The 71,559-nt window shown below is 43.3% G+C and overlaps 3 long non-coding RNA genes across 5 annotated transcripts; all 3 read left to right on the top strand.

Moving 5' to 3' along the window:
• Window positions 1–15,793: 15,793 nt before the first annotated feature.
• On the top strand, window positions 15,794–57,979 carry LOC116789972. 3 transcript variants are annotated; one of them, XR_004358207.1, is made up of 8 exons: window positions 15,794–16,853; window positions 16,939–17,025; window positions 17,774–17,822; window positions 26,869–27,034; window positions 31,574–31,676; window positions 33,517–33,644; window positions 53,050–53,198; window positions 55,684–57,979. It is a non-coding gene; the product is annotated as an uncharacterized LOC116789972 (long non-coding RNA). The 3 variants fall into 3 exon arrangements; XR_004358206.1 differs by having other exon boundaries at window positions 17,752–17,822; XR_004358208.1 differs by lacking the exons at window positions 15,794–16,853; window positions 16,939–17,025; window positions 17,774–17,822 and adding an exon at window positions 25,258–25,621 and having other exon boundaries at window positions 55,684–57,978.
• A 557-nt stretch (window positions 57,980–58,536) lies between these two features.
• LOC116790225 lies at window positions 58,537–62,554 on the top strand. Its single transcript, XR_004358292.1, has 3 exons — window positions 58,537–58,722; window positions 58,972–59,138; window positions 60,125–62,554. It is a non-coding gene; the product is annotated as an uncharacterized LOC116790225 (long non-coding RNA).
• Window positions 62,555–69,889: 7,335 nt separating this feature from the next.
• On the top strand, window positions 69,890–70,871 carry LOC116790502. The gene is made up of 3 exons (XR_004358382.1): window positions 69,890–70,025; window positions 70,169–70,239; window positions 70,789–70,871. It is a non-coding gene; the product is annotated as an uncharacterized LOC116790502 (long non-coding RNA).
• Window positions 70,872–71,559: the final 688 nt, after the last annotated feature.

Here is a 71,559-nt window from a genome sequence, read left to right as displayed (position 1 = left end):
AGCCACTCATGTAGAAGGTCAGTTGTTGGCTGCTGTTAAATCTTGTGTCACAATGCCAGAATATTTTACAAGGTGTAGAGCCTGGACAGGCAGTACAGAAACCATCCTCTGTTATAATGTTGCCAACAGCTGCAGATGTGTGTTTACATAGGACAAAACCCAAGAATCTTTGTCAAAGAACATCTTTTTTGCACTGTTCCTGCTACTTGCTCCGCAAGGGTGTATATTTTAATTTTTTTTTTAGCTACCACCAGTCAAGGAGCTGGATATGAACGCTAGCCAAATGTGACTCAGATGAGAACAGGGCTGAAAACAGAGAAGACAAACAACATGTCTATACTATTTGCTGGCTCTCCAGTAATGGCTTACGTAAAAGATAAGTTGGTTATCAATTATTCATCAGAGACTTTACATATCAGTAGAAACACAGGAGAGTGCTAGATATAACTGTACTGAAATCAGAAGGGGAATTGGGTTCATATATGCACCAAACATCAAGCAGGTCTATGTAACATTAAGACTCCCACCCACCTTTACCACTTCTTTACTGACACACATCCTGTATTCCATTAACTGCTGGAGCAAGTCCAGAGGAGACCACTAGGATGATTAGAGGGATGGAGCACCTGTACTGTGGGGAAAGGCTGAGGGAATTGGGTTTGTTCAGCCTGGAAAAGGGATGGTTTAGGGATGACCTTATTGTGGCCTTCCTGTACCTGAATAGAGGCTACAAGAGAGATGGAGAGGGACTTTTTACAAGAGCATTTAGTGACAGGACAGGGAGGAATGGATTCAAACTGAGAGTAGATTTAGGGTAGATACATTCAAAAAAATCTTTACTGTGAGGGTGGTGAGGTCCTGGCACAGGTTACCCCAGGAAGCTGTGGCTGCCTTGTCCTTGCAGTGCTCAAGGCCAGGCTGGATGGGGCTTTCAACAACCTGGTCTAGTGAAACATGCCTCTGTCCATGGCAGGGGGGTTGGAATGAGATGTAGATGAACTTTAAAGTCACTTCCAGCCCAGGTCATTCTGTGATTCTATGAACCACATAATTCACCCCTTGCTGCACTCTTCATTTGTTGTAGCTCCTCAGTTAAATGCACTATTTCTATATAGAGCACATCATTAATGAGTTTTATTGACAGTTTGCTACTGAACAGCCTAGAGCCGGAGTTGGAGTGACTCAGAGTAGGAAAGACTGTGCAGCATGCAACTCACTCTGCATGAATTTGCAGAGATAATGAGCCTCATTCTGATCATCTGAGTTCAGCTCCACTGATTTCATGATGTCCACTGGTGCAAATCAGATCTGTGCTGCTCTCCCTAACACCACCCAGGTCAGACTGTAGTGATGGGTGCTGTGAGTTATCCCCAGCTTTACTCCTGAACTCGCTGACTCTCTGGGGCTGATCCTGGATGAGAGGAAGGAGGCATTTACCAGCGTGGTTGGAAACTGCCCTCCCTTCATGCCCTCCCTTCTTGGTGTGCAGTTTGCAGGAAGGCATCTCTGGCCAGAGCCATTTTTGTAATGTCACTCTTAGCCCCAGCAGCTGAGGAGCCACTGTCACCAGTTCTATGCAGTGGTGACAAAAAATAGAGGGAGAAATCCCCTTATGGTTGTGGAAAGAGTTATTATTTGACTTGTCTAAGTTTTTTGTGTCTCTTTAATGTTTCCTAGAGATAAGCTGATTATATAATATGGAAAAAAATATAGCCTTTATATCTAAAACTTAAAAATATATTCAAGAATGTTGTTGAAGTGTCCACAATTCTGAGTGCTCAACTACAGGCAGGAAGGTGAAAAAAGAGGTGGGTTTTTTTTTATAATTACTGAGATGAAAGAAACCCACAGCTCAATTTCCAAGTGTAATTCTGAGTACACAAAAAGCTGTATTATCACTCTTTCTTATTACTGGCATAACTTTCAAAATAAAAATCAACAGGCATGCATATGGATACTATGTTATGAAGAATGTAACTGGAAATAAATGGGAATCATTGATTAAGCTGGTTAGTCTTACAACATATGGAACACTGTAATTTGGACCTTCACTTGGAGTCTTTTAACTGGCAGCAAGCACACAGTTAAAGATGTGGTATGTTTACTTGTGATTTCTTCCCTGCATATCTTTATCTCTGGTTGTATTAAAATAGTTTCATATTTCATATTTTACATTCAAAAGCAGCAAAACACATAGAAGTAATTTATCATTTTACTGGCGCTACTGTTAATTTAAATGCTGACACTACCTGTTGGGAAAGTTGAAATCTGTTTGCTGGGATAGTTGGTACAGGGTGAAGGTCACGCTTGGCTGTAGTCCTGATTGTTTTGTTAGCACGAAGGGTTTGTCTGCTTGGGCAGCTCCTGGCTCGTGGTGAGGTGGAGTGCCCAGTGTCCATCTGGCTGTTGTGGGCAGTGAGTGTGAGGTGCTGTGTCACACGCCTCTGCTACTCCACGTGTGCCAGGAGGAGCCACTGCTGCCAGGGATCACTGCCACAGGCACTGGGGGACAGGATTCTGGGCTCAGAGCATGGCCCTACACCATTTTTGAAACCAGTTCCCTGTGCCTTTGAGTTTGCTCACTGACTGCTGAACCCATAAGGCCCCTCCAGCCTCTGTTACATCAGTGCCGAGCTCCACTTGGGTTTGTTACTTTTTTAGAGAATCCCGAGGGTCCCATTTGGCTGTTCAGTGGGAGAGTGGAGGGTGGGAGACAGCTTGTGAGGTCACCTCTGCTGGCAAGCAGCTCCCATGGCCTCCAGCCCTCCCCTCAGCAGCTGGCTTTCCAATGGCAAGGAAAGGTTTTGTTGAGACGACCCAGGGGAAAGGCCTGTGTGGTGTCCGAAGGCTCTACAGAGTCCTCGTTCTGGGCAGTGACAGGAAAGCTGCTCCCCTGCAGGGAAAGCCCTGTGTTTCTGTGCTTGTCTGCTCTCCCATTATCACTGACCTCAGTGCCATGTTTACCTTTGCCTGCTGTGTGATAGGTGTGGGATATAAGCACATTTGTCCAGGGTAGGGTGTGATTCTGCTCCCTTGGAGCCTGAGGGTTGGCTGTAGGTAACAGGAGATCACCCACTAACTCTGGGTTCCCAGAGGGTGTGAGCTGTGGCTCTGCCACTGCTTGTGCTGTGCCAAGTACTGATCACACACCAGCTCTGGGACAATCTTACTAGCGAGGTACAAAGCAATCCTGTTTCAGTGGCTTAGAGAGGTACTGCTGTGCCATTGAGTCACCATAACCTGCTTGCTGCTCACTCATAGCCTTCCCTCACTGCCAAAACCACTTCAGCACAGACAATCCTCAAGCTAAGCCTTACTTTTTCACAGTCAGGAGTGAGGACTGGATATGGTTGTCACATAGGTGATAAGCAGTAACACGTGAAGCCATAATAACTTGGTTGCCTTTGGTTGTACACGCAACACAGTATTTAAGGAATCTCTTTTTCAGCAAGAGAGAACTATTTAATTTCTTAATGATTTGGGATCAAATTTGTCCCAGTGGGGATCTATACAGGGCTAATCAATAATGCCAAGTTTAAGAAGGAAAGAATAGCCAGGGAAAATTTTTCTGGTTTAAATAAATAATTTTTTTTTTTTTTTTAAGGAAAGACTTAGTGTTCAGCAGCAAAAGAGGTGAATGGTAAAATTTAGTGGGTAAGGTATTTAGTGGCACGGGGAAATTTCTTTCAGTGTTTTCAGATGTTTGTAATGTTTAGGTTAATTGGTAAATCCAATACCATACTACTTTGTCCCATAGGTCCATATCAAACAAGGCAAGGAGTGAACAGGGAAGTTTAATTCCATGACACACAGCTGCAGATGCACAACTATTAAAGGGGACATACAAAGGCCTTTGGAAAATCAGTATTGTGTGTAGGCTGGGTTTTGAAGTGTGGATTGAAATGATGATACAAAAATTTTAGTTTCTTTAAAAGTGAAGAAAGTAATTTTAGTGGTGTGTTTGAGGACAAAGTGACAAATCACAAGTTTGGCACTGACAAATCCTTGCCAGAGCCTTAGACGTGACCTTGGCTGGTTGTGCTCCAGTGCTCAGAGTATTTACCTCACCACATGTTCTTTTTAGTTTAGAATTGTATTCTTGTCAGTAACATATCACTTCTGCATGGGTATAAGTTCAGATCATTGAGGAAAAAAAACCTGAATTACGAAGGTATGATGTTAAATTAGTTCACATACTAAATATCTAGATTTTACTTTTGCATTTCACGGCATGGTAACAGAAGTGTGGCAAATTTTTCTTGGAAAATTAGAATGAATTCCAGAAGAAACTGAGGCAGACACTCTACTTTTTCCTAAAGCTATCTTACTATTCCCCATAGCTAAGTATTTAAAGCTTGCAAGATCAAGGCCTAACAAGCCACACATCCTTCTTTCTGTTGGGGATGGTTTTTTATCTCTAGGAAAACAAAATTCTCCATGTCTCTATGTTAAAATGATTGGAAATTGAACTTAGGGGGATCTAGCATGTGATTACTTTTTTTAGACAGGATTTTCTTCATAGCTGAATTGGACTGAGTCTTTTTTTTTCTCACAAACCAGATGGTGATTCAGTACTTTTAGCAGTAGAAGAATGATTTGTTTTCTCTCCTCAGTAGTTGATGTGAATGTACTTTTCTTTATCTATTTACATATTATGTAAACACACTTTACCTGCATTTCTGTACATAGGTTACAGTCCTGATCCTGCAAAGAGCCCTGTATAGGCAAGGCCCTGCACACAGGAGTTGACATTGCTCACAGAGGTTGCATGGAACTTGTGGCAGGTTTCTAACTGTATTTGTATTTTTAGGTAGGTGCTTACATTTAGGATGCTGTATGAGGATTTCAGCACAACTGTAACTCCACAAAACAATTGAGAAACTTTGCACACTTTACTTATTTTCACCTGGCAGCATCTCTGGGGTGCCCTTAATCTTTTCTGCTGTCTTCCTGCTGTAGCCCCTGTGACAAAATTTTGAGTTACAGCTGAAAGCTTTATTCTTTAATTGTACAGTATTGGGGTGAGTTCTTCCTGGTGTGCAGGGGGAGCAAGGGCCGCATTCATGTAACCTTTTGGACTTGTACTGTTGCTACTCCCTCCCATCAGTGACAACTATCTGTGAGAATATTGAAAAAGCTGCCTTTCACATGTGTGAAATCACCTGATTTCTTAAGGTTGTCTGCATCTATGTGTATATGCAATATTAAATCTGAATGCTAAATGTAGGCTTGTTCCTTGTTTTGTCCTAAATAAAACATACGCTCAACCCATATATAGGCTCAAATACCCATATATGGGTATTTGAGGCAGAAGGACCTGAAGCTGATAGCAGACTATAGGCAAATACTATGTTACAGTGTCCAGCCACTGATCCCTTATAGGAGAAGGTGCAAGCAAGGTTGCCCAAGCAGCCTTACCTATGTCCTTTCTAAGCAGTTCAGAGCTGTTTTGTAAATTTGATATGCTTTTTGCTATAGCTTTGCCTGAGAATTAAAACGTTGAATGTGTAGAGTTGTACTGAGACGATAATACTCCACTTCAAAAACAGTGACCAGTTTCTCTCTTTACAGATCTGGCTGTAGACAGTTGGAATGGAATTATCCGATTCTCTTCTTGGTTCCTACCTCATCTAGGCAGGCTTTGGTTGAGCCACAGAGAAGCTGGCTGGCCCCTTACCTTGTTTTCCAGGTTTACCAGAGAGTTGAAACCCAGTTCTTAGTATCTCCCACTTGAGAAACGTGACAATCTTCTCCTTCCAGGTGTTCTAAAAGGGAAAAAAAGACATGTGAATTAACATCAGAAATATTGATGTCAAGTTTTCCCCCTCAATTAAATTACTCAGTGGAAGGGTGGCAGAAGGGGGCCCTTGAAACTAGCACTGTTTTTTTGGCACAGATCAGTAGTCAAGCTGTGGTGATTCACTGTGCCTTGTATTTGTGTGATAAATTACTTTTCCCTTTATGCAAGGGAAGCATTTTGGGTTTGCCTCTCGGGCTGTGTGGTCACACAAGGTGGCAGAAAACTGTCTGCAGGACACATAATCCTAGGGGGTGGAGCTGCATGGGGTGGCATGGAAATCCTGTCTGAGGTCGGGCTGCCTGATGGGAGGAACGGGAGCTGGTTTGGCCAATGCTCTGTGTGCGTTGTGTACCAAGGGCTGTTCCTCTAAGCCTCACCAGGGTCACAAAGGGGCACGTTTTTTGATAACTGGAAAATGCTCTATTACATTACCAGAAAGAAATAAAAGCACAAAGCAATGGTTGTGAACTTCTAAAAGCTGTGTCTGTAGAAGAGCAGAGCAGTGACTCCTAACTCAGTGGTTGTGGGCATGCAGGGACAGTGGGATTAAGATTTCTGTTCTCTCAGGCTGGCTGCCCATGCTCTTGCACTTGTTGTAGTTGACTGGCTGGCAGCACTGTGCTTGTTTCTCAGTCTACAGTTCCTGGTGTCCCCTGGCACCAACTACCTGTCCCTCACTGGCCAGGGAGTGTGACAGTGGCTGTGACATGTATAGCAAATGAAGGGAGTCCAGGAGAAGTTAAACCAAGATGATCTGTCAGTCAGGGAGAATGAGCAAAGTCTGCCCTCAGTGTGGAGGGCACTGAAGAAACAGAGTTGGAGACCAGTTATCTGTTGACTCTTTTGGGTCCCAGGGAGTAAATACCGTGGAGAAAACTTGGCTCAAGGCTTTGAGGACCAAGTAATTGCTGTAAGCTCTAAGTTACGTAGGACATAAGAGTGCATTTATAAGTACTGGAAGTAATGAAGAGGGTTTCTTCTGGTTTCAGTTAATAAAAGGGCACGTTGTGTACAGTTTGTTTACTTGATTGGTTTATTTTATTGTGTGTAAATACACTGTAGAAAATTTATCTTTTGTTCAGTGATGCAATTTTATCTTTTGTTCAGTGATACTCAACTGGTGTGCTTCTTGTAAATCCAGTGAATTAAGGGGAATGAGTAACCTGCTCTGGTCTGTCTGGGAAACAAGGTCCATTTCTAATTAAGGGCCATGAGGGATATGGTGGGGCTGCAGAGGAGCTGGAAGGACAGTGGGCAGAGGGGGCAGTGTGTGCTACAGAACAGAAACATCCAGACTGTGTGTGCCCCAGGCACAGCAACTCACTGGAGATGGCAGTTATCTCAGTGGGAAAGGAGTTCTACTCTCCCATGTGTGGTACGAAACTTTGGCTCCACTGATCTTAGTGGAAACGATGTGGTTTTGCACTGGGGCAAATGAGAGCAGAATCTGGCCAACTGTTAATAGCTTTTTGTATTTGGGGCTGAAATAAAGTGGCTGTGTATGCAAATAATTGTGCAAGAGTGACTCCTGAGTGACTCCTGAAAGGAGAATTCAGTATTTAATTGTTGGAAATACAAACTGTTTGGCACAAATCTCCTGGTTTGGCTGAGCTATACTTGACCTGTGACAGAGAGAGCAAAGGTGATTTTAAGTCATGGGATCCGAGGGGCCAGTGTGTAGTGTAACTCAAGGCAGAGTCAGCGTGTTGGCTGCTTTGTAATTACAGATGCTTATTTTGTGTACAAAACCAGTTAATTCATTATCTTTTATTTCCATTATCTCGTCTCAATCTTTATGTGTGGATCTGAGCTATTTGAATTCAAGGGGATGGCATATAACCAGAGTTTAAAAAACAAAAAAAAAAGGGTTTGATAACAAAAAGTTGCTTGTTCTAATATAAAGATGTTCTGATGTAACCAAAATGATGAAATTGGTTAAGTCTATGTGCAGAATCTGAAAACTTTGTGGGAAGCCTAACAAGTTGAAAATAACCTTTCTTCTGCTCCATGACCTGCATTTCTTGCAGTATTTTGACCCCTGCCTTGGAACAAGGATAGTTTAGCTCTTAGAATATAAAAGAGACAATTACAAGCAATCATGATGCTGTAGCTTAACACTGTCACTCCTCAGCTGTGCTTCAGGAACCAGCTGAACTTCAGGAACTCTGCTCTCCTGCAAGAAATTACGTGGTGAATTACGTTGGCTTAAGTCATCTTTGTTTTGTTAAATTCTTAAACTGTGGTAATCTCACCACAAGTTCTCAGCTGTCCTTATGCCTAGAAATGTGGCCATCCCATTTTAAACTCTGGAAAGCAGAGAATGTTCTTCCTGAGGTCAAGATTTAAAAATACTTTCACCTTTCAAAGAGCCCTCAGTATCTGATGAAGTAAATTTTACTTATGGGCTTAATACTGTCACTTAAAAGTGACAGTGCAAGTGTGGATGGTGTGGGGAGACATGAAATTTTGTTGGGATAAAAGTGTGAGCCCAGAGCTGATGAGGTATGTTTGAAAATACTTCCTGGGAAAAGTTGTACTGGCTGAGGATCAGAAGCTCACACCCGGTTGACGTCACTGGAAGATGCACACACGAAGTGAAAGTGTGGCCTTTAACTTCTCTTCCTGTGGTACGTGAGGTTTTATAGTACACTGAAGAATGGAACCATTCACTTTTCTGGGTAATGGTTGCAGAATGGGTATCTGTGATCTATTCTGGTCTTCTCTAGCCTGGGTATGTCTCCATGACTTTAAAGGAGTGCTGTGCATGCACAGCAAGGAGGCTTTTTGGATGGAAACTAATGCAGGACTTGTTAACTTGATAATTTTAGGAGAGATGAGTACAACACTTGCTGCTCACCTAGATCATATACCTTGAGGGAATATGTTCACCATAGCAAAGTGCTCTCTAAAATGCTTGCTAACAAGTTACTTATGCTTCTGTAGGCCTAAAGCAGCAGATTTTTCTCTAAACAAAATAGAAAATTATATTTTCTTGTTATTTAATTATACGAGGAGTAACTGTAAAAGTTGTTTGGGTTACAAAAATGTTAAGTGAGAGTCACCAGTTGAAAATCAGGCCCAGTGCTTTTTTAGTGTTTGGCTTAAAAAGTGGCATTTGCATTTTCTATTTGAGTTCCCCCATGGTCTTGTCTAATATATTGAAATCATAGAATCACAGAAATGCTGAATCTGTGTCAAGAATATGGTCTCTCTTGTATCCTACCACACAGAAAAACCACTCAATCAAGTTCCTGGTTGGAGTGTGTCTCCTCTCTTTGGCTGTGTATCTTTTCAGAAGAAGCTCTCCGGGACAAGAGCTGTTGGTCAGTACACCAGAGCCTGCGAGCCCTGCTGGGATGGAGGGAGCAGCTTTCTTTCCATCTGCTCTTTGGGTGTGACTGGGCTGAGCTGGAGGGCTGGTGGATGCCCGACTTGCTTTTCTGGGTGAACCCAGTGCTGTAGATGGATTGATTGCATGAGGAGTCCTGCATGGCTCTGGCTGGCTCCAAGTGTGGCTGGATACATCAGAAATTCCAGAGTGCTCAACTCTAAGCCCTGTCTGTGTCTACAGCACCAGTCTCCAGGGAACTGAGGTTATTAAATGGAGGATACGAGTTGCATTAAAAGGCCAGTCCCTGGGAGGTTAGGAGTGATAGAATAAATACTTACAACTTGCTTTCATGTTACATGGCATGGGACTTGCTCTTCCTTGCAGGTGACTCCTCCAGTGCTGTTTGGATGTGGCTGTGATTGCTCCTAAAGCCTTGATTTGACAGCAGCCTCTGGCATGCTGTGGGCCAGCAGATCTGCGTAGCAACAGGCCTACCAGTCTTCCTGCAGAGAGTTAAAGGAGTTTTGGAGAAAATGAGTGATTCAAAAATTTGCCACTCTCTTCTCTGGCAGTTCCCAGGATTCGAAGTGTCCCTCGTCTCTGGCACAGGTGGGCAGCAGGCTGGAGAGGAAAGCAGCACTGTTTTTATTCTCATTCCAATGCTTGGGGCTGTTGATGTTAGGTGCTCTAAATGTAGGCTTTGAGAGGTGAGGGAGAAGCATCAAGTGAACTGGAGGGGTAGTACTTTGACCTCTTGGAAAACAGAGCAAGCTGAGGAGAAGGAATAAGATTAAAAGAAAGAAAACCCTCTTCATCTGGGTGATGTCAGCTTGTCATTGTCAGCTTGGTGGTTCTGTAGCTGCAAGCCTACTTCTGCCTGCTGTGGAAGGAGCAGATCATTAATTAAAAGGCACAGCAGAGTGCAGCATACTTAGGGCTTTGAGGTGCTGACAGGCTGACACCACCCAGAGTAACTGCAGAGAGCATGTCCAACACAAGGTATGGTTCTAAGAACTAAAAAACCTGTCATCCAGTGTGTCACCCTTGAAGACAACGTGTGGCATACAACCTAAAATTTCATTGCCTTCTGCCTCCCCAGCAGCTTCATGCATATGTCTACCTTCTCCTTAGTGTGACCACGAGGTGAGAATCCCTACATAACACAGGGATTGGAAGAGCTTTGGGGTTCCCTAGGCCAGCTGGATGTGCAGCAGTCCTGACCTGAGGAGCACTGGAGCACCTGTAATGGTGCTGAGCAGAGGGGAGGAGTGGGTATGGGGCTAAGATGTATGGATCCCTGGCAGGACTGAGTTTTGACATGTGGAGACAATATTGTGGGTCAGAGAGTGTGGGACTGAGTCAGGTAAGAGAATGTGAGAACACACTCACTATATGGCTGCTTATAAAGAGGGAGGAAGAAAGGATTTTACTGTTTGTGGCTTGAGGGATGGAGCAACAAGTGATGGATCAGGTGGAAAAGAATCTGGTCGGGCTGTGGTGTAATTTGTACAATATACCCTCAGCTTGCAATTTATCCCAGACCTTTTTGGAAATGTTCTGGCATTCTTCAACAGTGCTTACAAGTATCTGATAGTCACTGGGCTGGGCAACTGGCTCACTGCTCAGTGCTGACAATCTGCCCCCTCTCCTTTGTCATACACACCTGCAGATTTAATACTTTTATTTTGAAGTATACAGCACTTTCCTGTCCTGTGAAACAATGTGTCTCCTCTGCCATTCTCATGGAGATGAAATGCAATGATATCACTTCCTAGTGAGGGACTGGTGAATCATTTTGATGGTGTTCATGAATCAGTCTTTTGCTACCAGTTTCTGCACTGGTCTTAATATAATATTCAAACCTGAAAATCATAATTTCAGAGACTGTTAACTTTTTGTTAAAGAGACAATACTGTCATTATCTCCTTGCATACCATACTGAGCATGCTGCAGAAGTGCTCTCCCAAAGATATTTGTGTAGCTAAAGGTACTGACACCTATCCAGTCTATCCCTCTGCAGTGGTGGGGAGCTTGCTTGCAAAAGGGTGGGGAGAGCGAGGGCACATGTTTGTCTCATGGGCTCTGGTGGGTGGTCTGACAGCTTAAAGTTTAAAGCTCTCCTGTGAATCTGATAACCTCTTGCAGAGGAGCAGAAGCACCCTGAGCTGTCATGGCTGGTGTGCAAAGGCTAGTTGAGAGCCTCTGATATTGTATTATCTGCCTAGGAAGTGTGACTGGTTGTTCATCAGCTTTGCACCTCCAGTGCTGTAAAGAAGGCAGAAAGCAGGAGTAAGCAGGTCCCTCAGAATTTCCTTGTTGAACAGGAGAAGAGTTGTGGTTGTACTGAGGCAATGGCAAAGGTCTTTGACATGTATCTTGTTATGCATTGGCACAGAGCTTTTTCCTAGGGAAAAAGGAGTTGCTCATGGTGTGAATATGATCCTGTGAAGGTAAAGACACTCGTGGTTTATTCTTGACAAGGCCTGTAGGTGCTTGAAAGTCGTCTTTATGACAGCACTAACCTTCTGGCAACTGCAGGGTCAGGGAGTTGCAGGAGAAGCACAGAAGTGCCTTAGCACATTACCTTGTTTGATGGGCCAAGTGTCCCTCCTCACAAAGATCCAGCCTGTTCCTCCAAGGAAGCACAGAGTGCTCTCCAACAAGCCCACTGCTGCCCTCAGAGGGTACTTATTTCCATGTTGCTTTGTCCTGACCATTGCACGGTGCCCTTTTTCTGTGATACATTGCACCCGGCCAGCTGGTATTTGTAACATGTTCCACAGAGTTCAAAAATGAAACTTCTTTGGAGGAGGTCAGTGTGCTGTGCAGGACACATCCCGTGTGTGGGCTGCCTCTGACAGATTGCTGTCACTGTCACCCAACAGGCCTGTCAAAAACAACAGCACCTGCACTAACGCAGTGATACCAACCAAAATGGGAAGTGTTAGCAGCATTGTTTGCCCCTGTGTGTTCCTGTTTGTAGTCCCTCTGCACTAGGAGAAGCACAGTGTAAATGTCTGGGTGGATGGTTACGTGTCTTAGGATAATGATACCAGGCACCATTCAATTCTGAGCAGTCGATGTGCAATTATTGCAACAGAAAAGCAGCACAGAACATTGCTTAAGAGTTCTTCAGTTATCAGTGACTTTCCTACCCACAGGAAGGTAGGGCGGTAACTTGCCTAAAAGTTTTGTCATTCCAGAATCAGTGCCAAGGATCAGATCTTTCTGATCCATGGCTGAGAAGCTGTGTTCTCACACTTGGGCTATGCCTACACACTGGAGATTTTTCTGTAACATTTCTCTTTTGTGATGGATGAAATCCCATTTTTATATCATTATATAAGGTTATTTGGCTCTTCCTGCTGATGCTGCAGCCGTTGGTGCATCTCACCTGTGTCATTAGCACTCCATAGCCAAATGCTGTTTTGTGCTCAACAGGGATTCTCAAAATAGCCATTGTTTCACTCTCTCTCTAAGCTTGTCTGCATTCCAAGCCACTTAATTTTCCATGTGGTCCACTCTCAACCTCCCATTGTAAATTACTGCCCTTGTAACCCACAGTCTAATTTTTCTCGCTCTATTCAGTGGAACTACTGACCACTGGTAGTAGCAGGTCAGGTTGGTGTTATACCTGTGAGAATTTCCTGGTTGCCTGATTTGTACTTATTTTGTAAGGCTTTTTGGTTCCCTGCTGCCCTGATTTCAAATATGTGACCTTGAAATTGGTTGTTTGAACATGACTTTTATTTTCATTTACAGTCCTCCCCAGAGGACTGTAATTACAGCACTGCCTTGTGACTGTGCTGAATAAGAGCCCAGCTGAAATTCCCAGACCAAAGGATATAATAGCTTCTAGTAACCTTCGTGCCTTTCTTATGCTTTTTTTCCCCCTAAATACCTTTTTACATTGTTTAGGATTAGTCATTCTGAAAAAAAGAAGTTATTTCTTAGTTACCTATTAAAATTTAAGAAAATAGTGTGTCCTCTTCCCCCTTATGTGTGCACACCTTCTCCTTCCATATGATTTGCTGTTGTAAGTTGATCATCTCTTTCCATTGTTATGGGAAAACATTTCATAGGCACCATTTTATAGACAAAGGAAGGGAAAATCTAGCAACTTGTACTCTACCTTTAGAAGCTCTGAGTCCAAATAGGGGAAAATTAGCAAATAAGAAGTGCAGGCCAACAGTAAAGAGAAGGAAAAGGAGTTACAGATTCTAAAGGTAGGATGAGATTGTTCAAAGAGGCAAGAGGAAGGACCGAGGATCCTTGGCAAAGAGGGACCCAGCGGTATGGGTCAGCTTCATTCCCATTGAATCTGAGTGTTGTCCCAAATTTATGGAGATATGACATCCAAAGCCTTCCCAGAGAGAGAGATCTTAGCCCAGAGGGCAGTGTGGGATAAGGCTTAGAGCACAGGGAAGAAAAGGAGACATGAGAGGACAAAAGGAGTAAGAAAAGTTGAGCGAGTGAGTGAGTGAGTGAGTAGGGAGGAAGAAAAGCAGAGGGATTGGGAGCAGCCTGGGATAGTACTGTGTAAATGCAAACTGGGGTCTTGAGCAAAGTCAAAGGGAGTTTTCCCAAAAAATAACAGTATTTACAAGCCCAGCACGAGAACTTGAATTTGACCTGAAGGCAGAGAGAATGGCAGCATTTCTGCTGTGTGTTAGGTCTGCATTTGGAATTTCAAGCTTTGTTTTGCCTCTGGAGTCCTCAGTCTTGCACAGTCCCATTTTCAGTGAGAGTGAGTTCCTATCCTTGGCAGCAACACCAGTCATGTTCATCTTTAGTAAAGCCATCTCCAGAATGAAAATAGCTGGTGGAACTAACAGTGGCTTTTTGAGAAGGAACACTGAGTGTGCCACAGTCACAACCTGGGAGCATTTTTTCCAGCCAAGCACAGGGATCATGTGTGCAGAGCTGTGTTTGATGACATCTAGGGCAGCAGCAGGGCAGACAGGCTTGCATGCTGGTGCTTGCATGTCTGCTGGAGAAGGTGGAGGTGTACCTGTGCTACATGGGGAAACAGTGGTACACAATGAAAGCTCTAATTAGAAGATGAAATGTCATGCTATAAAAAAGGTAATTTACTGACAGAAGAAAAATAGCAATTATCTGAACAATTAACTTACCTTTCATCTTTCTAGATACTTTAATAGCAAGAGATTTAGAATTAATCTAGAAGAAGCTGGAACATTCATTCGAGGCTGCATAAGGCTTCCTGATCAATTTATGGTACTCTTCTGGGGGAAGAGTCTCTTACTTAAATTAGCTTAACCCTCACTTTATTGTTGTCACTGGTCAAATTAATTGCTGACTTTGTCAGAGATCACAAACCCTCCACGAAACTGATAATATTTTCTTAGGTGTCTTCATTTCTTGCGAGGTGAAGATGTATAAAAAAATAAAGGAATTTAGGTGGCCGTTTGTTGAAGTGAGGAATCAAAACTGTATTTTCAGCACATCTTAATGATGTACATGAATCCATAGAACATATCTGAAATTTTATATGTATTTTAAGGTTTGCTCTTATTCCACTTGTGTTTTTTCCTCTCTTTTTCCAGTCATAGTTTCAAAAATGTCAAAGGAGCCACAACTGAGCATTTCTTCTGTTCCCACCTGTGCTTTGGATTGTGAAAGAATAACATTAGTACATAGAGATCTTGACTTCCTCTTGGATGCATCTGAAAGATTTTATTAGGTAGTCCACTGTGCCTGTGATCTGTCTGAGAGCAGCTGATGATGAGCATCGCCAAGATATTGCACTGGGCTGCTGATAATTCTGTGTCTTTCAGACGACTTGAAAAACTGGATTCATGGAACATCACTCTCGCAAACCACAGCCTCACCATGGGGACATCGGGGCAGCCACAGCTGTACTAAGTATCTTCACCAGCAATCTTTCACCCTCTGACAAATCTTTTCTTCTTGAAGGTGACTGTGGGTGGTCTTCCCTTGTCCAATTTCTGTAAATTCGGTGCATCGCTTTCTAGTCATGCAGCTGATACTTGTGTTTATATGAATGGCTGTTAAAAAAAAAAAGGAAAGATCAGATGTTTGTTGTTTCATTTCAACATAAATCAAACTTTGTACTCACATAGCAATTCTACTTTAGCCCCAGGAATAACTTTAGTATTGCTAAGTGTCTGGAGAGTATTGACTAAAGAGACATGATTTTAAGCAGGCTATAATAGTTTCTACAGCTGTTAACAGTTCTCAGAAGAAAGGCAGTATTATTCACTAGTGTTTAAAATGTGCATGACTTGCATTGCACAGAAGTCAGATTGGGAGAATGTCAGAATTTTTTTCTGAAATTCTGCCAGGAAAGTCTTCAATAACTGGAGAAATTCTTTTCACTGGTGAAATCAACATGCAGCACATTGTCTTATTATACTTGCTTATAGCTCACCATGAAAGTTGTCTTTGTATGCGTGGATGTACGGCTTGTACTGTTTTGTTTTTATTTATTCTGCATTCTTTATTATAATGTTCTTTCCTTTTTTTCCAGACCAGAAAGATTGTTATTGAGCCTTCCACAAAGCTGAAATAATGCTGTGTGTTAAAAAAATGTTAACAATTTGAAGAAGTTATAAAAATTTATAAGTTGACTGAATAGTTTGGAAATTTCTGCATATTTTAATATAAATAGGTAATGCAAATGTTTGTTCTTTGCATTTAGAGGTGGGTCTCTGTTTTCTAAAGGTCTTGTATATAAATTCGATTCTTAAAATTACATTAGAACAAAACCAGTATTTTTTTCGCATTGTATAATAGGAAAAATGTATTCCAAAAGACATAGAACATACATGGTTATCTCTGAATGTCATATAGTCATGAAATTCAATATAAATAGCATCAGTGGTTTGAATGGCTTCATTAAGTGCATTTAGAGGACTGCCTGTTGCAGTCAGCTGAGGTCCTTCCATTCAGTTCCATGGGTGCTGGATTGGCCCACAAAGAAAAGACCAGTTAACTGAGAGATAAAAGGAGGTGATTTCTCTATAGATAGTGTGAAGTTCCAAATGGTGCTGGTATAGGTTACACAGAAATGCAGTCACATAAAATCAAAGAAATCACAGAAAATGAAGTTATTTCAGGTGAATTTGGTGTTAGTGATGAGTTTGAGCTTTATTCATATCTAAAAACATAGAACAGGACAAGTGAGTCCAAAAGAAAGAAAGGAAGAGTTGAAATGGGTGACAGAGAAGAGGTGAGTGACAGGATACTGGCAGGTGGGCAAGGACCTAAATGATGACAGACAGTTTTAACAACTAGTCCAAAAAGATCAAATGTTCAAAGGTTCTGATCCACTGGAGGTGCTGATTGGGTAAATAACTGAAAAGACAGGCATTAAGCTGCTTTTTGGAGGGGGTGGGGAGGGAGAGCAATGCGAGTTTTGGGTGATCGTACCACAGAGTAGAGAGGGTTTGTTAAGTTTCCCTGGAGGAGAATGAATGTCTGATACTCCCAGATAATTTCTTCACAAGCAGCTGTAGCAGCCACGAGGAGTGACGTGGAGAGCTGCAGCTCTGGTGATGTCCCCTGGCCTGCACACTGTGTGCACCTGGGGTGCTTTGCCCATGCTGCTGGGGTACCTCTTCCAGCTTAGTCTCATCTGAAGGGAATCCAGGCTGTGCTCAGGGACTGCACAAGGAGTGGGGCATTTGAGGGGCTGGCTCCAGAAGCTCACTGCTGCTCCAAACCTGGACACTGATGGAGGTATGCCCTGTAGAACTGTGGGGTGGCAGTGGTGGCATGGCACAGGGCAGAGGGAATACTCAGAATGTACTGTTCCATGTTACAGATGCTGGCAGCACGTGGAGCCGAGAGCAGTGAAAGCCCAAAGGAGTACTGCACACACTGAAGAGGTCACCAGGAGCTGTTGTGCAGGGTAAGCCCTTCAGGAAAGAGAAAGGGAGAATGATTGATGCAAGCCTCTGTAGGAAAAGTTGGTGCTTATCTGAAGTTTACTGTGATTTAGTATTTCAGGATGGATTCCCTCCTGACATACTGCCTGTGAAATTTTGATAGGCCTAGAAGCACTTTGTAACACTAGCTTCATTTAGAAGTGTGCAAAACTAATGCACAAGAATGCCAGGCTTTTGATGTGCAGTTCTTATAGATCTTTTTTCTTAAGACATCCTGGAATATGCTTTGCTGAGTTGAAAGGCTTCCCTGGTCATTGACACCGGTGCTATGAAAGACTGCTCTCCAAATGGAATCACTATGGTAAATGAACCCTTTAAAACCTACACTCACAAAACTGCATTCAGTTCAGGAAAGGGTGTTGATTCTTCAATCTTCTGTGAGTCACTTCCACTGTAACATTCTCTGGAATCATTCAATTTTGAGTGTTAAAAATGGCTGGTTGGTAGTGTGGAGTTATCATAGATAGAGATATTTCTATGTTCCCTGTCAGTGCCACTTCATACCCTCTTTATTCTCACGCAGCCTGTTATATAAAAGTACCATTTTACAGAGCGGAGGCACAGAGAGAACAAATGATGTAGATAAGTCTGTGTAAGGAAATATGTTGCAGAGCTGGTAACAGGTTTCCTCAGCTTGCAATGTTTAGCTGCTGGACTAGCTCTCCTCTTGTTCTGTGGTGTGTATACAGGTATATTCCTTTCCTACTGCAGCTCTTGGTCGTTCCATCCAGCATGGACAAAAAGGCTGCACAGCGTTCAGGTGAGTCTGAAAGCTGATAGGATTCTTAACTTTAGTGGCAGCATTATGTCAAATAACATGATGGTCAGCTGAGACAAGTGTGTTTTAGTGCCTGAGTGTAGCATATTTCTGTCTGCCAGTACTTTGGAAACAAGGAAAGCAAAAAATGAACGGGGAGGTTATTGTCAGGAGCTGTTCTCCTTCCTACAAGCAACAGGCACAACAGTTTGCCTTTTGAAGTTTGCTAAAATGATTCTCTGATAAGATTTTTGGCTTATGAAATGCGCCAACACAACACAAACATCTTTACTAGATCTTGTCAGTAGTTGTGAAGATACATTTTAACAATTTTAGGATTTCCTGGGCCTCTTTCAAAATGGCTGTGTTGCCTCACTAAATGCACTCATTATTATATGTCCTTGTCTAAGAACATTTGGCCTTATATGCTTCTGAGCAATATTTCCTTGGAACCTCTCAGATAATAAAAGGCAAACCAGAGAAGTCTGAACGAGTCTTTACTTAGAAACTGGCTATCTTCAATCTCTAAAGTATGTAGATTTTGGGTTTTTTTCCCGGGGAAAGGCCTCAAAGGGCAATAAGTGCAGGATGTGGAGGGAAGAAGCAGTGCCCTGACCTAAAGCATTTCTGCATGTTGAGTCAGGGAGTGACATTTAAACAATTTTCACTGTACCCAATAAGAAAAACTGTGATGCAGATCAAATTGCCGGCTGTGCTCAGAGAGAGATGAGGAAGAAAAAGGTAACCTCTCCTGTGTTTCCAATGTTGGGAGAGCTTACCAGGAAGCCAAATGGATCTTTAATGCCTCTTTTTTCCCCTTTTTTTTGTTTTTCTTTCCTTGAGGTAATGAATGGCTCTGGACTTTCCATCTTTAGAGCTGGTGGTTTCCACACCACAGTGATTCAGCCAGCATGAACTCTTGACCAAATCCCAGTTTGTTTCCTGGTTTTGCTTTTCTAAAATATTTTACATTTAGCAGGGCATAAAGGCCTCCCTACTACGTGACAGTGGAAGAAGGAGAGCCATGTTCCTTTTACTGGTTAGGTCTCAAAGGACAGTTCTCTATTCTTCTGAAGACATTGCAACTGAAGCAATATAAAAGGAATCACTGGATTTTGACTGAAAGTCAGACTGAATTCTTCCGTGCTCCTGGGTTTTGGATACTGTGTGTTTATGTGGAATTTCCTTTAAGGGTTATTAAGGTCTTATTTTTATTTGAGAAATATGCCCTGCCTGGGCACATGTTCTAAGTTTTAATCAGTGTGTTATTGCATGGGAAATTCATGTACATTTGTTTACTGGCAAGATAAATAGATTAGTATTGCCAGTGATTTCAGGGGATAGTAGGTTGTTAAATTAACATGAAAAGCCTTGTTCCTTTGCTTTGCTGGATGTGTTTTGTTGAGTGAATTCTCTGGGATGCTCTGCTTAGGGAATACGCTGGTGGTTATCCCTGTTACCCTGTAAGTGGTGGGCTCAGTAAGGACTTAGAGTGGCTTGGCTCTGGAGTTGTAACACCAAGAGGGAGATGACAGACAGGAAATCTATAGCCTGGGGAAGCTACGAATGAAAGAAATCATACTCTGCAAATTAAAACCATAAAATGTTATTTCAAAAGTTTATACATTTATATAGATGCTTTATCTCCAGTGATATATCATATGAGGGGACAAAATATTGCTGTAAATAGGTTTGAGACCTAAGACAGGGACCTATTTCAACTTAGCCCTGTGAAAACACAGCATTCCTTCCTTCACACCCTGTGTCATCTTCTTGTTCAGCAGACAGAAATATCGGTAGGTAACAGGTTTATTTCAGAGCCCCCTTCATGCAGTGACCCCCATTGTCTGACTTCTTTTTCACACTACTCTGTTGTTATCTCCACCGTTTTCTCCCCATACTCTGGAAACTTCTTGCCTGTCTCAGATTCTGCATGGGTTGCCCAAGGCTGTGGGCTGAGGTAAACTGGGTGTGTGGGGCCTTCCTTTTTTTCAAGTACCCGCACTTCTTAAGTGGTATAGAGCATCCAAAATGCAGGGCATAGATGTGTGGAGATACTAATAACATTAACAGTGGATAACAAATATTCAGATCACCAGGTGTTCAAAAACAGCAAAGTGTCTGCACCAAGGGTGTCCTTGCAGTGGAAGCTCAACCTTGTTTTGCTTGTGTGCAGTGAGGCAAGGTTTCATGACATGATCACACAGGGGGTTTTTTCACTTTCTCACACAGCCTTTGAGTAGAGCAATTAGGAGGCAGCTGGAGCAGCCACTGCAGTGTGCACTGGGACTTAAGAGTGGCTCTCTGTCCACCTCCACATGGCACTAACACTGTGTCACTTTGGCTGTGCATGAGATTGAGTCTGGTCGTGGTGGACACACTGCATGTGGAGCCTGTGGGGAAGCAGGTCAGCATCCTGCTGCTGTGGCTTTGGAATCACTGATGATAGGGCCATGTCACTGAAGTCAGTGATATAAGATCAAGTTAACATCCGGAATCATCTCCAAAACCTCAGATTTTCACATTTCAGGATGTAAAACACAACCTCCCTTTCTGCATTCAGTTTTCTAACATGACTGGCCCAGTCTGAGTGTCTTGTTCTGGAGCTGGAAGCAATTGCTGGACAGTATATGGAAGATACCATATGGTATTCCATATTCAAATATATGGTATTCTTGCTGAACAGAGCAAGATGAAAAGGAATGAGGAAGTTTTTCAGCCAAGTAAATAAATCACACAGAAGAATTTTCCCAGAGTATCTAACCTTCTCTTCTGCTTGCATCATGATGATGCAATTGCTGTTCCCTGGTATTTATGTACCTTTCAATATTTCTGTTACTTTTTTAGCTCTGTGGATTGTTGTGAAACAGTGTTCTGTGAGCTATCATGAGTCATGGTGTTGGCTTGGTGGGATTTGGGTGCTCTTACTGTGTTGTTGGTGCTTTCTGTTTGGATGAAAGACCAGATACTTCCAAGATAAATGCTCCTGAACTCATATTAACTTCAGTTTCTTTAAAGACTGTTCTGTGAAGCTCAGACACTGGCTTTCTTTAAATGCAACTGCTGGTACAACTCAATTGCACAAATGTTTGCAGATAGTACAAAAAAAAGGGTCACAAAGAGAGCTTGAGATAACAGAATAGAGGAAATGGTCTGCAGCGCAGATTTTAGCTGTTAAAGGGTGCTGAGCTCTTTCTGTGCTCAGAGATGCTTGTGGTGCAGAATCTTCATATGCATCAAAGATTAAACTTAGGCAAATGCTGGAAGGATCACTGCTCTGTGACCTGTCTCTCAGAGAGCTTTTTCAGTCTCGTATCTGTTAGAATGTGGTTCCTGTTCCCCAGGCTGCTGTTATCTGCTCCTGCAGATAAGGATGGTGTGGAATGTTGTAGTGTATATGATGACTGTTCACTGTGGCTGGTTCCTTCTGCTGAAATCAAAAGATGTTTTATGCCTTTTTTGCTTCCCTCATTGATCTTAGGGCTCTAAGTGTTAACTGACTTTCTCTTTCACGCTTTGCAAAATCAGGGAGTTCACTGAAGGAGAGCGTTCCAAGCTGCTTTTGAGAACCCTGATGTTTGCGTCAGGTGACAGAGGATATTACTAAACTGACTTCTTGAAAAGGATCCTTGAGGACCCAGTGCTGTCACTGTGTTAGAGTGGGATGACCACAGGTAGGACTGGTTGGCTCTGGGCAGCGAGTGCCTGGGCCAGCACAGGAGCTGTTCAAGCGGTGCAAGGTCCCAGATTAGCCAAGGCGTAAATGCTCTGCTCCATTACAGCCTCACTGCGGCTCCCAGGGAAAGAACCTGGACCTGGTGTGGTTCAAGCTGCTCACCCTAGTCTGCTGAAGCCCAAACCCCCTGCCTGAGGACCCTGGTGAAGCTGTGACCATGCCAGCTGCTTCCTCTGGCTCTGCCGAAGGCCTCTGGCTTCCTGTTCGGCTGCCTGTAAAAGCATCTTTCTGCCAAGAAAGTGTGAGTAATCTTGCCCAGCTTCTTGGCATTTGTTGGCAGAGAGTTAACCTTATAACTCTGATGGAGGTTTCAAGGGACACCCATTAACCCAGGGATCCAGTGCTTCTGGGAATGGGTGAGCCATGGACAGGACATGGTTAGGTTGGTTCAGAGGTAAGGAACTGGTAGGAGGAGACACCTCTGCACCAGGACAGCTTTACTGCTCCCCCTGAGGGTCAGGGGAGAACACAGACCTCCAGATGTGGAATTGGAATGGGGAAGGGAAAAACCAGAGGCCAGGGTGTGGAAGACTGACATGAGGGCCGGGGTTTTCAAAGATATTTCTTGAAGTAGAGGGATGTTGAGAGAGATGAGTGGAGGGGGCTCTGGGGGTCAGTGGTGGAAAGAAGGGCACTATGCACTTGCAGGACTGTAATACAATATATAATATACTGTCCAGTACCCGCTTGCCCCTACAGGCAATAGAGAGATTCCTGTGTGGGTTGAAAACGTCTATTTATTTTGTCTGCCTCCATGATTAGGAGGCAAATTTAGGGCTTATCTACTTGGGGAAATCCCTGTAAAATAGGCTAGGGTATGAATTTACAGCCTACTTAAAGACCCAGCAGTAGATGCAGTGTAAATTCACACTTCAGCTTACTTCACAGGAACTCCCCCACAGAAACAAACCCTCAGAGTCACCTCTGTACCTCAGTCTGGTGCTAAAAGTGAGTGGAAGCTTTGCAAAATATGGGCCTGCAGTTCCATTTTTATAGCTGGGTTTTTCTATCCCCTGGGGCTTTTTGCAGCTGCTGTAAATCACTGTCTCTTTGCTGAGGCTGGAGAAGCTGGGCCACTTTACACTGCTCAGGATCTGACCCTTTGCCTCAAGTAACCTTTTATTATCAATCGGCCAGAGGGTATTTTCCTTTTTGCTGGCTTCATTATTAAGCTTGTTCATTCACTCCCACCACTACTGATGCCTTTTTTTCTCTTTCTTTTTTTCTCCCTGTGAATTTTGTGTTGTGTCTTTCCTCCCATGTAATTTCCTAATAGTGAACTAGTGACAGAGTGGGCTGCTGGTATTTCATCTTGTGGCTGGAGAGGTCAGGCTGTTTCTGATACAGACAAACACTCCATTACAGTAAACTCACAGAAAGTTTCCTTTTCAACCTTAAAGGAGAAGGAAATGCACTCTCCACCAATGGGCTTTCATGAATGACTTCTGTGAGCTGAACTTCTACTAAAGGCCAGTTTGGTCATGTTCTGTGAGCAAGGGGGGAAAAAAAGAGGAAGACATAATATTTTTTCTTTCTCTTTTTGCTGAGATTTGGCTTGACTCTTGGCTCCTTATCAGATTAGAGTCCTGCAGGGAAAACGACAACCCTTTGCACTGTGAATTGTTGAAGAAATGGTCATTGCTGATGTCCAGCTGAAAGAGCATAAGGATTTAAACCCTTGAAGTTCTCTGCTTCTGGTATTTAGGGACACTTGCTTCTTGGCAGGAAGAACTCACTAATAAGGCAAATACATAGCACAATACATTTCTTGCTGTACTCTAGGGCAAGACTAAAAGGACTGCCCCTGTCTATGGCAGTTTAATTTAAATTTATTAGACAGCTCCAGGGTATACACAGGAGTCTAACCCTGTAATCCATGGTGGGGCTCTGTGTACCCAGTATTACAGCGTTCCCTGTAAATGGAATAATTTGACATAAAATGTGCTCTCTACTTCTCAGGAGAGAGCAAACTTAACAGAGTATTGTCTTACTGTTCACTACTTGGACTTAGCTGAGTTGCCCTTTATTAGAAAGGCATGAATAAAATTAATCCAAGTGTTGAAGGAACAGGAGCTGCAAGATAATAAATATTTATGTCCCAAACATGACATAGTATCATAAATCAATAATTTTTGAGATTTAATTCTTCTTTCTGCCTAATTACTTGATTTGTGGCGCCAGTTTGCTTAAATTTGTTTCTGTGATAACTTGAGTTATTTTATGCCTCTACAGAAAATTTGATTTGCTGATTTCCCCTTTAAATGCAGTCAAAAATCCCCTATTTGTGAAATTAAGAAACCAATAACATGGAATGAAAACATGCATTACATTGCATTGCCTGAACTCTGTGATTTGCTGATGCTGACACATGCTGCCAATTACTAAAATACATGTTTTTGTTAAATATATACTGGTTTATTTTCCATACTATCCTGGCATTTTACCTGTATGAAGAAAATAGGTTAAAGAGCAGTTAAAAGTTTGGTTCATTTAAGTGTGGGAGCATATTATCAGTTGAAAAACGTTATTTGAAAGATGACTTTGAGCTTGAAGCTGTTCTATTATTGGAATGAACATGGCAAGGTCAGATGTAGACCAAGTGAAAAGGAAGTCAATGGATGTGTTGGCACACATTTGTGGTGGGTGTAAGTCACGAATGTTGAGTACACTTGATAGTCTTCTCCCATCTTTCATAGACTGATTTTTATTATTTATTAAATACTTGCAGAGAAGGGACTGTGTGCTCCTGCTGCTCTTGGTTTGTGGTTTGCCTGCAGCAAATGCAGCACTTGCTCTAGACAGCCTGGTTAATTTATAAGCGTTGGAAAAAGAATCTTTTAAGGAGCAGTACAGGACAAACTGCTGTAAGTAGTGCTTTCAGAGGATTCAGTTCATGTTGCTTGATAGGCATGTTTCAGCTGGTGGCATGTGCTTGGATGTGACTGATCTTTTAAAAGCTGGTTGGTGAGGGATGTTGTCCTAAGCTTGGGGAGCCCAGTGGAGCAGTCAGTGCCTGGCTGCCTGACACTGTGCGTTGACTCAAACAGAAACCCTTTTTCTTTCCAGATGTAGCTGACATAGACGCTGTAGACATTTGCTCTCCTGCCTTAGCCACAGGGTAGGTACAAGCCCAGCCAGGTCGGTATCTCACTGCCATTGCAGACAGACTCTGTGCCAAATCTATGTGTAAAGACATCTCAGTTACTCTGGTCAACATTCCCATGTGAAAAGAATGGGTAGGATATTTCAGAGGGATAACAATCCACGAGTCATGATCAACGAAGCGTTAAATGAAGAATGATGTGTGCCACTCACAGTCTTCACACCTACAAGGAATCTTTTCAGAGCCTGACTGTGTTGTATTTCATCGAGATACCTGCTGAATATGTTCAGAATGTAAATGCATTCCCCTCAGGAGATAAAGGGCTGTGTGACACCAAACAGCTGAGTGTTTCAGAGCCAACGGACCTTGATCCAGTCCCTGGGCCTGCTCCAATGGATCTTGAACTGCCCTCTCATGGGCATGGCAGAACCCCCACTGCAGAACAGGCAGCCAGGACCACTGGAGCACAAGGTCTGTGTGTGTGCAAATCTCGTCCCTCTGTGTGATGTAGTGGATCCCTTGGGTCATTTTTGCTTCCTGGCAATGCAGCTATTGCTGAGAGAAGCCTGGCAGCCTGCCCTGCCTGGTGTGCCCCCGCAAAAGCTTTGAAACCAACAGGAGAGTCTAGCTGCTTTCCCACTGCCAGGGCCTTGCTCTTCCCTGCCACTTCCCCAGCTGTGCAGCTTGGGCCCAAGCAGACCCTCTGCGGAAGGGTTAAAAGTACTGCAGAAGCCAAACCAAGGATATAAATCAAAGCTGTGTTGAAAGCATGGGGTTACAGGTGTTTGTCTGGACAGAAAGTTTAGTGCAGGATACCAGGATCATGCACAAGGAATCTCGTGACCTGATTTCCAAGCTGTTGGGTGAATAGTTTCTTTTCTTCTCTGACTGAAAACATAGGCAGCATGTGAATTGGCAGTGGCCTTTCTGTTGGACAGATGTGTGATACGCATCAGCACACAGGTAGGCTGTGGCACACTTGGGTCTCGTGTGGAACAGCTGGTGACTTCTAAGGGAATTACCTTCTGTTTTATTGTCATTGATATTAGTGGGTTTGGATTACTGCTTTCATGATAGTTTTATAGGTTATTGTGACAAGAAGCAACGGTCTGAGCTCCTTTTTTGTTTGCCTTGACCATTATACACATTCAGAAGAAAAGGCCATTCAGGTAGGATACATCTTATCCTCCTTGAGCTGCCTGAAGGCCAGGACTCTAGTAAATGTGTATGGGTGCTCTCTGTTTCTCCCTCATCACTGAAGGTAGCCAGAGTGATTCATGTATGAGAGTGAATCACCCAGCAGCACTGTCTGTCTCTGCTGGTGGTGGAGAGAGCCAAGCCTAGGCATTAGCTCTAGGCTAAAGGGGCATGCTTTTCTTGCTCAGAGCCAAGGAAGTGTGAGTTTAATTTCCAATTCGCAGTATTTAGGTGCATAAAAAGAGCCCGGAGTGCTGCATGTCTGCAAAGGCATCTGTTGCCCACAGAGAGATCGATGTGCTGCAGATGCTTGAGCATTCTCCATATGCCCAGAGCTCCTCTTTACCATGTCTTCAGTGAGCATCTCCTGCATGATGAGACACAGAGAGGCTCCCTTTTGCTGAATCTGCAGGGGCAGCTGTGACTTCTGGCAGGATGTACATAGACAGCTGGGTTGGACGTAACACGGAATCGCAGAATCATTAGGGTTGGAAGGGGCCTCTGGAGATCATCCAGTCCAACCACCCTGCCAAGGCAGGGTCACCCAGCGCAGGTGACACAGCAACACATCCAGGTGGCTTTGGAATATCTCCAGAGGGAGACTGCACCTCCTCCCTGGGCAGCCTGTTCCAGTGCTCTGCCACTGTATCTTAAGCGCTAGTAGAGGGCTGCTAGTAGAGTTCATCTATGCTAGTTCATCTATGCTTAAGATGCTAGTAGCATCTTAAGGACTGCTAGTAGAGTTCATCTATCAGAAACCTCACTCCTGGTTTCCTCATGCCAGCAGCATATCCAGGTCAGTCAGAGGTTGGAGAAGATAAAAGTGTACTGGACTGAAGGTTTGTACCCCTTCCTTTGGGACACGTCAGCACTTAGGTTAGTGTTGCTTCACTCATACCAGGCAAAGCAGGGGCTACCTCAGAGTTAGAGACCTTTTATGATGTTAAGCATGGTGCCAACAGGCATTTGTTTTAAATGAGCGCTGGAACATAATTAAAATGGTATCTTTACAGTTTCTGGAAGATCTCTCTTTCTCTGGGAGAAGGAGGGCTGCTGTGAGTTTTATTTCACTGTGATCAAGTTATTCCTCCTGGACAGTGTGAAAGACAAATCGGGGAGTTTTGGATACCATCTCTTGAAGAGAATGAATCTGGATTCAATGCAGCTGGCTATAGAAAGGTGAGGCCTAGCAACAACTGCAGGACACAGTTGCTATTCCTGTTGTCCCTCTTTATCTTCTTTTTATACATATATAAATATGGTCTTAGATTATCTGATTTTTCTAGCTCAGGCATGCTTTACTTATTGTGTTGGCATTCAAATCCAAGACTACTTATGGAGATAATCTGAATTACTTCATAACTATGAGAAATCCTGGGGAGGCTTCTCAGTGTTTATAGAGGAAGCGTGTTCAAGCGTGTCTCTCACATTGGAACATCACACACAGAGGTCTCTGTGCTCACCAGGGGGTTTGGTCGTCTGCTCTGCTCTGAGGTCAAAGTGATAGATTGCTACACCAGCATCTCTGTGATGTGGGGACATAGGGTCTGGTCAGCATCTCCTGCCTACCAGTTCCTCCTGGACTTCCCCCACCTCTCAGCTCACTGAGATCAGTGGTACATATCTCATTGATCTCAGCAGTGTGAAGTCTTTGGCATGTGGTTTGTTAACCTGGCTACTCCAGGGCAGTCTGCCTCTCTATTGTGGTGGTATTCCTGGGTCTGTTCTTCCAGTCCTCCACTTTGAACCCTCCTGATGCTCCACCATCAACTTTTTGGGAGATTTTCCTTGTGTGTGCGCTTTTCCACACGGTTACCACTTCTTATGCTTTTCTTATTATTTTCACTGGTGTGCAGAGCCATGGCACCATATATGACAACTCTTTCTTCTGTCACTGTCATTGCTAAGCAGCAGTCACATCTCACTCATCTTGCCCTTATAAACTGCAGAGACTAATGGCATCAGGTTGTGTGTCCTCTTCCTGTGTAGAATTTTATGGTCCTGTTTTTTCTTGGTCGTGTTGACCAAGCAAGGACAGAGGGAGCACGAAGCACTTAAATGAGATCAAAGTCTCTCTTGAAACCTGCACAGAGGGTAACCACCATTCTCCTAGAATGGGAACAGAAAAAAGCAGCTTGTGTCACTCTGTGTAACGATCATTAAAATAAGAATGGGAAATAGTACACTTCCCTCATGTCTTTTTGCAGTTCAGGAGTAGATGAATGACAATTTTGGTTCCTTGTCCTCAGATCGAGGAGTGGATGACTAATGTCATTGTGACTGGTGCCATCTAATTGGTTCAAAAGAATTTTCTGGTTGTTCTCATGATTAGCATCACTTCCCATCATGTGCCAACCATTGGAGTGCAAAGACCTCCTTTTGAACTGTCATGTTATGAAGAAGATGTAAAAGTACTGGGTTTATGAAGCAATTCAATGTATATAAAGTATGTATGAATCAGTATTCTGATCTTCTTGTGCAGCAAGTCATGATGACTGATCTATTTCTACAGTTGCTAATTATATTATGTTAAGAAATACTTGGTGTTGAAGTGACTTTTATGCAAAAATTCTGTGAAGTTGAAATTTAAGAAGGACTCACCAGGAAGGTATAACTGAAATATTTTGCTTTGAGTCAGTTTGATCCATTTCAAAACAGTTTGTTGTGTTACTGTGGGTTACTTAATGTTGAGTCTGAGCCATGTGTGTGAACTGCTCTGGTATTTTTGGGACAGGTAGCATTGTATCTTGGTTATTTCTTACAGCAACCTCTGCATTATCTAACCAAGGGTGTATTGTAGTCTCCCTTCTTACCTACTGTAGTGCTGGATTACGGGGAAAAAGGGACAGAGAGTCTCACTCTGGACAGATGAGACAAACTGATGTCAAACTGGGTCAAACCAAAATATTTTGCTTTGGTTCAACTCATTGAAATGAAGTGTTTGAATTCAGGAATAGCAAACCACTTCATTTTTTAATCAAAAGGAAATAACGTGTTTGGCACTTGCTAATGTCAGATTTATGAAGGCAGGGGTGTGAATTTCTCTTAGATGATGAAGAAACAGGGCTCCACCATAGTGCACCACACACCAGCCTAGGGAGAAAAGGGCTTTTATGCTCAGTTTGAAAGGTAGAAGTTACCAGTTTAAAGGAGCGAATACTACAGTAGCACCTTTGGAAGGTTAAGAGGGCAATGTCAATACAAACATGAGAAGAGAACCTGACATTGTAGCATAGACTCAAATTAAATTCTTAATAGGCATGTTAGAAATTTGCTGGGATCAGTCACAGGATTGAAGCATTCATACAGCTCACTCTGTAAGGACAGGAGAGATGAGCAGCATTATCCATGCTTCTCCTGAAGTTGTGGACTGATGAAGGACAGACTTGGCTGGGTGGAGTTAGAAAGAGAGAAAGAGCAGACCCTATTTGACAAGTGGGTTTAATTTAAGCCACCTGCCTGGGACGAGTGGAAAGATGCTTTTGATTGACTCTTGGAAGCACTTTTTAGCCAAATGTCAGTGGCAATGGACACTTCATGTGGATATTGCACGTAAAGGCAACATGGCAAAAAAAAAAATCAATGTATCACCATCTTGGAATATGTTGAGGCAACTCTGTTTCACAGGGTGAAAGTTACTGGGGAGCTATTTTAGCTGAGCTTTAGCGAGGAGGACTTACCTGTGCACAGAATCGCAGGCTGGTTTGGTTTGAAAGGGACCTGTAAAGGCCACCTAGTCCAACCCACCCCTGCAGTGAGCAGGGACATCTTCAACTAGAAAAGGCTGCTCAGGACCCTGTCCATCCTTACCTTGACTGTGTCCAGGGATGGGGTATCCACCACCTTGGGGAGCCCGTGCCAGTGTTTCACTGCCCTCATTGTAAAAAACGGCTTCCTTACATCTACTCTAATTCTGACTTCTTTTAGTTTAAAAACATCACCCTGTCCTATCCTACAGACCCTGCTAAAAAATTTGTCTCTGTTTTTTTTTTTTTTTTGGTTTTTTTTTTTACAAGCCCCCTTTAAGTATTCTAAAGAAAGAATGGTTAATGAAATTGGAAATATGAATCCACGTAAGAAAGAGGTTTGGATTCCTGGACAGACTGTCAGTTTGTACAGACCTGGATTGTAAAATTATTTTAAAACATTAAAATTACCAAGAGTAGTTAATGTTTAACTAACGTAATTTCTCAGTTTATAGGGCAACTAGTATGCAGTAGATATTAGACAGATATTCATTTAATCTTGATCTTGGCTTTCAGCATCATCCTTCGTTATGTTCTCTGACTGGTTGCCAGTCAAAATCTGAGTGATGTGTATGGCCAGTCTTCGCGAACGAAGATTTGGGAAGGGTCTTTGCCCTTCGAGCCTGCGCAGTGGATTTTTTAGGTGAGACACAGTGTGTGCTGAGCTGAGCCCACCCTTTAATCCTAAGGTTCATCTGCCGGTAATTTGACCCAGTCAGAGTTGTCTGGTTGGACAAATATGTTGATGAGCTGATAAGGTGAGGAGACACAGCTCAAATGTTCTAATTGCATGAGTAGTAAAACCATGGCACAGATAACTTAGGGAGAAAGTGGAATATTCTTGACTGAATTTTTGCAAGAACAAGTGTGGCAAATGTTTTTCAGAGATGGTCTAAATTATTTATTCTGCTTTATAGCAAGGGAGGAGATTAAATAATCCCTCCAAATCATCTCTAGGCATGGATTTTTAACGTTCTATTAAGTGGGCACTTTAGGGTCTTTTAAGATCACCGATTCTCAGGTGGGGTCAGGACAGGGAAAGACAAGGTACTATGGAAATTTTCCTCAGGGCAGGTGTTCATACAAGTACAGTTTTTGTGTTTTCCTGAAAAGAATTATTCTTTACCTGCTCTGCAGAACCTAAGACAAGAATGCCCAACTTCCCAGGTTGAAATACTGCACATCAGACTAGCAGAAGCATTCCTAGAGGCTACAGTAGTTTATCTGAAAATGTTAAAATGTTTTTGCATAAGCCTGATTTTATTAAAGAGTTGTGCTCCAATGATGAGGAACAAAGGAAGGGCATATGATAGAAATGTGCCATGTAAACAGCTCAGATTGCTCCTAGCAATTGCATGGTTCTAATTGGGTAGCAGATCATGAGCTGTATTTGTAAAGATTATTCAGCAGTTTCAAAAACCAAAAATATTTAAGAAAACCGTGCCTTTCTGGAGGCATCTGGCAAACAGATAAAGAATCAAAGTTCATTAATGGGTGAGTCATTGCTTCTGTGTCCTTGCCTGAGATACCCACACAAAACTCTTACTGGCTTCAGCAGGTGGTATGGTCAGCCTGAAGAAGAACATGGCCTCTTGACCAGGCTCTGGCCTGATTTCAGTCTCACATTGCCTAAAATCACCAACAAATCAATCAGAGAGGAAAGAATTGCCTCAACCAAGGTCCTTCAGCACTCTTCTTTCTCCCCTTCCTCTTCTCACCCTACTCATTGCATCTTCTGCTTCTCTTATGCCCAGGGTCTTGCTGACCCTTTTTCAGGGTGGTGACCACGTGGCCGATCTCTCTGCAAAGCCCTGACTTGTGGGTGATAGCCACAGAACTTCTTGCCTTTGCTTGGCCATCACTACTTTCTTCCAGAGTACCTTGCCCTTGCTACAGGTATGGTTGTTGCTTGTGAAGCAGGGGCTGATTTGCAAATTAAAAACTTACAGTAATGCTATGTACTTTTATACAGAATTGCAGAAGTACTGATTTAATTGACTCCATGGATTTGCAACCAGCAGTTCAGCAGCTGCTTCATGAGCCATCCTTGCAGGAGGGGAACGTCAGAGGGATGGGTGAGTTGGATGCTGAGAAGTGGGAATTGATCTAGTCATCCCAAGAGAAATCATCTCCATTTGTGAGTCAAAGCCTGCCGTCTCTTGCCTGAGACGAAGGGAATCTCCCAAGGGCAACTTATCTTGCATGATCTCATCACTTGAGATCAAACATCACGATATGGGGTCAATAGACAGTTCTAAAAGTGCATGCAAACCTCCGTTCAAATTCACATACAGCTCTAGCCAAAACACAACCCAAATCATGATCCAAATAACCCCCTCCTCAGCCCACCTTCATCGCTGTTCTGCTTCAGTGGCAGATGCAGCACAGAAAAGATGCCTGAATGCTTAATTCAGAAATTTACTGTTTAAGGCATTACTTGTATGAACACCAGCGTAACACATAGAATACCAATGCCCTAAATTTAGTAGTTTTGTCTGAGTCATTTTCACTATGTGGGAGGGCTGTGAAGACACTCCACAGAGTGGAGAAACTTGCTGGTGGTGTCTGTCCAATGAGATTATTTTTTTAAAAAGTCAGAACACAGATATGTTTGTGAGTAAAATGCAGTTTTGTTGCAGACTTCAGCACAGGAGTGGGGGGGGTGTTGCTCTCCACCCACTTCAAAAGCTGAAGTCGGGTTTGATTGATACGTATCTCTGACACTGAAATAGGTACAGAATTTTTCATGACAGCAACACACAGACACAGGTAAACACTCTGGCTGAGTGACTGGGACATGGTGTGGTGTAATCCCCAGATTTGTCTGTGCAGTTACATCTTATTTTCAGGTCTCCTAGCAATATCAGCTGAGTTGATACAATCCTACATGTTACCAACCAGCAGGCAAAAGTTATTCCTGGACTTACTCACTGAGGGATGAAATGTCGCACTGAAGAGCAGGTGACTTCTGCTGCATAAGTCATTCAGTAGGGCTAGAGATACATGCACAGGCTTTGAAATAGATGTGGGTGCAAGTAATTAGGTGTGGATGTGAAGGAGGTATTTAGACTTGGTGTTCTGAGCTGGTAACACCTTTCTGCCAGTCTGGATTTTATCCTTGCTCCATTACCCTTTCTGCATGAATGCAGCTGATTTCAAGTTGATATGAATTTAACAATTTTGTTTTAGAGATTCTTTCTGGGACCCTGTGGAACAAAACTGCTCCTCTCCTCAAATAAAAACCTAACTTCAGTGCCTTATTTTAGCCAGAATCGGTCATGTTTTTATTCTGAATAAAAGTTCTAGCTCGAGTTCTAGTGGACTCTTCCTTGGGCAGAGGTGAAGGGTGTTTTCATGCACTGTATCCTGTCTGATATCAGCCATGGCAGATATGTAAACATACTTGGGCTTGACCCTATGAACCTGATTCTCATGAGTCGTGCCACAGAGTTCAGGGCTCTGCTCACACACACCAGAGGATTGATTGTAATGTGTTTAATGCCAATGAGATGAACTCTGTTCCTAGAGAAACTTGAGTAAAATCAAAGGCTTGTTAATAGAAAAAGTAGTTAGCTGTTATCCTAAACAGAGCAAAATGCCAAACAAAATCCTGCTCTGCTATTTGTTCTCATGCCGGCATTTAGCTGCCAGGAAGCACCAGTCTTATAAACATGAAATTATATCCATGGTAACATGCAAGACTTGTTTAACTTTGAAGCATGTTAAAAGGTACATTAAAAAAATTTTCTATTTTACTATTGAGAATAGCACTTATGACTTCTAACTCAGCCTGAGAGCTGTTGACAGATGAAGGTAAGGGTCAGAGGCACAGCTCCTTCCTCAGAGCACTTGTTGTTGCTAGACATTTCCAGAAGGTATTATTGCTTAAATACAGCTTGTGTTTTCTTTACCCAGATTTCTCTAACTGGGAAGATATGACAGGTTGTGATATTGGACTGCAGTGAAGCTCCACCTGTGCCGTTCTAACCTTCATGAGTGAGCAGTGCTGGGCAGTGCAGCAGGCACGCTCCTGCCCTTTTCAGGTAAGTACTGGATTCAAGGATCCCGCTTTGTGATATGGCATCCTGGGATTATAAGCACTCTGCTCAGGAGCTGCTTAGTGACTCCTGCATCATGCTAGAAAGCAGACATTGCTCACAGAGTGGGAGAGCAGCTGGAGCAGGGCGTAGACTGAATTAGTGTCTGGGCTGGAAAATGTATTGGGAAAAGTAGCAGAAAGATCCCAACTTTGAGCAAAAGCTGAAGCTGAAAACTGCAGATGGTTTTCTTGTCTGTACGATAATGTCAAACCCAAAAAAAGGGAGTTTTCACACACTGTTGTCTATTTAGCGCAAAGTGAAAATTATGTACTGGAAAATGGAGCCCCATGTCTGGAGAAAACAGCTCTGACTGTACCTATACAATCCCATATAGGGCTCTGTGGAAGCTGGGCTTGGCTGCTTTGAGGAGGTCTCTGAAGTCTTGAGCTCTGTTTATTGTGGAGTGAAGGGAGGGAAAAAGACCGATGAGATGTGCCCTCAGTAGCTTTTATCTATTAGCACCTGCATGATAATGCCACTTGAAATGACTTGTGCGAGGAACCACTTCTAAAAACTAGAAATTCCATCTGTAAGGGCAGCAGAACAGCCTGTGCTGGTTGTGAGGGCAGTGCCAGAGGTCACAATGGTTACAGGTGGATTCCACAAAGCATGTGAAAAAGAAGGACAGAAGAACAGTGTGTTCTGGTAGCTATTCTGTGTCCCTTGAAGAAAGGGGCTGGTGGATGCAGTAGCCTGGATGTGTCTGGCTCTGAAAAGACAGCAACATCTTTGAAGAATACACATATATTTGCTGTCTTCTCTTAGCTGTTCTTCAGGGTTCTGCTTTTTTGTGTAGAAATTTAACAACACATGTGCTGCCATGAACCTGTCTTAAAAGAAAAGTGGAGATAATGTATCAGCACAGCCTGTCCCCTCTCTTGGGTATATCCCTTTTTTTTTAGGAGAGACTCAGACCTATCTCTAGCTGGACAAGGAGGTTGAGCTGTGCCTTTTCCACTTTTGTAAAGTGGACACAGACCATGTGTTCCAGAAGGGTGAATGATTTGACACTGTGCCTCAGTTACTGGAGGTCTTGTGTTCAGCCTGGGGAGAAGGGAGTGTCTGAGATGCCTTGCCACTAAGTTGTTGGTTGCTGGTGCAAGGGGAGAGAGCTGAAGCACCAGGGAGTACCAGAGTAGCATCCTGGGGGCCTGAAACCACAGTAACTTTTTACATGTGACTTCAGTGAGAGTCGTCTGTTCCGTATCTTTTAAATACTTTATCTTCAGGTGCCTAGGATGAGAGCCTAGAAGCCTGAAGTACCTAATTTTGGAAAGAAAATGACTTTTTTGTGGGAAGTTTCCTTAAGGGACTTTAATGGTCATTGTGTAATGAACTTTGGATTCTGCCTTGGGTGGTGGTGTCCCTCATGGGATATGCACAGATCAGCCTGCAGAGCTGTCAGTACAAGGCATATTGCTGTGTCAGCCCTGTAGGTGCTCTGGTCTTTGCTCTGGATCTTAAATCTAGTCACGCAATTCTTCTCCTCTTGCAGGATGATGGTATCTCTAGCCCTGTCTGCTGGGTTCTTCCTGCTTTCATGCTGAAGAGGTGTGTGGGAGAAGGTGGCCAGGCACATAGTGGTTGTAACAACCTTCTACTGATGGAGGCACAATGCTGGTGTGTGCTGGCAACACACCCAGCAGTGGATGCAGCTATTTCAGCAAAACTGTGCCATCTACTCCTGAATCTAGTGGGAGCAGGAGAGAAACAATACTTGCAGAAGTCTGGGTTGGAGGGCAGTGGGGTGTGTGTAACAACTGAAATGGGGTGCAATGCTAGCCATGGGTTTTAACCTTCACATTCCAGTGCACATCGCCAGTTGTGTGCATCTAGCTGGGATATCTCCTGCTGCTGTCATTTCTGCTGGGGAAAGCCTCATTTAAAAGGTCCTTGAGCACTGGCCAGGAGAACTGTGGCACCCACGGGGACATGCTGGGACTCAAGAGACTCCATTAACTCAAGGACTTCCCCTAACCTTAGCAGACCTCAGGGCAGACGTCCAGCACTTGGATCCTGACCTCAGACCAAATGCCTCTGTCAGGAATCTCTGAGGGGAATTTAATTGAATTTTCCTCTGAGGGGAATTTAATTGAATTTTCCTCATTTCATCATTAAGTGCCCACTGGTGGGTTCTTCTGTTGAAGAGACAACAGGACCCACTGAAAGACCATTTTTCCATGAGGGTAACTTACTGGTGACAGCTTTGGTGGGTGGCTACTGAACCAAGTGTCAAAGCCAACATCTAAAATGACCTTTAGGCTGTTTACTCAGAGCAGTAACAGACTCGCCCCCGACTTCCTGATAAGGCCATCACTTATCAAGAAGTAAGAAGAGCAAGTGACTAGATATGGAAATCATTGTGGGAGTGAGCCTAATTAAAAACATACAGCATCGTACAGAGGCAATATTACTACACTGGTAACCTTTGCCTCTTCTGTGGAATATGTATACAGAAAACAGGACAATTACCAGGAATTGGGAAAAAAAGAAATATCTATTCAAAGTCAATTCCAAAACAAATGGAAAGCCTTCTCTTAGACAGACAGACATGTATAATTTAATTCAAGTGTCTCCTCATGACCCATGATTCTTTTTCCTAGCTATGCAGTAAAGTATCAGAAGTCAATGATTTTCATCTCACTTAGGTGAAACTTTTTAGAAGAGCAGTCTAAAGTAAGCCAAGAGATTAAGTAGACACTAAAAAAATTCAGTAAGATCTTAATTTAAAAGCCGGATATGCAGAAAGCTAAGTATCAAATAGAAGCCAGTGAGTCTGGTTTTCACTCTGAATTAGAAAATCAGGTTCTTACTTTAAAAAAAGTTTCTCCATAATCATAAGACAAATATATACTTTAATACTTGCCTTGAGAAGTGCTTGGATTTTTAATGGATTTATCTCAATAAGCTATGTTGTAGCATTTCACCATCTCAAACTAAACTTGTTTTTTTTGCTGATGTCCACCTGGCTTTGTTCAAGAGGTTGTTTTTTCTTTTAATTAATCTTTCTGTTTATTTGCGTCAAAATAGCAGCACCCTCTAATCCCACTTTTGTATTTGCTAGAGAATCTCTAGACCAGCTAGCGTGAGGGTTTTCATCCTGGAAGGTTTTAGTAAGATCCTTCTCCACTTGCTGTAGACGTCACACAAGCACTGAAACTGAAAGTTTCAGATGCGATACAACACCTAGCAATAAACTGTTTCACCTTTTTTTTTTTTTTTTAAAGGGAAAGAAATACCATCTTTTGGCAGGGTTTCCTCTCAAACCTCAGAGACTTGCTGATCTGTCGCGTAGATCTGTACTGTGGTTGCAAAATATCAAAACAAAACTAAGGATTTTTATATCTACTCTTCCCACCCAGCACTCACAGCTCCTTCCCCCTTCCCTGTCTGTCAGGTAGTTTCTGAAGGTGTTGAAGAGACAGGAAGGGAAGGGACACAGAACTGACCGTTGGACAGATAAATGGACAGCAGTGCCAACAACTGAGCCCCATTTCTTTAGGAATACAGCCTGAAAATGCCTTGCTAATTAGAATGGATGATGAGTATTTTATTTCTTAAGGAAAACTACAGTTTTTTTGAGAGGAGGTGGGGGAAAGCGAGATAGAAGCAACTGGTTTCCATGTCAGATTAAGGAACTTGCAAGTCTTCCGGGCAAATGGTCCATTCTCTTCCGTATACTCTGGAGTTTTTTAATGTGAATGATGGTTTTCTGTTGTCATGTGCTGTTGTGATACACCGTGGGAATATTTGGCAATGATGCATGTTGGACATGGAGTCCAGTTGCAGCTATTGGTCCATGAAGGATAATGACATCCAAACCGTAACTCCAGTTAAGTCACTGGGATGTTCTGTTACTTATCAAATTTTGGAATTTTCTTTGCAATTTTCTATGCAAAGCAGGCATTTGGAGTGGAAAAGGTCATTTTGATAAAAATCCAGCTTTTCACTAAAATCAGTTCTCTTCAGCACCCTGTCCCAAAATCTGTTATGTTCACAGTGTTCCAGAACAGCTTTGCCATCTGTCAGAAGCAGTTTTAGGTAACAAATTATTCAACCTAACTGTGCCCTATCTTTGCCACACCAGTTGTGTGTGTCTTTGAACTTCCTTGGGATAGACAATCCCGAGGCTCCCCAAAGCTGGCAGGAATCCCAAGACACTGAGGGGGAACCCCTAGAGCCAGGAAACAGAAATGTCCTGAGGACATGGGTGTTTCTGAAGTACCAAGCCCCCTCCTGAGGAGAGATATCTTCATCTACTACTGCAGAAAGCTAGTGTGTTCCAGCACGGAGGTAGTGTTGTTCCAGAAAGGAGCGTATGTCTTGCTCTCCCTTTAAAATGGATCCTCCTTTGCATATTGTGTATGCTGGTAGGAGGTGGGAGGTCACACTCAGACTCTTCCTGACAAGATCCAAATTCATATTATCCACCCCCAGTTACTGCCTAAAACATGTGAAAAGTGCTCAGATAAGGGATTCTCTTTCAGCCATGTGTCCTAATCACTGGGCTGAAGATTCAGCCCTCTTTGCATCAAAGCCTGAATTTTTGTTGCATGATTTCAGCAGGTTTAGAGGGGAGTCCCCTATCCAAAACACTGTGGTTAAGGCATTTTTTTGAGGCGGTGAGAGACAAAGGTTTGGACTGACGAATACATATCTTCTACTTCCTTTCAAGAGCATGCTAATTACAAGAGTGTGATATGAGAAGCAGACAGTGTTGCCACTACAGAATTGGTTACTCAGTCTGGGTTTTAAAAGCAAGTGGCCCCAGCCAGGTTTGAGAGGCCAGGCAGCGCTGGGTCAGTGTGCTCGCAGCTGTGCTGCCTTCAATGTGGCCTTTCTGGGGCTGGGCTTCAGTCTGGAAGGGATTTCAGTCAAGAGACTGAGCCTGGGGAATATCTTGGGAATATGGGAGGCAGTCAGAGGGCAGGGGCATGCCCAGCTCTGGGGAGGGCAAAGGGGAAGCCTTTTCTGTCCGCAGTTTAGGGCTTAATTTTCTCCAGAGGGTGATTTGTAAATGCAGCATGTCACTATGAGAGTTGTTGAATATTTTGTCCTAAGACCACTAATGAATTTGATACCCACCACATTCACCAGTTGGTGCAACAGATTTACCCATCATTTCTGAATTTAAGTGAATGGGACTTAAATGTGGTTAAAGTTTGGGGGTGGGGGTGGGTTTTTTTTAAGTCTCTTGCTGGACTGGGACTTTAAAAAGTGTTATTTTGTCTCCTCGAGTCTCCTTCAAGATAAGATTTTCTTGTATTCTGAAATGATGTGGCAGAAGGCAAAAAATAATCTTGTGACTCATTAGGAAATAAACAGAGGCATAATTGCCATCTGTGTTGCAGTCCATTTAATCTTTTCTCTCTCCAGTCATGGAAAAAAGTTAATAAAAAAAGTTGAGGTCTGCTTTTGTGATATTTTTGAGAGAAGCTAGCTTAAAAAAAATTACAGAAAAGACAGGCAAAAAAAAAAAAAAGCCCCAATACTGGCTCTATACATTATCTTAGACAAAATGGATTAAATTTCTGACACCCTACTCATCAAATTCTGACCTTGATTTGACCCCATTGGCTTTTTACTGTTTGATGTTCTCAAACGATTTCGTGCCACTTTTCCTTAGTAGTGCAGTTAATTTTGAGTGTTGGATAGAGATCAATAGTCATAGCTTGAAATTGGCACCTTTGGACGAAAAATATGTTGTATAGCAGTAACATAGATTTGATAGTACTTCAGTTAAGAAAATGGTGTACTCTTTCATTATTGTTTTCAATGACAGTATCCAGAGTGTTACTTCATTCTCCTAGCAAGCTTCTGACAGTCTCTAGTAATATCTTATCTATCAAAGAGTTTTCATTCCTCTCCTTTCATGCTTGACTTCTGGAGTGGAACTTTATTTAAAAGGTCCCTGAAATTAGAAAGAATGACCATGGCACTTCTGCTATCAAGCTGCTCAGTAAGAAATAAACCACCTTACTTCTAGACTTGTGTCTGGCCTCCTGCTTGCCCACATTGAAATCTCATTGACTGTGCTGGCCGTATGGGGGAAGCTTGGCTGTCAGGAGGAAATAAGTGGCCTGTTGGATAAGATCTAGTCTTCTCATAGGTAGCTGGTTTGCATACTGGCATTAAAAGAAAGGGTGGGAATGCCATTCCTGCTTTTGTCCATATGAAAGTTCCCTGTGCCTTGCTTTTAGCCCATTGCTGCAGTGAGAGGTGGGCCTCCATTTGAAGAGGGTGTTTATTCCTTGGAGTAGCTGCCTCTGGAGTATCCACCTGCTCTGGAGTACTGGTTTGGGGCTCAGGCAGTCTCTAGGGCACAGATTTGCCAGGACTCTGCTCCTTTCTGTGTAGTCCCACTCCAGAGCACCTGGTACTGTGGAGGTGTAATGAAGCTCTTCTTCAGGCTTCCATCAGTGCAGGTGCTGAACATTTTGGGGAGTTTTCAGCATGCCACTAAAATCTGGCCTCTGGTGTGCCCTTCCTCCAGTGTAACTTTGGAAGTCCTGACTAGTGTAATCCAAATTTGACAAGTGGTTGGAAATGTCTTTTTGACCAAATTCAGTTGAATTATACACATGGAGGTGGGGAAGAAAATGCAGATAGGCCCAGGAGAGGAGAGGCTGTGGAGAACAGCAGTGGGGAAAGAGATGTCATGACAGTCTTGGGTACAAAGAAACGTCAGTCATGGCTTGTGCCTTCTTTGTACCAAAGAAGAATCCAGTCTTTGGACACAGATGAATAAGGAACCTGGATGCAGTGTTCTGCTGCTCCTGGAGTTATTTGATTAATTTTGACATATTTCCTAGGAAAATTGGGAGCACCTCTGTTTCAATAACTACTTGAAAAACATTCCCATGACTCTCCCCAAATCTTGATGAAGTAATTTGTTTGTCAGGTGCCTTCTGAAGAGCTTGTTGAATGCCAAGCACTAACGATTTCAGATCAGCAAAGTCCTTAGGGTTTTTTAGGCTATTTACTTGAGAACCAAGTGCCCAAACACTTTTTACACCAATCACACACTTTTTACACCAATATTTTTTTACAACTTGGAAGCCAAGTTGCCCAGTTTAAAACCATATCAGCCTCTGTTGATTTTGTTCCCTCAGTCACGATACCTAACCTTGTCAGGGAAGAGCATGCATAATGTGCAGAGCAGTGGTTTGAATGGTATGGAGGATCTTTGAATGGTATAAATAACTGACAATCCAAGAAATTCTACAGAGCACTGCCCATTTACAGTCACTGAAGATCTACCCCATGCTATTAGTAGGAAAGTCTCTTTGGATCAAAGGAGCACAGGGAGAGACTTCCAAAAGGCAAGACTGTCTTACTTTGTTAAGAAACCTGTGGTATGTCATTATCAGCCGTTCCTACCCAGTAATCAGAAGTGACGGAGTCCCCAGACTGCAGGGAAAATAGAAGGGCAACCAGGGCCTGTTTCCAAAGGATTCCTCCTGCCTCTGGAATAGTCACCTCAGCAGAGATGGCTCTGAATGGAAGCAGTAATGGCAGGTGCACAATGATGCTTTTTGTGAAGAAGTGAGGACTTCTGGCACAGGGACAGGCTGCTGAAAGTGGTTATGTTTTCCTTTCTGCTTTTTTAGAATTCAATCTCTGGAAAGTGTGTGCAGATAAAATGGGAAAGAAATAGTTCTCCATGACCCTAGGGCTGTTTAGCAGAGGAGCAAGGGCAGAGTGATGGATAATGACTGCTGAGAAGGGATATTGTAGGTACCCATGACTCATGCTCTTTACCTGACAGCACCTCTGAGGCATGTGGATATGAAAGGGAGTTAGGCCTTGTACTAAGGAGCTCCACACTTTGGTTCTCTGACTCAAGTCTGGAAATGCTTTGTGTACTGCTTTCCTGACATTTATCACCTCCTGAAGGCAATTACATTTAGCATCCCTTTCAACAGGCCTGTGTTCTTCCAGCCACAAGCCCCCAGCCTGCTGTCAGGAAGGCTTGGACCTGCCAAAGCAATGCTCTCCTCCTGTGTGACCTGAGTTTAATTGCAGCTGTCAGAAGAGGTTTTCCCTGCTGGTCACACTGTGAGTATACCAAGATACCAACTTCTCAGATGTGTGGCTGGGGATCATCCACCATCTTATAGAGGGAAGCCTACGGATGCACATGTACATGAGGGCTTAAAACTTCAGTTCCTTTCCAGGGTCTGTCTTTGTGACAGACTCCAGCCGTAATCAGTGAGCTCATGATAAATCACAAATTCCTCTCTGGAGACCAAGCCTCGATGGTGCTGAGTACCAGCAATTCCCATTGGCTTCAAAGGCTACTGCAGGTGCTCAGTGTCCTGGTTGTATCTGTGGGACTGGCCCCAGGCCTCACCTCCTTCAAGGGGGTCATTCTGTAACACTGCAACCATTCATTCCTATCTGGTGGATCCAATTGCCTTTAGATACATGGTGTTCTCCTTGGCTGGGGTTTGTTACTGGTGGAATGAAGTTAACACACTGCTTTAAATCCAGTGTAAATCCAGGAACAAAGATTTAGGAAAAACAAACCTTTAAAAAAACTTTATCTTGACTACAAGCCCATCCCCTGAAAGATTTTAGATGGGCCATCTTCTCACATAACCTCTGTGACACATCTAGGTCCCTGGTCAGCTGGCTTCCTTCCCAAGTTCACTTTTAAACCTAAAACAAGGCTTAGCCTTGTCTCCCAACAGCCATTAAGTGTGTTTTGAAAAGCGGTGCCACTGTAGCTGCTTCTGCTCTTCTTGTTTACACTGTTCCTGACTGATACGTTTTCAGTGCCAAAGTACATTACTTGTGAGTTTTTCTAGAGCAGCTCCTAAGCTGTGCCAGAGCATTTTCCCAGTTTATGTCATCAGCTGTTCAGAGAGGTGTTTAACAACTTGATTGACTATATTTTGGGTGATGCCATTGATTACTGAAGCAACACATGCACTTACAGGTAAGATAGGCTTAAAAATGTCTTACTTGGTCTGGAGTGGAGCCCTTAGTGTGCTCTGCATCCTGCAGTTCACCAGGAGGGCTGGATGGCTCCACAGAGCACAAGCAAACTCCAGAGCCCTGAAGAGGTGAATGGAAGAGAGTAATCACTGGGAGACTTTGCATATGAGATTTGATTGCCTTGCTGAATCTGGGGATTCTTCAGGGATGGGATCTGCGAGAAATCCCTGGCATGCTGCTAGTTACATAAAATTGCTATTAATAGTGAATTGTTTTTAGAAGGGAAGCTGGCATATTGTAAAAATGTCAAATGGTAATGATGTGGTAGTTGGTGTATGTAATGTGCATTTGCAGACAGGATTGTTAGGTGCTTCTAGGCTTGCTAGAAATTTCAGGTACTCCCTTACTGCAAATTTTAATGAGGGAAAAATACCCAGCAATATTTAAGTAAATTAGTTGGAAAGGAATTACTAAGTCAAAAGAAATGTCTGATTTGCTTTATTTCTAAGGACTGCACATGTGCTGAAGTTAGCCTGGTTTGTTAGAGCCAAATGTAAAAATGCTGCCTCTGGATAATTCCATCCCCTGCAAGCTTTCTGTGAGCGCCTTTCCTCCATGCTGCCCATCTCCTGCAATCCCTCTGCTCTCTGCCTGACTGGTGAGTGACTGTTCCCCCTCTCACCTTCACAGACTTTTACCTCAAAGTGCCCACCCCCTCTGTAGCAGAGGTCAATTCTTCCAACTCTTATCCAAGTGTACAGTGTTAGTTGCCTGGTGTATGCCTATGTTGGTGTGACATGGTTGCACTCTTTACTTGACTGTACAGAAAGGAGTGTCTGAGTATTTGTGGATCTGGAAAGAACCGTTTTTGTGGCCACACAACTGGTATGTGGGGCATGAGTATGAAGGGTTATGCAGTTTTATGGAGTGAGGGCAAAGGCTGGGAAGCCCAATGGTGCCTGTGATATTTTGTCTCAGCTGTTTTGGTCTATGGCTGAGTTTGTCTGAATTGTGCTGATAGCTGTTTTGAACAATGTATTGCAATAACATCCTGGAGCTGATTGTAGCAATAGGATAAAAGAGTGGATTGGGATAAGTGGAGGAAATACTGGACTTTAGCACTTTTAGGAGTAATAAAATGTCTGCTCTACAATATGTTTAGAAATACATACAGAAACAAATAATCTGTGGGATTGCTTAGTGTTTGTCCAAGCTTTCATTAGGATGTTAAAGGTAAAATCTTGGCCATCTTGAAGACAGTGGAAAACTGTCTTTGCCTCTTTTGGGTCAGGATTCCTCCCTTATGCCTGTGTCTGCTATATACTTGGCAAATCCTCAGAACCCCATCCCAGCTAACTTAGGAAAGCAGAGAGCATCTGAGCTGTACTTCCTAGATAAAATGGAGTGTCCTAGGCAGTGCTCAGGGGCGGATGTTGTACCTGGTCACCCTCATGGCCTGTCTCCGTGCTGAGGGTCTTCTGAGCAAAGAGGTGGGAAGAGAAACAGAGAAACAGGAAACAGAGTTTGAAAACAGGGCTCAGAGATGGCAAGGGACTGATGGCAAGACAGGAGCAGAGCTGGAATGAGACTGTTGGCCTGACCACCTTTGATTGTGTAGCAGTCTGTATGTAGAAGGAATTTAGAGAGTATCACAAGTGAGTGAATCTACATCGCGTTAAATGCAGCCCAGAAGAAAGCAATTTCTGCTCCAAAATCCTGACAAACAAACAAACCAACCAGAAAAAACCTCACAATTGCCCAGAAGTCTTGCTTATAAAGTGCATTAGTGCGTGGAAATTCTCCAAATGTAAATGACAAATATTTGGAGCTGAAGTACGTGAAATGGTGCCATACCTCATTTCTGAGCAATTCAAAGCTGGACCAATTTGACCACAAGCACCTCTCCTCTTGTGCCTTAATTCTGAGTAGATAGATGATAGTGACCGTTCCTACTTATATACTGCTTTTGCTCTTTCGACCCCAGAACACTTTAAAAAGGTGGGATTGCTGCTTCAGGTCGATCATGGACTGAGAATTTCTGTACTGAGTTTTGGTTTAAGAGCAGTTACAACAGCCTGACTTATAAATCTCTTGAATCTCTCGAAGATATTAAAACAGTGCTACTGATCTCCAAACGATAGCCTCTTAGATGTTATTACTGAAACTTTCTGGAAGTAGTGCACACCAGGAGGGAACAATTAATCCTCAGAGTAACCCCATTTACTCCAGCAGTTTGGCCCTGAGGGAGTAGCAGCACTTGATGTCTGACAGCAGCCCCAAATGTCAGTATTTCTCCACTCATTCGTTTGCCTGCTTGCTGTGGTAGATTTCATGCCATTATAAGCTGTTTATGTACAGCCTGATCAAAGTACTTAACGACAGGGTTAATTTCTACGTATAATGAGGAAGTCAAGACAGGAGACAGGTACTGTGTAATCGAATTTTTCATTTTGGAATTTGTTTCTCTTCATGTAGGGCTTAGCTTTGATTTTTATTACCATTAATGTCTGCATTTAGTGTTCTTTCTGGTTTCTCAGATGAGTTAAACCTACTGCGGAAACAGCGGAGGCACTGAATTGTTCCAACAGCTTCCATGGAAGTATGATGATAAAGTAAAGAGAGTCTATAACTTCTCTGCAACAGGACCTCAAAGTGCAGTTTGGTTTGGGGGACCAATAAAATTGCACTACTTAAACAGTCTCCTGAGACATCTAATCCTCTTTTTCTGACTCAGTAGGTATATACACAGACATGAATGCTTAGGTATCTCTGTATGTAGCCAGAGAGACAAAGATAGTGTTAGAATCTGGAAATCTTATAGTTTATGAAGTGTGTGTCTTCAGCAAAACTTTGCAGACATAAACGAATCCCCAGAGCCTTGCTTTGAAAGAGCTCATGGTGAAAAAAAATGGTCCTCATTTCTCAAAAGATGGAAATGGAGTGTTAGATCTGCATTCTCCCTGCTTATTTTGGTTTTCATTTTTAGATGCACTGAGCACTGTGAATGTTTCTGGACATTCAGAAATCTGGGGGTACAGAAGTGATGAAGGCCCTACAAAACACTTCTCTTGCTGAGGTAGCCATCTTCAGGAATCGAGCTGGAAGTGGAGATGAAATTAAACCTGGGCATATCCATCTCACCCTGCATCTGCTGTTTTTCTGTTTTTCTAGCACTCTGTAAATTCTTGAAAAATAAGGATTTAAAAGTTTATATGAAATTTTGTGGACCATTGTTACCCAAGTTTCCTTTTAGCTGAGGTAGAAACTCTTCTTTGTGAGGAAAGTGTGAAGCTCTATTAGCACCACCGTGCAAGCTGTAGTTTGTGAATGCCGTGGTAGGCTTTGCTCATGCTAATTTGGGCTCAGTCATGCACCTTCTTTTCCTCTTTTACATGCAAATAGCGGCTGTGTCAGTCTCTGGGATGCCTGCTTGTTCCTTTAACGGAGAGATTCCAGTTCATACCTTCAACCAGTGCATTTGTGCGTGGGCAGAGGTATAGTGCAGTGGTAGAGTTGCTGACAAGGAAAGAGCTGTGATGGAGGTTGGAACAAGTTAGTGAAATAGAGAAATCTTAAAAGAAGACTGAGCATTTCTGGAGTGTTTTCATTTATTCCAAAATAAAAAAGGCATGGACGTGGAAAAGAGCAGAGATCTACACAAAATGATAATTAATAATCCTGTCCCCATAAAAAGGGATCTCTTGGTTGCCAGAGATCCATTTCTTTCTTCTGAACCCAAGGGTTCAGGCAGCAGCCTTGAGGCTGGAATAGGTCAGCCACCAGTCCGTGCAGCTGGGACTGTGTGGGCTGAGTGCAGGTGTTTGGATTCCGCACCTTAGTACCCTGGAGCTGAGGGGGCTAGGATGGTGAGCTGTCCTGGCGGGAGCTGTGGTGGCTGCAGGCACCATGGTCCAGAGGGTCCTTGGCCTTCCCAAGCCACTGGCTGCTCTGCTGCTCTGCTCTCCCAGCATTGTCCACGGTGGGGTACAGCATGTCTGCCCTGTTGAGAAGACAAGGATGTTCATGGTATTTGCTTGGGACCACCAGGCAAATTGAGTATAAAGCATATTGGCAAGATGTTATTTCCTCATCTGTCTTTAGTCTTCTCCTCTGCTTTATGGTTATGGATACCTGAACCCAGCCACTCCCTTACTCTTCCTCTTCTGAAAGGCCTTTCCTGCTCTTCTGTCACATTAGTCAAGGCAAAATGAAATCAGATAAAATCACTTCCATGGCACTACTTTGGATGCCAGTTAACTTAATGAAGAAAGTCGGCATTAGTAGCATGCAGGCCATGCAATGTAAGTGTTGTACAACAAGGACCTGTTTAAAAGGATGTTTAAGATGCAAGGATTTCCAGGAATTTGGAGTGCAAAGTTTTCTAGGAACGTCAGGTCAAAGAAGTATGATGTCCCTGTGAAGTCCTTGGCTGAGTCCATAGGAGACTTGCCACAGGGGTTTTCAAGTGACAGCTCACCTTTCGGAAAGCCATGGCTTGTGTTTGTCTGTTCTCCCCTGCAAAGACTGCCTTGCTGTCAGTGCCACAGCAGGACTCAGTGTACAGCCAGGACTCCGTGTACAGCCAGAAGTCAGCATACCTCTGCTTCCTTATGTGTCTGTGGGCATCCTTGGGGGCTGTAACATAACTATGAAATAACTGTGCCTCTGACCTGCTTTAGAATCTACTTAATTGCAATCCCCTCTGTGTGTGTACCAGTGACAGAGGTGAGGTAAGGGGTAGAAACATGCATGTGCTTTAGTCATAGTGATGGCATGAAAGTGATGCCATCTTTTTGTAGGGAAGGTCCTTAAACACCTCTCTAGCCTCTCCACTGATCCATGGGGAAACAAGGCTGTGACCTGTAGGGTTACCATTGACTTTGAATTTGACAGCACTAAATTACGTGGGTAATATGTTGTGATACAATAGGATGAAATCCAGGCCCTAGTAATGGCAGTGGATTTTGGTATTGATTTTGGAAGTATTTTAGGATTTCAGCTGCAGAAATTAGTGGCAAACCCCACTATGAAATAATCTAGTTATTTCCTATCAAACAGGCTCTTTCTTCAGCAACATGGCTATTCCAGAAAATGGTTTTCAAATGGAAATTTATCCTGTTGCAAAGGAATATCTTGAGCTAATGACCCCACAAAGTAATACATGCATATAATACAATTACTTCCTGTCTATTAAAAACTTTTGTGTAACAATGTGGGTGGATCTGGTTATGCTGTTCTGTGCCATAATGACAATTTATCTGAAGTTGTTGTCTGGCCTAAGTTTTGCAAAAATACTTGGTCTTTACAACCTTTGAGAAAGGGAGATATTCTCACCTGACATGTCTACAAGTAACTTAGATCAGGTTATTGATCGGTCCTATATATGTTGCTTTCCAGTGGGAGGATAAGATGAAGAGGCCAATCCATTATTGCAGCGATCTACCACTGGAAAGCAATAGCACTAATGATACAGGTTTTCAATAGCTGATTTATATTATCCTGCAGTCAACAAGAACTCGTGATTTTGTCACTGTACTGTTTAAAGCAACACTCCTAAATGCTGGCAGGCCCCAAATCTGACCCTCTGTAACACTGCTGCTGTGTTATGAGGGGGTGAAAACTCAACAACCCCCCACCAGTCCTCCAGAGTATGGTCTGGACAAGCTCTTTGCTTGCTGAGCAGTGGGTCCTCTGAGCCCCCAGTTGTTATGAGACTCGTTCTGGGGAGTGATTCCTGTTCAGACTCCCTATGGCTCCACCAGCTCCTCTGGCACCGTGCCACCCAGAGGAAGGATGGAGGAGTTACAGTCCTTACTCAGGGAAATATTGCACTTAAAGTCTCGGTGACTGACTGCTAATTTGGTGGTGATTGACAAGAAATGTGTGTTGGTATCTATAAATGAGAGGCAGTAATTGGCTCCCCTCCTCTTCCTTCTAGTGATACAAGTACTTTGGGCAGCACAGAGGAAGTGCCCGTAGAATCCAGCATGGAGCAGAGCTCCTGAGGGAGAGAGGGCAGCAGCGAGGAGCTGTGTTTGCTGGAGAAAATGTTTGGTGAACCGCAGGAGAGCCAGCCTGAGCAGGTGGTGGGCACGGCCCCATCCTGTCCTTGGGTTGTGTCAGAATCTGGGAGTGGTCACCTCAGAGTGCTCCATCATAGCAGGTCAGCTCAGCCAGGCTGGGGGTTTGGTTTGGAAGGTGCTGGTGGTTCCCAGCAATATGTGCAGGAGGTAAAAGCTGTGTGCAGAGCAGCTGGGAGAGGGGAGTGTAGGTGCAGTGTGGAGCTTTGCACGCTCACGTGGGCTGACCTGCAGGGACCAGCAGTGTCTTTTTGGACTTGTACACACCCTGTTTTCACGCAAATATTCCATGCGGATTTGTAACATGCGATGGCTGCCGAGCGTATTTTACACAGTCACAGTCTAGTGACTGAAGGATCCACTAATTAAGAAGTCCCTAATTAGGCTTTTAAATGATAAACTGTAATAGCTGTAGTGCAGCTGTTGTAAACTATAGAGTAAATTATACCCAGTTGAAAGAGGCTTTAATTACGTATTTATATAACATACTTTAAAGTCTTTGAAAGATAAAAGAATTTTTAGTATCTGCAATTAAAAAAATAAGGGAGTAACAACAGAGCTCTCAAACCAATGAAAGCAAGGAAATTCAAAGTTAATCTGAAAAACTGTGCTGGTACTTTCTTTTATGCTCATGGTGTTCTAATTTTTGGGGGGATTCTTTTTGTTCTTTTTTGTTTTCATGACGGATGAGATAAAGGAGTATTTTCAGAGAGGAGTTTATATCCACTGCTTTCATTTTTCTAGCTTTTATAGGTCCCCGTACAGCATTAATGATACTTGGCAAACTTTCTGCAGCTTTGTTTTTTCAGCAATCCTAGCAAGAACACCCTTATCAGCCAGCTTGTCTCCTTGCATTCTCATTTACAGAATGGTTGATTGGACACATGCCTTTTTGAAGTCAACAGGAGCTCAAAAACTGGTCCTATTTGGGCCTTGGAGACTGTGTTCAGGCCAAATCTAGCCTGCATGTTTTTGGTGCAGTGTTGACAGCCATTCACCATGCTGGGCTTACCAAGTGGAGAAGAGGGTTTGATGTGTCTGGGACAATTCACCTATTTGCTGCCACCACATAGAAGGTACAGACACTAGGCTGTGGTGTGCAGAGAGCTCAGTTCCTTTAGCTGCTCTTAGGGACTGGCCTTCCCAGCTGTAGGACCGAGCAGCCCATGACAGCCAAGCGAGGTAGTGCTGTTTTGCTTATTCCAGCCACATCTAAGTATTTTTATCTGGAAATGTCACAGTGAGGGAAATAAGGAATACAGTTCTCATAGTTAATTTTTATGGCTGATTAATTAGCCCAAAGAGTATTAAATTGTGCTAATGTAGTTTTCCTCTTCGATGCTGTCTTTTGACTTCAATGGAACTAAATACATGCTTAAAGTTAACTACGTGCCTAAGTGCTGTGGTGAATCGGGGCCTAGGGCATTAATTAGAACTTGGCTCAGATTTACTTTCAAGGCTTTCCCCCCCTCTTTTTTTTTTTTTTTTTACTCTTCAGCGCACAGCAGTTTAATTGGTATGCAGATGTTTCCCTTTATTACTGGCAGAGGCCTCTGTCACTATTCTGAAGGTACTCAGACATCAAGGCTGGTACAGTGGGCAGGAAGAAACCCCCCCTGAAGGCTTTCAAGCTTTGTGGGAAATAATGATGTATGAGACAGGGATTCCTTTGGAACCTGAAGGGAACATGACAGACAGAATAATATGGGAGGAAAACATTGTCTTCACAATTGAGACTGATGGTCTCATCTTGTCTCCTTGTTATTGTTACCAACCAAGACTGAGATGAGCTTTCTTATGAAGAACTTCATTTTGTGGCAGGTCCTATATGTTGGACACACTGTGCTCGGTGGTAGCTTTCCATCCAAGGTACAGATATTGACAGGCTCTGAGGAACCCTTTGAGGTGGTGGTTTAGCTTAAAACCTAAAATTCCTTCCAGCATTGAGATGCATTTTGTCAGGAATGACAGTTGCAATTTGATAATCTTTTACCACTTTGCCTGCCTATCTCGAACTGCTTGCTGGAGGGAAGAAGCCAGAGTTGTTGGGCACAGGAGTGTGAGCTTTATGAATCAGCTTTTCTCGCACTTTATTAATTTCCCTTTCCAGTGGTTAGTGCATGTTTGCAAGAGACAATTTGTACGGATCTGTGCAGGATGGAGCAAAGCTGGAACTAAAGCACGAGTGTAAGTTGACAGCAATGCAATAGGTCTAATTGACGGATACCAAAGGCACTACTTAAAGCAACATTTCTTCTGGTGTTTATATTAAAAATGACCCTCAATTTGTCCTCAAGTTGCCATGTTCAAAAAGAAGTGTTTCCGTGTATATTCATTTCTAATGGATTAACCAAAATACCAAGTGCTCATTTTCTACACTTGTATTTTCAAGTTAGATGATTCAAAATGCTGTTGTGCAAGGTACAGGAAGATGTCTGCTTCTTAACTCCTCCAGAGTAAAAGCTGTCTTTCAGGGGACACTTTGCACATGTGAGATCTGTGTTAGTATTTTTTGGCATCCACAGTTTGCATTTCAGCTAATGGGAGGCAGAAAGACTAATACACATGCTACATGTTGCGGGTGCAAAAATGCAAATAGAAATTGCACCCACCATGGAAAGGGCTGGGAAAATGTACTTTCTTGGATGTGAGCAGGGCAGGTTAGGAAACATCATCTTCCTTTTACAATAGTCTGTTACTCTTTACATTTCTGGAGAACTGGGATCTTGCTGTTAATCTTACAAAAATAGATGCTGTGGTGGAGCCTCAGGCATGAATAAAATTGGATGTTAATCTTAAAGCAGATTTTTTACAGCTATGCACTCAGAGCCAGTGAATCCAAATGATTTTGGAAACTCTGTGTTTGTTACTTATTTCGATCAAAATACTGTGGGGAAAGAGGTCAGTGGCACAGGTACATGTGGGGCTTCTAAAAGTTGAGGAGATAAGCACAGCAAGCGTTAGACATCTCTGGCTTGACACAAATAATAGGCAAAGCTGAAAAAAGCCTGCTGACAAGAGGAGTGGGTGTTGGTGGGTGACTTGCTGCAGTTTTAGAGCTGTTAAGTGTAGGTTTTTTAGCATTTTCATTATTTAAAAGTGGAGTGGTAGTTTCTTCACTCCCTCTGAAAAGTTACTAATTTACTCTGAAATACAGGGTAAGCCACAATGATTTAACAGATTTGTAATGTGCTTTAGAATGATTTCAAGTAACAGACGCCCTTCTTCTCTTCAAGCTTCCCACTGTCTCAGCTCTGCCCTCGCTCCTTTCTCTGTGTACATCTGCACCAAAATGCAAAGCAGGGGCTGCCCCATGCATGGCTTCCATCTATATCCAGTGTCAGCTGGAAAGCCTGGGTGGCTCTGACCACTGGTGCTCCTGCAGGTTTGCCTCATTCCTGGAGTTCAGAAACAGAGTGGCTGTAACAGGCTGAGTTAGCTATGTTTGGATGTTGGGAATGACATCCTAGACCATGGAGTGGTTCAAAAGCTGCTGCTCTGCAGGTACTGCTGCAGGTGGACAGACCTTTCCTGGAGGAGCCTTGACATGCAGAGGCTGTTTTGTACCTAGTACCCGCAAAGTTCCTAGTGGAGCATGGTTAAGGACTGTGATTAAGTTCCCCAGGATGCTCCTGGGATACAGGCAGCATTAAGTAATCTGCAGTCTTCTGTGTCTGATTCAGAGAAGGCAGCAGAGTTGTGTTCCTGAGAGCTGTCCAACAAAGCAGGCAGCCTGAAGGGGTGGAAGGTGCTCAAGGATTGTCTCCTGTTGTCAAGCTGAACAGGTCTCAACTATCCCCCGTTCCAGTTGATTCATGCCCACGTACTGCTGTGCTGAACAGCCATGCCATGGCAGGATGCTCCAGCTGCAGGCCTTCTGCATGGGTGATACTTAAATCTGATGGAGCCTCACTGAGAAAGAGCTGACCTTGCATTTACTCAGAGAGGTCTCTGGTGGTTTGTGGTAAGGAATTGGTACCTGGGGCTGAAGCCACAACCTCCAAGACCAAACCACAGAATTTACACAACTACCAAGGCCTGCCCATTTGCCTTCCCAGCTGAAGGTCTGTGTCATCACACAGCTGTTGCTCTTCTGTCTGCTCTTGTCGTTGTTTGAGGGAAGAATCCATTTGTTCAATATAGCAATGATGTCTAGCTCAGTTTAATTTTCTTGGCTGCTGCTGTTTTGTTAATATTCAGTGCGTCCGTGGGTTTGTTTAGTATCAATAACCAAGGGTAGAAATACTTGAATGGGAAGCTAAGTGGAAATGCAGAGGTTCTGGAGGACTTCAGGGTTTCTTTTGCTCTTCTTTGTTTCCCTGTACTAGAAGGCATGGAGAACACTTGTCCAGTCATAACTGAAACTATTCAAGATGCATAGGCCTGAAATGTCACCTTAAGTTTCTGTTGCTCTCTGATGTGGATCCTGTCTTCTAGCAAACTTTATGGACAACAGCTTTTGTTACAAGGAGAGATGGTAAGTTTGTGCACTCAACTTCTTTTTGGAAGAATATTTTATTGTGAAACCTTTCTTTAACCAAAGGCTTGAGCCTTTGATCTGGGAGCTTACAGGGTGGGTAAATGCAGCTGTATTGGGCTGGGTAGATGTCACCCTCAGGGATTCACACATGTAACTCTCCTTGACCTGAACTGGAGAAGGGCCAGAGTTTGTTCACTTTCACTTTCTGACACTGAGAAAAGTGAATGCTGTTCTACAGAACCTATAATTTCTTCCCAAGTAGATGATGACTAAAGAAGGCCTGAGCTGACTATAGATAGTCTTATATTTACTGGAAATGAATGTAGCTCATAACTCTTATTTTAGCACCAGTCTGGAACACTACAGTGAACAGATTTATAATGTCTGCCTCTTCCTTACCTTGGCATTCTGGCATTTGTGCACTTATTGCACTGATACTGCACATTCTTGCACTGGTAATTGGGAATTTAATGAAGCCCAAATGAAAGGTGAGAGGGTAAAAGGTAGATACTTTCAGAAACAAAACTATTCCTTTTGTGTGCTCCATAATCTTATTTTAGTTCTTAAATATGGTTTTATTCGTCGGATACTAAGGGTCTCAGCACTGATTTCAGTATATGTGTCATCAGCAGAGTTAATAACTGTTTTAAAAGTTACATGGTCCTTTGTTCCTGCATTGAAAAGATCTAAATTCAGCCATGTATTTCTAGACTAGGCACTTACAGAAAGGCCTTTTCTGTGTTTATAGAAGAGCAGATTTAATCTGGAAGTCATTGAGATAAACCATTCAAGAACTTCCTTGATGTGATTTTTGGAGTTACTCTGTGGGACTAAATTGCATGTTTTCAGGTATTGAACATAAGGGCACTTGGAACCTTAAAGAAGTTTAAATGTAGATGATAATGAAAATGTTACTGGTCTTTGTGGATCAGCTGATAATGCTGACATACTAAAGTGATATGAAATATGTCTTAGATTTCCTGGACAGTGCCTTACTTTATTGTAATAACATGATCCTTGATATACATTGATGATACATTTACCTTTATAAAAAGTTTTTTAGTAACCCAATTGCCCTGAAATGCCATATCCAAAGTATGTTTATTACAGAACATAGAGTTGCTGTCTGCCAAGTACTATCTCAGTTATAGCAACCTAAGCTAAGAAAACACATTTGGAAAAAACATGCTAAGCAGTGGTGGTGGGTTTTTTTGGGGTTTTTTTGTCTTTTTTTTTAAACATTCATGAATAGTTGGAGTTGGTGTTTCAACTAAATTTCTTTCACCCAGATTATATGCAAATTGCAGGATTCTTCAAGCATAAGTCATATGCCAGAAGTATGGTATTAGCATTTCTTTTAATAAAAATAATTTTGGAATAGGTACCTTATTTGGTGATGTGCCTCCCTTGTCATTCATCACTGTGTAACATCTCTGTAGAACTGCAGTAACTATAAGGAAGGAAAATACTGGATGGTGTTTTTTGGAGCTGGGTTTGGCCTATATGTAAAAAAAAATAAAAGCCGGTTTTTGTTCCTTACTTTGCCCTGTCCTTTTTGTGCTGTTGTGTACTGGAAGAAAATAGTAAAGGTGAGCACTAGATGAACTAGTGCTGTTGTGCAAGGTACAGGAAGATGTCCAAACGGTTGGACTAGACTTTGGGAGTCTCTGCTCTTACACATGTTTTGGTGTTACTTTTTCCTGAGGGGCTTTATTCTCCAGATCTCAAAATATATTCTTCAAATGAGATTTCACATAGTTTGATAAATGTTTGGATAAATTTCATACCATCTTATCAAAGCAGACAATAGTTCTTTCTTGAGAAACAGACCTTAAATAAAATGCTCATTTATGTTGGTGAGATAATAATTAAGACTACAGATCCAAATCAGTGATTTGTTTTTCTGTTGCAGGAGTAGGCTGAATCAAAGCCTCTGTCAACAACTAGGGCTGAAATACTGAATTAACATACCAAACAGTAGCACACCAGGAGCATAGTCTTCTACTTGGAATAGTGTTGAGCTACTACTCACAGAAGCTCTGTAAACCTTGTGAGGCTTGGAAAAACACAGGGATTTTGCTGCTCCCTGAGCACTTTGTGCTCTGTGTTCATGGCTGATGGAAATATGCCCAGTTTTGGGGGAGCTCGGTGGTATGAGAGACAGTGCTCTAATAGGATGGCTTATTGCTTTCTTGTGGAGCAAGGTAGAGCTGTTCTCTTTTGAACCTGCAAAACTGGTATAATATTAATTAGACTCTCATCAGGTTGCATTAGTGAAACCCCATAAAATGAAAAAGGAAAGGCTCTATAGTGATGCTGAAACTTGGTGTGTCATTTATAAGCAGTGAGTAAGCAGAGATCAGTAGCCATGAAGACACTGCTTTTCTGGAAATATGAAATATTTAGGTAAAATATCTAGGTAAAATCTGAACGGAAATTTGATTACTGCCTGATAAAATGGTGCTTCTTCCCTTCTAAATAGCTTTGATTCTCTCCTTAATGCAAGCCCCACACCTTCACCTAGATTCCTTCCTGGGCAGCTGCAGTGGATCTGAACACCAAGGGAATTTGGCCCACTGGATTCCTTTCCTTTCTCTGCAGTTGAATGAAAAGTGTGTGTCTTTTGAAGAATAGCAACTGAAAGAAATATTGATGACTGCCAGAGCATCTACAGAAAAGGATAAGAAAATTACAACAGTGGAGACAAAGGGGCTTTGTTAACTCTTTCTTGTAGGTTGTATATATTAATAGAAACAAGTAAAGTTTTGTATTTTTTAAGAGAAACACACAAGGCTTTGAATTGTATTGTTTTAGTTGCAGCTAACTGAATGAATTAAGTGGAAAATTGAACACACTACTTTGATTGTCTAACTCTCTGTATGTGAGGCTTTGGGAACAGTTTGTTATTATAAAAGAATAGTACTAACAAGAAAACAGCCAGCATGTAATTGCTGGGTTGAGGGGCAGTTTGGGGAAGGCTGATACTTATTTATGAATTATTAAATAAAAGCGCATAATAAGTGGATCATCTCTCACTGCCTCCACACTTGATACATTACTCATCTTCCTAAATTTCATCTTTTTGTACACCCTTAGTCCATTGCTTCTTATAACCAGTGCAGGCATCAAACCACCCACGTCCAGGAAAGGAGATGCCTGTGCAGTTGTTATGATGGCAGTTTTGGTTATGGGACTCATCTAAGAATATGAACCTTCAGTTCAAGGACAGAAATTTTGACTGGACTTTTAAAGGTTGTTTTACGTGCCTAAATACACACGAGCACCTGGGACTCTTTTCAGGTAGCTTAAACTCTGGCCAGTGTTTCAACTTGACTAGGTACCTTTGCTGATTTACAGCCAGCCTCTACCCTAAATGGAAGGACTGAAGAGCAATTTGGGCATTAAATTTACCAAGGTTCTCAAAAACACATTGGTTATGTAATTCCCATCAATTTTGGTAAGAAAGAGGTAACTTCTGATTATCTTGTATTGTTCTCACTGCTCATTAGTGCCTTACTACCTTAGTAAACACTCCTTTCTGCAAGACACAGAGAGGAGGTCGGTGGTGGTTGGGCTCACCAAGAAGGTAGAACAGTTTTTCATCCTCAATGTTTTTGACTATTTCAGCCCTCCTGGAGGATGGAGTTGCCATTCATTCCTCCAGCATAAATTTGAGGGCAGTCTTCTAGGAAAGCAAGGTGTCTCTGTTTCAGAGGACCCAGTTGCTAACTGGTTGCACTGACACATAAGCAGTTCGTCACATGCCTATGTAACGAAGGGGTGGGTAATGTCCTGGCCTCACAAAGTGAGGTGCATGTCCTACAGACTGAGGGAGCATTGTCTGGGGATGGAAAGGTGTGTCAGCACCTGGATAGCTGGCTCTGCTGGACACATCTTTGAGCTTGCTGTGCTGCTATATACTAAGACATTTGTGCTGTATAAACAAACCACACTGTTAAACCACTTAAACAGTGTTTATGCAACTTTAAAATGGTAGAGGCTTAATTTTTTACTTCATCCACAGGCTTATTAAAACTTACATATTCACACTGAAATGGTGTGAAAAGATTAAATTGCTAATCCTGGCTACCAGCCTAGCTGATGTGAGACTGTTGCACAGAAGGTGCCTGAGAGGTGGAACTGGGCAGAGTTTATCTTTGCACAGCTGTTGCCAAAGAGTTGCTTGGTATCCCTGTCACTGTTTTTTGAAGTCCAAAAATATTTTCCCCCAAATAATAACCTATTTTTTCTGCAAGAGAACACAGCTGCATCTATGAAAGGTCTTGGCTTTTACAGTAAGTCTGGTTTGTATAGTTTCCTCTCTATATGTATGTTGTCTGCAGAATTGCCAACAGTCATAATGAAAAACACAGTTTTGTTACTTTCAACAGTGGTTTTGAGTAATTTAGAAAATATTGGAGCTACTTCCAACAAATGAAAAAAATCGAAGCAGCTTTGAAAATGTTGATACACTTAGGGAAATAAATCTTTGGTTTTAGCTCTGTTATTCTCTCTCTGATACTAAAACCAATATAAAGCACTACTGATTTCAATCAGCTCAACAGGGGATACTGTATGGCTTCCACTCCACTGTTCCCTGGGTTAAATCTCAGCTGTGAGCTCGTACAACTTTGGCTGGGTTTTATGGGACAGTCTCTCTTCAACCTTTGTGTGCACTGTGAAAGCTGTCCTCGTTGCACCTCTTTTTCCAGCACAACGTGGGAAAGTTCTCCTCTATCAGAAAACTTGTATGGGAGGCGCTCAAAATGTAAGGCCTTTCAAACCCCTGTGAGTTCGCAGCATTTAAAGATAAGATCACAGTATTGCCAAGAAATGTGTCTTGTTGAGGCCCACAATTAACTTTATCAAAAGAAGGAATCTTATTTTTGTCTGCTGTGGATAGAGGTTGCATCTCAATGCAGCCTAAAGTTAAAGATAGATATAGCGTCTGGTTCAGATCACGATACGATGAAAGATTCAGGTTAATTACTATTTATTCTTAGTTTATAGTTATTCCTTTTGGCTTGAGCTAAGAAGTAGGAGTTGGAGCCCCACAGAGTTGTGTCTCCTGGGATAAGAGATGAATGAAGGAGACGGTCTCTGTGGCAAAAACATATTTAGGGAGATGGGAATGCCAGTAAGAAAGACTGGCCATTGCCTTGGGCTCTGATAGCCCACAAGGGAGGATGCTCTGAGGGATGGCTCAGTGCCAGCAGGGAAGACTGAGTGTAGGCATGGACTGAGGCATCCCACGGGTCCATGGAGAAGGGGAGGTGTCCCAGGTCCCTGCCTCATCCAGTGCCCTCACACCTCCATGTCCACACAACCCCTGTCCACCACCTGTTTCCCTTTCTGGGTGTTTTTGGCCACAGGAAGTGGTTGTGCAAGGCTGAGCCAGCAGCTGGCCGGCTGCCAGCCTGTGGAGAAAGCTTCCTAGAGCTCCTCCAAGGCTTTCAATTCCCCTTTCTTGCCACTGTTTCCTGCAGCACCACACAGGCTTTACCAGCAGCAACACCACAGTGTAAGTGCAGCCGTTCATCTTAGAAAGAGCTATTTTCCTCCTGATGTCTCCTAACTGCTTCCACAGACAGAAGGAGCCCACTGGCTGGAGAGAAGCACTCCTCACTTTTTCGGTTCCCATTTTTACACACTCTTTTTTCCCCCCTCAGTTTGTGTTCATTTGAAGTTGAGATGTTCCTAACAGGATCTCCTGTGTATTTGAGCAGAGCACCTCTTTTACAGTAACCTCATGGGCTGTTTGTACCCTCAGGCACTCGAAGAGTGGGGGGAATTCTCTGGCTTCGCAGGTTCCAGTGGCCTGGGCAAGGGCAGACCCATGGTGGGCAGGCTCTGGGACTCCTGCCCCGCAGCCATAGGGCTGCATTTTCCCGCTCTCCGACACGATGGTCTGGGTGCCCCCAGCAGGCAAGGCTCTTGGTATGAAGGGCTATGGGGAGGGCATTCCTGAGGGGCTGTGGAGATGGCAGGCAGGCTGTGGGTGTCACTGGGCTGAGGCAATGGAGGTGATGGGGGGCAGGCTGTGGGTGTCTCTGTGCTGAGGCAATGAAGGCAGTGGCGGGTGGGCTGAGGGTGTCACTGAGCTGAGGCGATGGAAGGTGGGCTGAGGGTGTCACTGAGCTGAGGTGATGGAAGGTGGGCTGAGGGTGTCACTGAGCTGAGGCGATGGAAGGTGGGCTGAGGGTGTCATTGGGCTGAGGGGATGGAGGGTGGGCTGAGGGTGTTATTGGGCTGAGGGGATGGAGGGGGGGGCTGAGTGTGTCACTGGGCTGAGGGGGTGGAGGGTGGACTGTGAGTGTCACTGGGCTGAGGGGATGGAGGGTGGGCTGTGGATGTCATTGGGCTGAGGGGATGGAGGGTGGGCTGTGAGTGTCACTGGGCTGAGGGGATGGAGGGTCGGCTGAGGGTGTCACTGGACTGAGGCGATGGTGGGTGGGCTGAAGGTATCACTGGACTGAGAGGCTGGCAGGCTGTGGGTGTCACTGGACTGAGAGGCTGGCAGGCTGTGGGTGTCACTGGACTGAGAGGCTGGCAGGCTGTGGGTGTCAATGGGCTGAGGGGATGGCAGGAGGGCTGTGGGTGTCACTGGGCTGATACAATGGCGGGAGAGCCATGGGTGTCTCTCGGCTGCCATCATGGCATGGATGGAGTCAGGCAGCTTTTACCTTGTGGGCATGGCTGCACAGGCCAGCCAGTGTATGTAGATTTGTGACTTCTCCCTTGCCCTCCTTTCTGGAAGTGTTTGCTTTAAAGTCTCAACAAGACCTAAGTTCAATTTCCTTAACATGCTTTTGACTCTTTCTGCCCCCAGGCCCTGGGGAGACACTGGCCCCTGCAGCTGCTTCAGCCAGGCTGTGAGATGAGGCTGAGCTTGCAGTCCCCCTTCCTGATGCTTCTGTTTACAGGGGCCTCTCTGAGGAGCTGTGGGGTTCAACAGAGATAAGATAGCACAAACTAGGGTTTTGGATGCAAGTTCACTTGCAGAAGGGTGGTAAAAGGGCCTTCAAACTTGCATATAAGTAAAATAAGGGGTAATTCTCCCCTGGAAACACCATAGCAGTCTCTAGAGGGATTCCTGAGAAGCAAACTCCAGCCTCAGAGGTGGCTGGGCTTTGCAAAACCTTGGTCTCTCACTTCTGCAACCTGTGGCAGCTAAGCAGGAGCCTTGGTGAACAGAGCTTGTTACTTTTAGCACAGGAAAATCCTAAGCTTAAAACAACCTATGTATAAAAAATGTTGACAGCACCAATTTTGGTGCTTATGCCACCATAAAGAAACTACTAAAATAAAGAAAAGCAGGAAAATGCTTAATTGTGGAGCTTTATTATGTCCTGCTGTGCTGGTGATGAAGACCTATTATGTCCTGCAGCCTCTGCAATGAGTCTGACTGCTCTGAGAGAGCACAGACTTGTTCCAGGGTTGAACATGGACATAGTTGTTGAGTATTAATGTCTAATTATTATACCTAATTTTCAGAGTGAGCCTTTCTTTCAATATGAAATGTCTATTTTTACCCTTTTCTGAACTGTTGTTTCAGACATTGTACAGGTTCAAGATGACTATACTGAATGTTAGTAGGTACATACTGAAGAGGATGGGGCTGAATTAACTTTTTGAAATAGCTCTTCCACCACAAGGATTAATATCTAGTGCCTTCCTTTTAACTGATGGCTTTTATTCTATAGTATAAATTTCTGGTAGTGTCTCTGGAGTATATTTGTAAGTATATTTGCCAAAGTTATATATTGAATAATTCCTCTATTTCCAGAATGCCTGAGATGACCACATACAGAATGTAATTAAAAATGAACATACTACATTATTCTGCTTTTCTATCAGCTTTTTAACATCTTACTAGGAAATACCTTTTCCTGTCTTATTACATTTTCTATACAAATTAATGTCATTGACATGAAGAAAACAAGCATATTTAATGAAGGGGATTGGCTAAAACTATTAATTTGTGTTAGAATATTATGAAGCATTATTTCCACACCACCAGCTGGTACAGAACCCAACCAATCAAATATCATGGGGAAGCCTGTGGTTTTCAAGTATTTGGGGTGTATGGAAAGGAAAAGATTATAGAAGAGACTTTTTTTCATGGGGTATTGACTGGTTGACAAGTCAGACTATATATATTTTTCTGTCCTCTGATGGCTGGTCAGAATTAAGCAAAAGATGTCTTGGAAAAGAAAGGAGATGTTTTAGACTCCCAAACTTGATTAGTTTTCATCTGGTGATTATCATATACTCAGCTCTTTGATTTAAGCCTTTGATGGAGTTTCCACTCCAGAGAAGTGGAGCATGACTGAAGCAGAGATTGACACTATGGCAGGTTTTGAGGGCTTTCAGCAATACCCTCGACAAACACAGCACAAGTGCCAAAGTACATGTGTTTCTTGAGATAACACTTCACCAATGTTATGTTAATTCCTCAACTAGTATAATTACTAAGACAGTAAAAAGCACTTGGAAAGAATATCTTTTCCAGGAAGTTTTCTGCTGCTGGTTTTGGTTGAATCTACCTTACCATACAGGTGTGTTCTTATCACACACTCTGTGCAAGGAGAACACTCCCTAATAGTAAAAAACTAGCAGGACACAGCTGCCCACCAGACAGTCTCTCCAAAGTGAATGGCACTGTCCAAGAGAGAGAAATTTATTTGTGGACCTAGGAAAAATCCCTGTTAAGGAAGGTATGTTTGAAATTATGTCTTTCTTGGAAGAGGTCTCAAACAGTATGGGCCTGAGAATCCCCAATCTTTCCTTCTTCCTTTACTTGGAGCTTTCTGCTATCTTGGTAGGAGGTCTCCTTTTTATTTGTATTAGTTCCTAGGAACTGAATGTAACTTTTGTCTGTTGATGGGTTTTGCAGCATTTGCAAGATGACCCTTTCCCACTGCCCTGAATGCTTTCCCATTCTGCATGGATGATGCACATGTTCTTGGTCTGTTTAGATTATTTTTCACCAGAAATAAGTTCTATTTCATGAAAGTGGAGAATTGTGGAGAAAACTTATTGACTGCTAATGAAGCTTGGGCAGATGCTTAGCAGAACAGTAAAATAAGTGCTTTGGAGTGTTTCACTTTCTCTCTATACCCCCCTCTTTTTTATCTTTGCTAAAATTCAGGCTGTCAGTGTTGGTACCTTGTTTTGTTGTTGGCCCTTCTGAGTGTGCTTGGTAAACTGCTGAGCTGAGTGCATTTGGGAGGGTGGGCCCTGTGCTGGTGTCATTGCAGCCTGTGATAGAATGAAAATAGCTTTTGCGCCAGTATTTTGGTGTTTCTAGGGAGGTCCTTGTAGAATCAGGAGTGGGCAGATGCTGTAGTGGGCGTGTAGCCTAAATCATGTTCTGTGGATGCTCACATGGATGAGGCTACCATAGCGTGGGGGTTATTGCTATGAGCAGCAGCTCCTCCAGTGCTGTGGGCTCCGCTTTGTTTGGAAAGAGGTAGAAAAGACAAGATGGAGAATCTGCCCTTGACACCAGGTTTTCCTGTCTTTAGGAAACCAGCAGAGCAGCCCATTGCTCTCTGGCATTGCCAGTGCATCGCTCTAGAGAAGGTGGGTGTCTCATTTGAAACACACCACTTTCTCTTTTCAAAGAACTCTCTCCAAGCCTCAGGGACCATATGTTTCTGTCTTCACCAAGGAACTGCAGATACCCAACTATACAATCGCCTTTCCCTCTCCATATTCTAGGGGAAATGATGGACAATCAATTCCATTAAAGCCACTCTTGTGCTTAGGTATTCAGGCTCTATCTGTTCAGACATATCTGTGAGACCAACAAGCCAAGTGAAGGCTTCAGCACTCCTGGGGCTCCTGCATTCCTCCCTGTGGACCTTTCAGCCTATTAAACTCACCTCTGGAAGAGCCCTGCTTTTCCCCTTGGAGACTGTGGTGTGCAGAATGGAAAATTTTAAGTGTTAGACTTGTCATTCCGTAGACTTTCATATCTATCTCCAAGTCAAGGTGCTTCTCTCAATTCTCTCTCTCCCCCAGCACAGTAGAACTATTTGCTTCAGTAAATCCCTTGACCACACTGTCTGTTGTGTGGCCCTTGTTGCACCAACATCCAAACTGTTCAAGATCTTCCATGAATTTTGTTTATGCTTCTCATAACAGTTAGAGAAGTGATGCTTACTGAGAAAACATTAAAGCAACCAAAGAGCCACTGAGGCTATAGAACACACTGAAGGAGCATTCCACTGCTGTCCTGGCTCCCCAGATGGGATGTCCTAGAATCTGCAGCTGCTTTCCCATCTTACTTTAACTCTCTTAACAAGGGTGGAGAAGGAAGCAAGAAGAGAAGGATGTTTCCACAATGATTGCAACATGCTGTGATGTGCAAATTCCCTCTCCCTGCCCTGTGACAAGCATGGTGTAGGTCATGAAGTGCTGCAATCCTTATCGGGGCTTTTTGGGCCATTTTTAAAAATAACTCCATCTTTGCTGTCACGTCTTCCTCCCTCGCTGAAGGGGGACTGACTAATTAGCAATGGTTCAGTGGCAGATGCTATTATGAAAAGGGTTTGATGGTGATTTAACTGGGAATAAAATAATCTTAAAGGTCCAGGCAGACATTTTCTAACCTCTCTGTGATGCAGACTCTGTTGGCTGGTGCATGAAACCAGCCAAAACAGTTGTGAAAGGATGAACCCTTTTGTGTGCATATGGCTGCTCCCCTTCCAAGATGATATCTGTGGCCTTAAAATTGCAACCTGTGCTAGTAGTCACTGGTGTATTAAAAGCAAAAATGGCATTGACTGATGTGCCTACTAATGTTTTCTATTAGGAGAATAAAATGCTAGGGTTGATGGTAGTTACCTGTGTCACTCCTCTGCATGCAGTTAGCATGCAATCAACATTGGTTGTTTTCTTCTCACTCTGAAATCACATTAACATTAGTCATGTAAAAAGCTGTATTTTGAAATAAATATTTATCAACACATCCTATTGTGGTTTATTTTTAGTCTGCTGATGTCTTTGACTACTGTCTCATATGACCATGACATTTGTAAACAGAAGAGGGAGGGTGTGTCACTGGCCTTTACGTTTGTATTTTGCTGGTAATTGTTATCAGATCGTGATACTCACAGGTCTAACCCTACACTCTAATTGTAACAGTGCAGATAGGAGAGCTGTAGCTTGAATTCCTGTGACTACCAGCTCTTCCAGTTGCTTTTAGTTTGTTTGGCAGAGGAATGATTCAGGTGTGTAAATGTAGAGGACTAGTGCTATTTGAGGTGCTCACGCATGTGGTGCCTCAGCTCCATCTATTGCTGCAGAGAAGCAGTGGCCTCCCAAGCATCCTGTGCCATGGTTTCAGCCCAGCGAAGGCACTCGAGGTGGCTAAACTGTGTTGGACAAATTGTGCAGGCAACTGTCCCTCATCCTAGCTTTTTGCCAGCTGTTTCCCGTGGGTGTCACCAGGGAGATACCTTCAGCACTCAGCCATCTGCTGACACCTTGTGAGGAGATCCTCATGCCTCCCACTGAGCAGGCACAGGCTCAGTCCTCTCAGCTACTCCCCAGCTACTGCGTCACTCTGCAAACTTGGTGATTTGGGCATCCTGCAGAGAAAGATGTACATAGGTTTTTTTCCCTTGTGATACTATTTGGGAAAGCTTCCTCACATGCATGAGAAAATACAGTGGTCTTGCCAGCAGAAGTAGGGAAGAGCCTGAAAGTGTTAAGTTAAAACTGCCATGCTTTAGTGTGTAATGAATTTGGCTCTTTATACATAACAGAAATGTATACATGTAAGTCAATTGTATCCATTGGTTGGAGGCTCCTGGAGCTCTCCTGCAGATCAGTGAGCAGTTCGGAGTTGTGTGGGCTGCAGCTTGGCCAGCAGTGGGGGGCTGTGGGAGGTTGCTGCGAGACCCAAGAAAGCAGCTTGGCCCCTTATGTCCTTCCTTGTTTGTGATGACAAACTGTAGAGAGAGAAAATGTCTCTCCCATTTATTGCAGTACTTTCTCAGCACTGAACTGGTTTTCTCCATAGTAAGTTATGCAGCTGTCATAAGAGTGGAATGAGCATTGAGACTATGGGGATGTGTCCTCCTCTATCTGAGGTGATGTTCAGGAGTTAGCTGGCCGATTTCATGCCCCAAACAAGAGACTGAGGCCACCAGTGGGGACATTTGTGCAGTCATCACACAGCATTGGACATGGTGTGAAATTCTATCAGGCCAGTCTGAAGGACACAGGTCTGGCAATGCAGCACAGGCATCTCATCTTGGGTACTTCTCACCAGTCATGTCTTCTCAGGAGAGGGACAAGGGCTACCTGAGTGTGGCATGTCCTAGGTATGGGTCTGCTGCTTCCCACTTGTGCTACTGCTCACAGGTGCTACTGCTACACACACTTCCAGGCTGCAGAGGGGTGCAAAACTGCAGCCCTGTTTCCTTGTATGGCCAGGCTGTCCAGGTCACGAGTTTAACTGACCATGGGTGGTGTTTTCAAAACAAATTAAGGGGTCTGTCCCCACCCATCTCTATTCTCATCCTAACACAGATTGCTGCACACCTTCTCAGCTTGTGTGAGCACTCACAGAGGTTATCCTGACTGTGCTATGTCAGAGCGAGTGCTTACTGTGCCTTTCCTAGCCTGGCTGATTTTGGCAAAATCCTGCCCATCCACTGCTGCAGGGAGGTTTAGGTTCCTAAATCCCTTTGTCTGCTTCAAAAAATCATAAGCTGCAGAAATAGAGAACCTAGTGGGTGCATCTACCAGTTATGGAGTTAAGAATGAATGAAAAAAACCCCAAAGAAATGTAAGAGACAGTCAATCAGCTTGTTGCCTAGGAAAGGAGGATTTTTGGGATGCCAGAGTTCCTGCTGCATTAAGGAAATGCAATGACAGGCCTGCAAAGCAAATGAGAGCCAGAGGGCCTCGTCACTGTGTCACTGATGGCTTGGTTCAGACCTCAGCTGGGGTGAGTGGGTGGTGTCTATTGCCTTTGCTCGTCAAACTCCTGGTCACCAAACAACAAAGTGATTGTTAAAACCCTTCAAAATATTCTACAGGGCATGCATTTGCCCACGTTCATTGTAATTGTTTAAAGCAGAAGTGCTCAGGCAATCTCTGTTCCTCCCAGCCCATGTGAGATCAAGGAGCTGCTTGGATGCACCTGCACCAGCAGGGAGGTCAGTGCTCGACAGACAGCCCTAACTCTTGGTTCACAGGGCATCCTGACTGACTTTCCTGCTCTCCCAGCCAAACTGAGAATGGCAGGAGGAGCCCCACCCTACTTCCCCACCTTTGATTTTATCCTGAGGAATGGAAACTTTAAAATTCATAAAGTCAGTTCCTTCCATCAGCTCTTCTAGGCTGCCTTTCTCTATGTGAATGGGCATACATCTACTCCTGAAAAATGTGCTTGCTGATTTAGTTAAAAAGAAACAAAACAATTCTTGGACTTCTGAGTTTTTAAGCTTCTTTAAGTAAGCAATAGATTTTTCAGAAGAAAAAAAATTTACTAGGAGGTAATTCAGTGAGTCTCAATAGGAATAGCAGCAGCACTGGGAGACCCAGTTTTAAATCTTAGTTTTGCCAGCATTTCAGAATACATTCCTAGAAAAAAACAGCTAAATCATTTGTAAGACAAGAATTATCTTTCACTGTATTCACAGTGTACTTTTCTGATAAACCCAGAATGATGACAGGTTTGTTAAAACCTTGCTGGTGGGGTAATGTGATAACTAACTAAATAAAATGCTTTTGTAGTGGTTTTGACCCAGTGAAAAGGCAGCTGCTGTGAAATCACGGAGGATAATAGTATGTCTTAAAAGAAACTATTGCTGAAACGACCTTGTAGCACATTTGCATCGATTGAGTGAAAGGATGAGGCTGTCTTCATGTTCTTAATATTTTTGTTATCTGTCCTCAGGGAACTGAGAATGCTGACGGAGAGGCACTGACTGATAAGCGCTCCTGTGCTTTTGGTTAGTGTTGGGCGGGTTTCTTCCCTTCCAGGAAAAACTGGATGCTGGAAGAAGAGAATAGGGAAGGTCCCAAACAGAGGCCCTACTTTTAAAACAAACAACTACAGGAGTTTTCTGTTCAGTTTGTGTCAGTAAGGCAACCTTAGCATTTGTTTCATGGAAACCTGATCAAGACAGGCCATGAGTAAGATCGTGCTCTGCTCATGAAAGCACCTTCTTCCAGAGACTACTACCTGCTCCTGATCTGCTGCTAATTAGTCTCCACCCTGTGATACTGAGTCATTATATTCTTTGCCATTTTACATGGCTGCTTTTGGTGTGGAAACTGAGACAAATATGGCTCCCCTTCTGGAAATCATCATTATGTCATCAAGTTTATCGGTACCTGTAAGCCCAGACAAAAAGGGAATAGATTTTTCTCTTTTTTTGGCCAGTGATCGCTGACAGGAACGTTTTGAGGTCCAGCCATGTTAGGTGTTATGGTGATGCACCGCATAAAGCATCTGGCTAGTTTATGTAATGTCACAAATTATTTCATTTCTTAAAGCATCAAAGCTATTAAGCAGCTACTGTAAGAAAAAGGTGAAGGGATTCCACACTCAAGGCTCTTCAGAGCTTCTGTCGACAGCAGGTGTTTGTGCTTGCCCGTAGCCTACCATGAGGAGAATTGCCTCCAGTCATGACTTGCCAGTTTATTACAGGATTGTGCAGGATGTTGCTCTACCACTTTCTTGCATCCTCTCGTTCCATTCATCACTGGATTAAACGCCTCCTGCCCAATGTGTCAAGTTCTACTTTGGTTTGTTTTCTTGGTGAAGGAAGAAGGGGACAGGTTTCCAGGGTCACCAGTGTCTTTCCCCAGTATGACTGACTTCCTTGAATTCAACAGGCATTACTACCACTGGGCTATTCTTGAGAACGTGTCCTTCTGCTGAACTGTGTTTGACTGAGTCTGGTTCATGCTTGGTGTTGTGACTCAGATGGGCTGGATAGAGACCCTTGGGACTCATGGAACCAATTAGCTTTAAATGACTGAGTTGGAAAGTAGCAGATGCATAATCATCCCATTACACCTTAACCCCTGAAGTGGGACAAGAGCCTCTTGGTTGTGTTCACTGTGATGGGTGGCTGCAAAGCTGTGGTGGATATGCCTAGCCACAGGAGCAAAACTGGGTCGTTAAAAACTTTAATTAACAAGTTATACAGATGGCAGTTTCCCAAGAATCCATGTCCCATACTGTATTGCTCCTTCCCCTGTTATGTCTGAATCCCCAGTGTCTGCTGTTTCCCTTTCTTCAGCACTTTGGGGCTAAGTGGCATCTTACCTTTCCAAAGGGGCTTGTCAATTGAAAAATGCAATTTGCCTGGATGGCCAGCATGTGCCTTTGGTTTTGGCAGCTGGGAATCCTGTGCTGTTCTACCCGGTCAGCTCTTGGTGGGGAATCAAAAACACCAAAACATGTCTGGGCAGTGCAGGGAGTGTAAGGGTGTTCTCCTAGAGGGCTGGGAGGAGGCTGCTGAGCCCTCTGCACAATAGCAAGTTCCAGCTTTTTTTATTCATTATGTTTCTGTGGGAATTGGGATGGCTGTGCCATCCTGGTGGAAGCAATTCCACCCATTGCACGTGTACTGGACTGATGGGGACTGTGTCTGAAAAGGCTGCATAGGTGGTGACAACTGCCAGTGACTAATTTGAAGAAAGGATAAGAAGATCATAATAAAATGATTTCTCTGTGGCACAGCAATTATAAGAGTTGGAGTAGACCAAACATCTAGTAGCACTCCAAAGACTGGTGGCTTTTTCTACTCTTTCTCCACATCCTTCTCTTAATAAGCATCTGTTGCAATAAAAACAAAGATACGGGAAGAGAGAAAGAGAAAGAACCATCTGCACTTGTGTGAAATGTTAAAATAAAGGCAGCTTCCTTCAAACATACTTGATGAAACAGTTCTATGGTAACACCAAGAGTTACGAAAGGGACTTAGTAAAATCTTCACCGCTGAATATTTGTTCCTTTTGCAGTGAGCCTTGATAAAACTCAAATAGTCTCTGACCTTACAGTACTAGTTTACAGTATCAGTAGTTTCCTGCCATGACTCAGTGGTTGGAACAATAATATCTGACAGTCGTTTTTTTCCTCTCTATTTCCAGATCTCTTTTGAAGCTTCTCAGAGTGGGCAGGGAGAGACAAGTGACAGATACAGTCCTGGTTCTTGCCCTTCCTCTTTTGCCCCCCTCTTTTTTTCTCTTAAACGACCTTCTCCTGCATTTTCTATTCCTTTCAGTCCTCTTATCCACCAAGTTTCCCTTTCATGCATGTCCTTGACCAAATCTTACTTTCCTTTTTATTCCTGCTGGTACCGTCTATGCCTGCTGATAATCCTTGGGAAATACTGAGATCATTCCTCTGCTGGGTTTTTTCCCCTCACTGATACTTTTCTATTCCAGATCAAACTTCTTAACATCCTCCTTTCCTCTGCAGTTATCTTGCTGAGCCTGCTGTAATAATCTCTGCTACCAGCAGAGATTGATTGAGTTTTGTATAGTCTGGGCTGGATGTGGTCCATGAATAAGGTTGGAGTAAAAGTTGGCTGTAAGACTGGGAGCAACCTGGCCTTTGGTTCCTCCATAGCTGGGATGCTGAGTCATAATGGAGTAAGACAATGGCAAGCTCCATTTCTGTGGAAAGGATCTGAATTATGTTCCATGGCCTTGCTGCCATAAGGTCTCCCTGCCTCAAGGCTAAGCAGCAGGAATTGATGTTTGTTCCTGTCAATTGTCAGCAAGCCCTGAGGTCTTCTCTAGAGCCCAGAGTAAAACCTTCCTGCTTCTGCAGCCTGCAGTCTAGAGGTGGCTGGCCCAGCAGAAAGCACTGGCTCAGGGTTAGGACAGGGAGGGTGTTTCAGCACACCAGAGGGGCAGCCCTCCACCCTCCCTGCAGAAGGGATAAAAGCCTCCATGTAGTCCTGACTGTGCCTTCTGACCCTATGTAGCCTTTTGGTCCAGACAACAGAGCAAAATACCCTTCTTGTCAAAGTTATGAGAAAGACTCCAGAGTCTCCAGGTATCAATATGAATTTAACTGTCCCTGATTTTCCAACACTGTGTAGTAATCCTGACTCTGCAGCTTCTCTTCTGGAGGCGCTTGGTCCCACACCTCTGAACAGCACTTTGGGAACTTCCACATTTAAGAAGTCCTTTGAATTTGCAAGTGATAGCCCTGAGCCAAACTTATAGATTGGCAAGATTATTTCATAAATTCAGTTCTGTAGTTTCTTTTCTGCTGAACTTAACCCTTGTGGAGGATGTAGATTAGGAGGCCATCCTTAGTGGAAAGCTGAGCTTGCTTCTGAAGTCTGGAGTAATAATCATGGCTCTGCTGCCTGTATTCAGGAGGTGTGAATCTGGGAGGCTGACAACAGAGAGAGTCCATTTTCAGCTTTGTATGATCCTTTCAGCTTCTGACTAACCACAGCAGGCCCACAGGCTATCTGTGCTTGGTAGAAGCTGATGGTGTGTGGAGTTGGCAGTTATTTCTCCAAAGTTACCTCTTCAGGGCATGTGAAGCTTGAGAACAATTTCGGATTTGCAGCTTGTGTGTTACTTGCTGCAGGGAACCCGAATCTTACCCTGGTAGATGAGGTGTGAGCTGAGGTCAAACTGGAGCACAGGATGCTTGAATCTACTGAGAGCTGTCAAATTGACATGCTCTTGTAGCCTCCTTCTGAGATCCCTCATGCTCATGTAGGCAATGAATAAGAAATGTGTGTCAGGCCAAATATTTGAGGGGAAAGTTCACTGACACCAGTCCTCCACTTTTCCAGTGGGACATGTAAAATTTGGTAAAGGTCCTGGTTCTCCTCAACAAAACTCTTGCACTATGCCTAGTCTGGAATCAGCCTAGGTGTATGTCTTGGGCTGGAGAGTCAGAAGATGAGTAAGGCTGCAGGTGCTGAGTTTTTTCTTGGGGAATATTCAACATAATTCCATAGTTTTGGTCCTGCAACTTCTGTTTTGGGGACAGAAACCTTAATTAACCTTGATTTTTTTTTTTTTTTTTCAAAACAGAGTTATAAACCTGACCCTGCTCTAAACACCACATCAGCAGTGTATTTCAGGCCAAAGTTACTTGGAAGCCATCACAATGTTTTGTTTAGGCTGTAATCTGAGGACGTTGTTTGGAAAAATTTAGAAAGAATTATTACAGAGTATTGAAATTGGTCCTTTATTCAGCTATGCAGTATTTGTCAATATGAGATATAGTCTTGCCTTTGTGACCTACATTCAGGAAACCCCATAACTGTAAAATAGACAGCAGAGCAGAATAAACTGCTTTTCATATGGAAATATTAAGAACAAGTAATGTCAGTGCACAGGGACCAGA

The sequence above is a fragment of the Chiroxiphia lanceolata genome, chromosome 8 (assembly GCF_009829145.1).
Source record: "Chiroxiphia lanceolata isolate bChiLan1 chromosome 8, bChiLan1.pri, whole genome shotgun sequence".
NCBI classification, from domain to species: Eukaryota; Metazoa; Chordata; class Aves; order Passeriformes; family Pipridae; genus Chiroxiphia; species Chiroxiphia lanceolata.
The sequence above is the reverse complement of the archived record's forward strand: the minus strand, read 5'-3'. Positions and strand labels throughout refer to the sequence as shown.